This window comes from Haliotis rufescens, unplaced genomic scaffold (genome assembly GCF_023055435.1).
Source record: "Haliotis rufescens isolate VD_foot unplaced genomic scaffold, xgHalRufe1.0.p SCAF_6, whole genome shotgun sequence".
Lineage (NCBI taxonomy): Eukaryota > Metazoa > Mollusca > Gastropoda > Lepetellida > Haliotidae > Haliotis > Haliotis rufescens.
In genome coordinates this window covers 58,870,964-58,933,123 of record NW_025964334.1, presented here as the reverse complement: position 1 = coordinate 58,933,123, position 62,160 = coordinate 58,870,964, and the positions used below count along the sequence as shown (strand labels likewise).

Below are 62,160 nucleotides of genomic sequence, written 5' to 3'. Positions count from 1 at the left end.
GACACCACCTTGGTGAAAGATGCGGGTTTACCAACTTGTTTGACACCACTTTGGTGGACGATGAGGGTGAACCAACTTGTATCACACCACCTTGGTGAAAGATGCGGCTTTACCAACTTGTTTGACACCACTTTGGTGGACGATAAGGGTGAACCAACTTGTATGACACCAACTTGGTGGACGATGTGGGTTAACCAACTTGTATGACACCACCTTGGAGAAAGATGTGGGTTTACCAACTTGTTTGACACCACCTTGGTGAAAGATGTGGGTTAACCAACTTGTTTAGACACCACCTCGTAGACGATGAGGGTTTACCAACTTCTTTGACACAACCTTGGTGGACGATGAGGGTGAACCAACTTGTTTCACACAACTTTGGTGAAAGATGAGGGTTTAACGCCTGGTTTGACACCACCGTGGTGGACGATGAGGGTGAACCAACTTGTATGACACCACCTTGGTGAAAGATGTGGGTTTAGCAACTTGTTTGACACCACCTTGGTGGACGATCTGGCTTAACCAACTTGTTTGACACCACCTTCGTGAAAGATGTGGGTGAACCAACTTGTTTGACACCACCTTGGTGAAAGATGCGGGTTTACGAACTTGTTTAGACACCACTTTGGTGGACGATGAGTGTGAACCAACTTGTATGACACCTTCTTCGTGTACGATGAGGGTTTACCAACTTGTATGACACCACCTTGGTGGACAATGAGGATGAACCAACTTCTTTCACACCACCTGGTGAAAGATGTGGGTTAACCAACTTGTATGACACCACCTTGGTGAAAGATATGGGTTTACCAACTTGTTTGACACCACCTTGGTGAAAGATGTGGGTAAACCAACTTGTTTGACACCACCTTGGTGAAACATGTGGGTAAACCAACTTGTTCGACACCATCTTGGTGGACGATGAGGGTGAATCAACTTGTTTGACACCACCTTGGTGAAAGATGTGGGTAAACCAACTTGTTTGACACCACCTCGGTGAAAGATGTGGATGAATCAACTTGTTTGACATCACCTTGGTGAAAGATGTGGGTAAACCAACTTGTTTGACACCATCTTGGTGGACGATGAGGGTGAACCAACTTGTTTAGACACCACCTTGGTGGAAGATGAACGTGAACCATCTTGTTTAGACACCACCTTCGTGGACGCTGAGGGTGAATCAACTTGTTTGACAGCACATTGGTGGACGATGAGGGTAAACCAACTTGTTTGACAACACCTTGGTGGACGATGTGGGTTTACCAACTTGTTTAGACACCACCTTGGTGGACGATGAGCGTGAACCAACTTGTTTAGACACCACCTTGGTGGACGATGAGGGTGAACCAACTTGTTTAGACACCACCTTGGTGGAAGATGAACGTGAACCATCTTGTTTAGACACCACCTTCGTGGACGCTGAGGGTGAATCAACTTGTTTGACAGCACATTGGTGGACGATGAGGGTGAACCAACTTGTTTGACACCACCTTGGTGGACAATGAGGGTGAACCAACTTGTTTGACACCACCTTGGTGGAGATCTGGCTTAACCAACTTGTTTGACACCACCTTCGTGAAAGATGTGGGTGAACCAACTTGTTTGACACCACCTTGGTGAAAGATGCGGGTTTACGAACTTGTTTAGACACCACTTTGGTGAAAGATGTGGGTAAACCAACTTGTTTGACACCACCTTGGTGAAACATGTGGGTAAACCAACTTGTTCGACACTATCTTGGTGGACGATGAGGGTGAATCAACTTGTTTGACACCACCTTGGTGAAAGATGTGGGTAAACCAACTTGTTTGACACCACCTCGGTGAAAGATGTGGATGAATCAACTTGTTTGACATCACCTTGGTGAAAGATGTGGGTAAACCAACTTGTTTGACACCATCTTGGTGGACGATGAGGGTGAACCAACTTGTATGACAACACCTTGGTGGACGATGTGGGTTTACCAACTTGTTTAGACACCACCTTGGTGGACGATGAGCGTGAACCAACTTGTTTAGACACCACCTTGGTGGACGATGAGGGTGAACCAACTTGTTTAGACACCACCTTGGTGGAAGATGAACGTGAACCATCTTGTTTAGACACCACCTTCGTGGACGCTGAGGGTGAATCAACTTGTTTGACAGCACATTGGTGGACGATGAGGGTGAACCAACTTGTTTGACACCACCTTGGTGGACAATGAGGGTGAACCAACTTGTTTGACACCACCTTGGTGGACGATGAGGGTGAACCAACTTCTATGACACCACCTTGGTAAAAGATGAGGGTTTACCAACTTGTATGACACCACTTTGGTGGACGATGAGGGTGAACCAACTTGTATGACACCACCTTGGTGAAAAATTTGGGTTTACCAACTTGTTTGACACCACCTTGGTGGACGATGAGGGTGAACCAATTTGTATGACACCACCTTGGTGGAAGATGTGGGTTTACCAACTTGTTTCACACCACCTTTGTGAAAGATGTGGGTTAACCAACTTGTATGACACCACCTTGGTGAACGATGAGGGTGAACCAACTTGTATGACACCACACTGGTGAAAGATGAGGCTGAACCAACTTGTTTGACACCACCTTGGTGGAAGATGTGGATGAACCAACTTCTATGACACCACCTTGGTGAAAAATGTGGATGAACCAACTTGTATGACACCACCTTGGTGAACGATGAGGGTGAACCAACTTGTATGACACCACCTTGGTGAAAGATGAGGCTGAACCAACTTGTTTGACACCACCTTGGTGGAAGATGTGGGTGAACCAACTTCTATGACACCAACTTGGTGAAAGATGTGGGTGAACCAACTTGTTTAGACACCACCTTGGTGGACGATGAGGGTGAACCAACTTGTTTAGACACCACCTTGCTGGACGATGTGGGTGAACCAACTTGTTTAGACACCACCTTGGTGGACGATGAGGGTGAACCAACTTGTTTAAACACCACCTTAATGGACGATGAGGGTGAACCAACTTGTTTAGACACCACCTTGGTGGACGATGAGGGTGAACCAACTTGTTTAGACACCACCTTGGTGGACGATGAAGGTGAACCAACTTGTATGACACCACTTTGGTGGACGATGAGGGTGAACCAACTTGTATGACACCACCTTGGTGAAAAATTTGGGTTTACCAACTTGTTTGACACCACCTTGGTGGACGATGAGGGTGAACCAATTTGTATGACACCACCTTGGTGGAAGATGTGGGTTTACCAACTTGTTTCACACCACCTTTGTGAAAGATGTGGGTTAACCAACTTGTATGACACCACCTTGGTGAACGATGAGGGTGAACCAACTTGTATGACACCACATTGGTGAAAGATGAGGCTGAACCAACTTGTTTGACACCACCTTGGTGGAAGATGTGGATGAACCAACTTCTATGACACCACCTTGGTGAAAAATGTGGATGAACCAACTTGTATGACACCACCTTGGTGAACGATGAGGGTGAACCAACTTGTATGACACCACCTTGGTGAAAGATGAGGCTGAACCAACTTGTTTGACACCACCTTGGTGGAAGATGTGGGTGAACCAACTTCTATGACACCAACTTGGTGAAAGATGTGGGTGAACCAACTTGTTTAGACACCACCTTGGTGGACGATGAGGGTGAACCAACTTGTTTAGACACCACCTTGCTGGACGATGTGGGTGAACCAACTTGTTTAGACACCACCTTGGTGGACGATGAGGGTGAACCAACTTGTTTAAACACCACCTTAATGGACGATGAGGGTGAACCAACTTGTTTAGACACCACCTTGGTGGAAGATGAGGGTGAACCAACTTGTTTAGACACCACCTTGGTGGACGATGAAGGTGAACCAACTTGTTTGACACCACCTTGGTGGACGATGAGGGTGAACCAACTTGTTTGACACCACCTTGGTGAAAGTTGTGGGTTTACCAACTTGTTTGACACCACCTTGGTGGACGATGAGGATGAACCAACTTGTTTGACACCACCTTCGTGAAAGTTGTGGGTTTACCAACTCGTTTGACACCACCTTGGTGGACGATGAGGGTGAACCAACTTGTATGACACAACCTTGGTAAAAGATGTGGATGAACCAACTTGTTTAGACACCACCTTGGTGGAAGATGAAGGTGAACCAACTTATATGACACCACCTTGGTGAAAGATGTGGGTTTACCAACTTGTATGACACCACCTTGGTGAAAGATGTGAGTTTATCAACTTGTTTGACAGAACCTTGGTGGAAGATGTGGGTTTACCAACTTGTTTGACACAACCTTGGTGGAAGATGTGGGTTTACCAACTTGTATGACACAACCTTGGTGAAAGATGTGGGTTTACCAACTTGTTTGACACTACCTTGGTGGACGATGAGGGTGAGCCAACTTGTATGACACCACCTTGGTGAAAGATGTTGATTTACCAACTTGTTTGACACCACCTTGGTTGACGATGAGGTTGAACCAACTTGTTTAGACACCAACTTGTTGAAAGATGTGGATGAACCAACTTGTTTAGACACCACCTTGGTGGAAGATGTGGTTTAACCAACTTGTTAGACCCCACCTTGGTGAAAGATGTCGATGAACCAACTTGTTTAGACACCACCTTGGTGGACGATGAGGGTGAACCAACTTGTATGACATCACCTTGGTAAAAAGACGTGGGTTTACCAACTTGTTTGACACCATCTTGGTGGAAGATGTGGGTTAACCAACTTGTTTAGACACCACCTTGGTGGAGGATGAGGGTGAACCAACTTGTATGACACCACCTCGGTGAAAAATGTTGATTTACCAACTTGTTTGACACCACCTTGGTGGAAGATTTGGCTGAACCAACTTCTTTTGACACCAACTTGGTGAAAGATGTGGATGAACCAACTTGTTTAGACACCACCTTGGTAGACGATGAGGGTGAACCAACTTGTATGACATCACCTTGGTAAAAAGACGTGGGTTTACCAACTTGTTTGACACCATCTTGGTGGAAGATGTGGGTTAACCAACTTGTTTAGACACCACCTTGGTGAAGGATGAGGGTGAACCAACTTGTATGACACCACCTTTGTGAAAGATGTTGATTTACCAACTTGTTTGACACCACCTTGGTGGAAGATGTGGGTTAACCAACTTGTTTAGACACCACCTTGGTGGAAGATGTGGGTGAACCAACTTGTTTAGACACAACCTAGGTGGACGATGAAGGTGAACCAACTTGTTTAGACACCACCTTGGTGGACGATGAGGCTGAACCAACTTGTTTAGACACCACCATGGTGGAAGATGAGGGTGAACCAACTTGTATGACACCACCTTCGTGAACGATGAGGGTGAACCAACTTGTATGACACCACCTTGGTGAAAGATGTGGGTGAACCAACTTGTATGACACCACCTTGGTGGACGATGAGGGTGAACCAACTTGTTTGACACCACCTTCGTGAAAGTTGTGGGTTTACCAACTTGTTTGACACCACCTTGGTGGACGATGAGGGTGAACCAACTTGTTTAGACACCACCTTGGTGGACGATGAGGGTGACCCAACTTGTATGACACAACCTTGGTGGAAGATGAGGGTGAACCAACTTGTTTAGACACCACCTTGGTGGACGATGAGGGTGAACCAACTTGTATGACACCACCTTGGTGAAAGATGAGGGTGAACCAACTTGTTTGACACCACCTTGGTGGACGATGAGGTTGAACCAACTTGTTTGACATAACCTTGGTGAAAGTTGTGGGTTGACCAACTTGTTTGACACCACCTTGGTGGACGATGAGGGTGAACCAACTTCTTTGACACCACCTTGGTAGACGATGAGGGTGAACCAACTTGTATGACACCACCTTGGTGAAAGATGTGGGTTTACCAACTTGTATGACACCACCTTGGTGAAAGATGTGGGTTTACCAACTTGTTTGACACAACCTTGGTGGAAGATGTGGGTTAACCAACTTGTTTGACACTACCTTGGTGGACGATGAGGGTGAACCAACTTGTATGACACCACCTTGGTGAAAGATGTTGGTTTACCAACTTGTTTGACACCACCTTGGTGGACGATGAGGGTGAACCAACTTGTTTAGACACCAACTTGGTGAAAGATGTGGATGAACCAACTTGTTTAGACACCACCTTGGTGGAAGTTGTGGTTTAACCAATTTGTTAGACCCCACCTTGGTGAAAGATGTGGATGAACCAACTAGTTTAGACACCACCTTGGTGGACGATGAGGGTGAACCAACTTGTATGACACCACCTTGGTGAAAGATGTGGGTTTACCAACTTGTTTGACACCACCTTGGTGGAAGATGTGGCTGAACCAACTTGTTTAGACACCAACTTGGTGAAAGATGTGGATGAACCAACTTGTTTAGACACCACCTTGGTGGAAGATGAGGGTGAACAAACTTGTTTAGACACCACCTTGGTGGACGATGAGGGTGAACCAACTTGTATGACACCACCTTGGTGGACGATGAGGGTAGACCAATTTGTATGACACCACCTTGGTGAAAGACGTGGGTTTACCAACTTGTTTGACACCACCTTGGTCGAAGATGTGGGTTAACCAACTTGTTTAGACACCACCTTGTTGGAAGATGTGGGTTAACCAACTTGTTTGACACAACCTACTGTAGGTGAAAGATGTGGGTTTACCAACTTGTTTAGACACCACCTTGGTGAAATATGTGGGCGTTGAGACCTTCCGAGTCACTCTATTAGCATTAATGCAGCTTTTACTCCCAGACTGTCATGACTTAATCCAGTTGTTAGTTGTATGTATCTTCGTACAGTCATACAGTTCATATCGTTTCATACAAAATATTATTTTTCAATTATCAATATTTTTATGATCATATTTACGCATCTACGTTACGTTACAAATATATATGTCACAAACTGTCAATTTGCACCTCGTTAATATTTGTAACATTGTGAAGTGTGATCTTATATCAGTTACAGAGTGGAAAATGTCAAATGAATTAATGATATCATATGGGAGTCATAGGCGACGATAATAACTCCTGTACATAATTCAGCATTTATTGTCTTGAGTGCACCCGTCGGCCGACTACCACCATTAACCTGACTGTCTTGTCTCGCTGCACACCCAGCATACGTTCACGTGGAAATAGCAAAAAACACATCTATTGTATTTTCATTGCATGTGATCTGGTAATCCACAGCCATTGTGTCGATCGTGATCAAATTGGGTATGACATCGACATAAACAATGACGTATTGTCGTCACTAGATATCCAATTACACCTCTTAAAGTCACATTTCAAAGTATAGATTTATAAGATAACATATCTCTTTATATGAATTGGAGATTGGGCATAAAAAAGTGCAATAATCTCTCGGGAATACGTACCTCCTGGGGCGGTCGGTTATTTCGTTTGTTAAACCTGAAGACAAATTATCTTTTTCCAGTTCTCCTGGATCAAATGTCAGCAGCACAATACAACTGTTGTAGACCTTATGTGTAACCCTTTGTCGCAAGAGATAACAGTCCACGGGGTTGTGAGAAAATTCAGTTTATTCAGGAAGGCATAAAGAAGACACTCCTGAAACAATTTAAAATCACAATATATCACGTGTTTCAGAATAAATGTACAATAACACATTAAATGTAAAGTATCGATCCGCTTCTTAACAACTCATTACATCGTTACAGCAGATACGCAAATATATTTCTGCCTCGATATCTAATCAGTGCAGATGTACCTTCATATACAAAGACAATATAATTACACATTATTAAACGCATAACTGAGGAAATCATTAAATCATTACATAATCATATTATGCTTAATGAATGCACAACATGAACATATTATATAGATAAACTATATACAAAACATACCCAGTGTGTGACACGAGAGTGTAACATGCCTTCTGCCAGTCATCTCATTCGACAGTCACATGACCCTAAATACAGATACAATATTAATTATAATATTGTAAATAACATATATAATCACGGCATATACATGCATCACTGAAATACAACTTCAGTCATTCATTCATACAACTATCAATAAATACATGCATACATCTAGAGAGATATGTACAAAGTCTAGAAAAACACCAGATTTACTAAATAATAGCAAATATGCATCAAATACCAAAATACACAAAATACCAAATAACCAATGCATTGAAATATAAAATATATGTATAGATAAGCAATACTCATGAATCAGACCCTAACCTCATCACACTCACCTAATTCACTCAACCTATCGTTTGTTTATGTTTACAAGTTATTTAAAACCTATTTTATTATTTATGTACTTGATTTAAACTAATGATTGAAATTATAATGTCTAGATTGATACAGATTAATTATGATTACTATCCTTGATTACTTGATGCTCAATCCATTGCTGTGCAGTGCAGGTGTGTGTGTGCAGCATAAGATTAGCAATGGCATGTGAGAAAGGGATTTGAATTGAAAGGTATACTAATTGGGTAACAACAGGTAACACTAATGACGAGCAAACAATAGAACAAAACACCCTTGGAAGTAAAATAGACTGGATCACTGATCTTTGACCCAGTAGAAAGTTATCAGTAGCAAATACTGATAAGGACAAAACTAATGATAGATAGAAACCAGGAAATGACACAACCCTCTGTTGAATCAACAAGCTGAAATAGAAAAGACATGATACTTTTTCTACACTAAAAATACTAACATATTTACAAGCTGCAGAATTCTGCATAGTACATGTGATATTCTATATACTGTGCGTGATATACTGTATACTGCCTGTGATATACTGTAATCTGCCTGTGATATGCTTTATACTGCACGTGAAATACTTGACACTCGAAGTGATTTTCTGTATACTGCACGTGATAGTCTGTATACTGCCTGTGGTATGCTGCATTCTGCATGGGATATATTGTATACTGTGAGTGTTATACTGTGTACTGCCTGTAATATACTGTGTACTGCCTGTCATATACTTTAGACTGCCTGTGATATTCTGCATACTGCATAGGCTATACTGTATACTGTGAGTGATATACTGTATACTGCCCGTGATATACTGTATATTGCCTGCCATATACTGTATACTGCCTGTGATATTCTGCATACTGCATGGGACGTACTGTATACTGCATGTGATATACTGTGTACTGCCTGTGATATACTGTATACTGCCTGTGATATACTGTATACTTCCTGTGATATGTTGTATACTGCATGTGATATACTGTAAAGTGCCTGTCAAATACTATATACTGCACGTGAACTACTTTACACTGGAAGAGATATTCTGCATACTGCACGTTATAGTCTGTACACTGCCTGTGATATGCTGCATAATGCCTGGGATAAACTGTATACTGTGAGTGATATACTGTGTACTGCATGTGATATATTGTGTACTGCCTGTCATATACTGCATACTGCCTGTGATATTCTGCATACTGCATGGAATATACTGTATATTGCAGTGAGATACTGTATACTGCTTGTGAAATACTGTACACTTGAAGTGATATTCTGTCTACTGCACGTGATATTCTTCATACCGCACGTGATATACTGTACACTGGAAGTGATATTCTGCATACTGCACGTGATAACTTATATACTGCACTGCATACACTGTATACCGCCTGTGAAATGCTGTATATTGCATTGGATGTACTGTATACCGCCTGTGAAATGCTGTATATTGCATTGGATATACTGTATACCGCCTGTGAAATGCTGTATATTGCATTGGATATACTGTATACCGCCTGTGAAATGCTGTATATTGCATAGGATATACTGTATACCGCCTGTGAAATGCTGTATATTGCATTGGATATACTGTATACCGCCTGTGAAATGCTGTATATTGCATTGGATATACTGTATACCGCCTGTGAAATGCTGTATATTGCATTGGATATACTGTATACCGCCTGTGAAATGCTGTATATTGCATTGGATATACTGTATACCGACTGTGAAATGCTGTATATTGCATAGGATATACTGTATACCGCCTGTGAAATGCTGTATATTGCATAGGATATACTGTATACCGCCTGTGAAATGCTGTATATTGCATAGGATATACTGTATACCGCCTGTGAAATGCTGTATATTGCATAGGATATACTGTATACCGCCTGTGATATACTGTATACTGCCTGTCATATACTGTATACTGCCTGTCATATACTGTATACAGCCTGTGAAATGCTGTATATTGCATTGGATGTACTGTATACTGCCTGTGAAATGCTGTATATTGCATTGGATATACTGTATAGCGCCTGTGAAATGTTGTATTTTGCATTGGTTGTGAAATACTTGACACTCGAAGTGATATTCTGTATACTGCGCGTGATAGTCTGTATACTGCCTGTGGTATGATACATTCTGCATTGGATATATTGTATACTGTGAGTGATATAGAGGATTAACCACCGAGCACAGTGGTTAATCCTTTTTCTCCCATAACAATACGCCATAAAAAGTCGAGCTCGTAGTTGAAGATTTCCCGTGTTTAGTAACCACTCGGGATTCCCCCCAGCCTCGTTTTCGAATATGCTCAGTAAGACAACTGTACCATAAACAGGTAAAAAGGTTCTAGCGAAGACAACTCACACGAGTTTTCCGTGACAGGCAAGCCACTTGTTAGCATTCATGTTATGTTTTTTGTTAACCTTAAAAGCTGATGGGGGTAACGTTTTGAGAATTAGTAATGTGATTTGATATTTGTTAATGGTTTTGGATTTCTCGGCCCATAACTTTATTTGCATTCGTCTCGCCGTGACTATCATTTTCAATGCGCAACACTAAATAGGCCCACCTTTTTAGTGTATGTAAATACGTTATTCGTTTATGTGTTCGCTAGAAACAATGTTATAAACCCAATTAAGAGGAAATTAAATATTGTCTTATATATTGTGAACTATTGTTAACGAAAAACAAGTGCCCAAAGGAACTGTCAGCAGGATTGATCAGGCAAGATTTTATAATTACCAACTCGGGCAACTGATCAGCTGATTACATCTTCTCAAATCCTTCAATGGATTGTAATATTTTTGGACGAATTTTCCTCTTTAAAACTAGTTTTACAGTGAATAATTTAATGTGTAAAATGATGAATATTTCATGTCATCTTTTTAAAGAAAAAAATTGTTCCCGAACATTGTGAGCCCATGTGTTTTTATGATATAAAAAAAACCTTTTTCAGTGGACAGTTTTTCTTTTGAACATAATATTTAACATCATGACACCAAATGTTACTAAATGAGTAATCTAATTTCCCCACATTTGTGAATGACAAGAAACAGTGTGAATTTGACAAGCACAATATTTTTTTGTGTGTGAAACATAAATACATAGGATAGTATGTAAACATTAAATTATCATTTCAGTAGTTCTACAAATATTTGCATTTTAATACCCTTGTAATTTTACATTGTAATTTTACTGCAACAGTTACCTCCAAACTTTATTCTTTTGTTATTTTATCAGATTAGAAGTTAAGACTTACTGATAAGGTAATATAAAATTAACATGTTCTTAAAAAATCTTTTTATCTTCATGAAAACAAGACATAATAATAAATATGTATTTTAGTGACCTGTTCATATGTGATTTTTTGGGCAAAAAGTATTAAAATTAAAATTAGACATTGCTAATGTAAAGAAATTAGGTTTATGGTAAAATGTTATAAGAGGACCTCTTGTTGGTCCTTTCTTCATCACCCATAAATTTCATTTTTTCTTTACTTACCATGTTCTGAAAATTTAAACATTAGAATAATTTAAGGTCTCTGATTAAAAAAGCGACACAACTTTCCACTCCCAGGCAGCCAATTAGATTATGTGAAAAAAATAAACCACTGTAAACCTTTTAATAGGAGAATAATAAATAAAAATACATTATGACCAGTTGATCATCCCAAGAAATGCTAAATAATTATCATTAACATTAAGCTAGCTATGCATATTGGGACTCTTTATCTGCTAGGATAATATAACAATTGCATTTCTAAAGAAGTGGGTTTTTTCAGTAATCATGGTAAATAATAAATCTTTGGCTTAAAGAATATACTTGAGACACACCTAATTCTACATGTCTTAATACTCTGTATTGTCTGTAAATTCTGAAAATAATTGACTGTGATATTGAGTTTCTACCTAAACCTAATAATAAGAAATTAATTTTGAGATTATTTCATCCTATCTAAAATACACAATATATTTTAAGATGCATAAATGTACATCATTGTTGAAAAAAAAGAATATGGCTTTTGAAAAAATACCTAAAAAGGTTGATTGGTGCCCACCATCTTTATCTTCATCATTTTGTCTGCTCCCTATAAATAAATCAAAATAGTTAAGAAAAAATATAAATACATATATTACTTTCTGGAGTTTATTTAGATTTAGGTATGACTTAATATATTCAAGTTTTAACGGGGTAATGTTGGTTTTTTTCAAAATGAGTTTCTTAATTTTCCTGAGATAGTATGTTTAAATAATTGAAGTCTTCATGTTTAAAAAATACCAAATAATTATAGGCCAAAATACATTAATTATATTGATCTGGGTAAACTCCACCTGTTGAAAGGGGAAACAACTGCTGTGGTTGCAAAACATCTTGGTCGTGAGATGTACAGTCCGTCCGGCAAAGATTGATCGTTTCCTGCATTAAAATTGAGTATTGCTCTACATCCAAATTATCTGAGTGTTTATTTTCTTAAAATATGAAATTTAAGTCTCGATTAATTTAATAGATCTATGAAATATGTTTTTGATCGATCGGCTCTAGATCAAAACTTTATTGTAACGTGACATTTCTTATGTGGTTGACAGTTGTTGATTTTTTTAAAATACCAAACAATATGGTTTGTTTCACTATTTCATCGGTATTTTTACATTAATTAATTAATTGTTTCATGAGCTTTGTTATTAGCCTTGAAAACGCCCTGTAAAGAATGTACCGGAGTTGCTCCCCTGGTCCCGTAATATTGATGCGGTATCTCGCTTCGGTTACCGTCTTCTCATTCTGCAACTGAATCTGGTAAATTGGGAAGCCGAAATTCTCTGATATATCTCCATATATTACACCCCTTCTTCCCCCACAAACTTTCTCTCGGTCGTCAACTTTCGGCAATGGAAACATTGTCACTACGGTAATGTTTTGCCACCTGGGGATTTCCTGTACTAGACGACCTCGGGTATCCCCGATCCGAAAATAGTGCCGTCACTTATTTTTAGCCAGCCAATCAAAACACGATGACACAGCTCTCCACTCTCAGGCAGCCAATCAAATTGGGTGAAAAAAAATAAACCACTGCGAATAAACCACTGCTGGCGATGGAAGATCAAGCCCTGTTATGGGAGAAATACTGTGTACTGCCTGTATTATACTGTGTACTGCCTGTCATATACTGTATACCGCCTGTGAAATGCTGTATACTGCCTGTCATATACTGTGTTCTGCCTGTGGTATACTGTTTACTGTCTGTCATATACTGTGTTCTGCCTGTGGTATACTGTTTACTGTCTGTCATATACTGTGTTCTGCCTGTGGTATACTGTTTACTGTCTGTCATATACTGTGTTCTGCCTGTGGTATACTGTTTACTGTCTGTCATATACTGTGTTCTGCCTGTGGTATACTGTTTACTGTCTGTCATATACTGTGTTCTGCCTGTGGTATACTGTTTACTGTCTGTCATATACTGTGTTCTGCCTGTGGTATACTGTTTACTGTCTGTTATATACTGTATACTGATGAACAGAAGGACCTGGTTTGTGATTGTCGAAGTAGACAGAGAACCAACGTCGACATGGGTTAAAACAATGCAGCCAGACACAGCTGATGTTACTACAAGGCTGAAGCCGAGCTGATGCCTTTCAGTAAACAGTGACTCAGTAGCGTGCATCAGATCCGAAAACAAACAAGTTATTTCTTTTGAAGCACCCTACCCGGATGTTTGACATGACAATGGCAACAATCGCAAACGATGAAATATTATCCTCTTGCTTACACCAAAGAACGCCATGTTAAACTGTGGCATGGTATCTCAGTGGGCGAGCACTATAATCGGCATTAGTCCGGACTAGTACAATTGGTCTACAGCAACCCATGCTTGCCGTAAAAGGCATATATGCTTGTCGTAAGAGGCGACTAACGGGATCGGGTGGTCAGACTCGCTGACTTGCTTGATGCATGTCATCCATCTCAACTGCGTGGATCGATGTTCACATATCAATCGCTGGATTGTCTGGTACAGACCGCCGTTATATAGCTGGAATATTGCTGAGTGCGGCGTTTAACAACAAACAAACAAACAACAAGCAGCCACACACACACGTGCATGCACGCCGCTATATAAGTGAAAGACTATTGAAAGGGACGTTAAACCCCAAATCACCTCACCACGATAATTTGGTTGTTACTAACTGCCATTATCGGAATATAATTTTGTTGGTGGATAAAAGTAGTCTTAAAATACAATCCATACCTTGAGTGAGTGGTGTCCTATTTAGGTTTAACATAAGTTCGAATTTCGAATATTCTATTATAAAATTGGGGCAGAACAGAAATACTAACAACATAAAGCTTAAAAATGAGTAAAACACGTCCCATTTTAATTCTGGAAACCCAATAGTCCAGAAACTGTACGGTCTTTGCCCAGTCTCGGTCAAAGGTATTTACAAAATTAAACATGCTGTTTTCATGGGAACATACTGAGGAAGGAAAAATGTTCAAAAACTCAATACTTACACTTTGAGAAGAGTGGCCCATGGGCGGGAATATTTTCCTTTGCTCAAAACTCTTGTTTTTGTTTCGCAAATACATACAGGTGTTCTTACAAGTTTCATGACACAAAATATAACTCATTTTAACTTAATTCAACGATTTTATAGCAATATTGAAACATTTAAATCATCATAAATGAGAATATTTGCCTTTACTCAAAACTCTTGTTTTTGTTTCGCAAATACATAAAGGTGTTCATAGAGGTTTCATGACGCATAATGAAAAACCATTTTAACTTAATTCAACTATTTTGTAGCGTTATTGAAATAACGCCCTGGACGAGAACGTTTGGCCGATGGGCGAGAATATTTTCTTTTGCTCAACAGTTTTAGTTTCGCATATACATAAAGGTGTGTCTACAAACATGATACATGATTCAACTCATTTTAATTAATTCAACTAATTTGTGGCGTTATTAAAACATTTCGCCCATGTTTTCGTCAGTCCCTTTAAAGCATTAACAAATCGTGTGCAAAGTATACTTCATATTATATTATGACATTACTATTTAAAAAGGGCATTTGGTTGGAAGTTTCCTGGAAGTTTTACAAATTTCACCTTTTTTACATACATCTTTTATTAAACCGGCCTTAACTCTAAAAACGTTTTGATAGTTTATCATACGAATTCATACGCGTGTACTCCAATCATTGGCGTTATTTTCCACAATGTTAAAGTTTAGTTAGTTTCTTTTTCATTTCCCACTGTCTCGTTCATACATCACACTGGGCAACTCGTTCTACTACATCACGCATGAATAAACAGTTATGCAAGTGTTGCTGTGGGCAAATACCTAGCCTGTATATATATATTTATTGTGGATACATGTATTACATATTTTCGTTAATATGCGGATACATTAAGCACAAAGACACAAAACGTTTTATTCAATGAGGTGTGTATCATCGCTGAATGGGTCATTAAAAGTATGTTTGGAGGCGATATCAAAGGCGCCGCCCAATAAACACAGTGCCGTCTGGTGAAATACCACCCCACTCTGTCAGTAAGAGTTATGTAATCGGTACACAAATATATTTGATGCGATGTCAGTGTGGAAGGAGTTTGAATTACGTCCGCCTCTTGCCACAGAAATCCTCAAAGTATAGTAACAACCAAAGGTCAATGCCGTACTAATAACCTAGTGACGCACGTACCAACGGCTGTCAATCTGTCTGCTACAGCTACCATACCACCATCCCTGTCACAACTGGCGTATTAAAGACGTTGGATACCATTGTCCATGCGCATACCGGACGCGCATGTAACGGCGAGTATTTGTAATGCGGTTACGTCCCTTTGACTCGCGGCCAATTGTACTTCCGCCAAAATGAACTCATAGAAATGAAAATATGGGCAAGAGTTACCTCCCCAGATTCATTTTTTTAGGGGTATGCTGTGTTGATTGAAAATAATTCGAATATCCTCTGGTAACATGTTGTTTTTATTTTATAATTTTATTTTACAATGAATAAACTTCAGAAATAAGCCAGTTTGAAAAATATCTTGATTTTGACTGATGAATCAATTCTTTTGGAAAATGTGCTTTTTCAAGTCAAATGATGTGTGAAATTAAAAATGTTTTGACTTGAATTTTCATTTTTCTGTTTTGTGTCATATCAATACTGTAATATGTCTATTCAAAAACAATCATTTATTAATCAAACTTTAAAATTACCATTTTATTGGCAAAATGATTTTATCATCCGGTGCCTCTAGATGGCGCCACTTATTCATAAAATGCCGTGGTGACTTGTTTTTTTTATTGCGTAATTTGATTCAAGACATATTTTCCTACAAAATGATACCAAAATATACCCATTTCTTGAATTTTTTGTTTTTTTGTATGCAACCTCTTTAAGGGCTTATTCGAAATATTAATTGTAAAAAGCTCGTTAACAGACTAACGCATGTCGTATACAGTCCTCTTATTTGATAAAAACAACACTATCAGTACGTCAACTGGGAATTCAACTGGATGTTACATTCCTTTTATCAGCTAACAGCCCTGTTTGTGAAAATATGCACTAAAAATAAGATTCAAAGACTAATAAAATCAATTTTAAGACCGCATAGACCATCAAACCGAATAAAATATGTCTTGGCGTCATCTCTTGTGTATTAGATGAAAGTAATGACCTGAAATGTATAACGTTTGATTAGGAAGGAGAAACATTAAAGTGTTTTATAAAACTTGGGAACATGAGCAATAAGATATAACAACATATAATGGAATAGGGAAAATGGTGAAAACAAATTGAAAAGGATTTTAAAACAAAATTATTGAACTAAACAACTTGCCAGAACAGAAGAAGGTATTTGCCCACAGCAACACCTGCATAACTGTTTATTCACGCGTGATGTGGCAGATTGTAATTGAACGAGAGCAGGTATTGTAGAATCACCTCTAAATAAGCGTGACACTGTTATAAGATACAACGTGCTTATGAGAATATGAGAATTATCACAAGAAGGCTGTTTTTTTCTGAACTGTTCCCCTTTCTCATACCAAAAGTGGCAATGCATTTAAAAGTTGCTTTCGTGTCACAATATTCACAGACAGTGGCTAGGAGACTCAGGGCTCATGGAATCAGGGCTTTCAGACCATACAGAGGACAGCTATATACTGACAGCGCAACATCGTCGTCTGCGATTGAGATGGGCCCGGACTGTACGACAGAGGGTTGTCTTCACTGACGAAAGTCGATTCTGTATGTTTAGGCCTCATGGAAGACAACGCGTTTACCGCCGAAGTGGTGAACGAACGGCGGCGTATTGCGTGCAGGAGGTCGTACCATATGGTGGAGGGAGTGTCATGGTGTGGGGAGGGATCTGTGGGCAGGAGAGGACACCGCTGGTTATCGTTGACGGAAACTTGACAGCTCAGCGTTACATGGATAACATTCTTCGTCCAGTTGTCCTACCATTTCTCCAACAGCAGCCAAGTGGTGTCATTTATCAGCATGACAACGCTAGAGCCCATACATCCATAATTGTCACTAACTTCCTCGCAGCCAACAACGTCAACGTCCTGCCGTGGCATGCACGCTCACCCGACATGTTGTCCCCCATAGAACACCTCTGGGACTTGATGGATCGTCGTGTTCGACAACGACCACACTCTCAAGCCAACCGGAAAGGACTGATCTTGGCCCTCCAAGACGAATGGCTGACTTTTTCTGTGCGTCGAAGAGTTTTTGCGTGTATTGAGGCATTTGGTGGTCACACAGGCTACTAATGACTTGAGTGAGTGAGTGAGTAGGTTTTACGCCGCTTTTAGCAATATTCCAGGAATATCACGGCGGGGGACACCAGAAATGGGCTTCACACATTGTACCCATGTCGGGAATCGAACCCGGGTCTTCGGCGTGACGAGCTAACGCTTTAACCACTAGGCTACCCGACCGCCCCACTAATGACTTGAGCGATTGTTTATGTAAAGCTCGAGTTTTGTACCACACCCAACTTTGGGGGGCTCTGACGTCATTCTCGGTCGCGGTATGATTGTTATTTTCAGTGTTGATTATGTTGATATAATGATCTTCTCAATACACTTTAGTTCATGCATGTATGTTTTGTTGTTTTTGAGCAGGAGTGATTTCAAACTCTGGTAAAGTTTCTTTTGGACGTCAGTTTACTTTGCACACAGTTAGTTACTGCTTCAAAGGGACTGGGCGAAATATTTCAATAAAAGTTAGAATGAGTTGAATCATGTGGCATGTTTGTAGACACACCTTTATGTATTTGCGAAACTAAAACTGTTGAGCAAATGAAAATATTCTCGCCCATGGGACAAACGTTCTCGTCCAGGGCGTTATTTCAATAACCCTATAAGATAGTTGAATGAAGTTAAAATGATTTACATCATGTGTCATGGAACTTGTAGGAACATGTGTTTAACGTAAATGAAAATATTCCCGCCCGTGGGCGACATCGTGTAAATATTGAGTTTTTGAACATGTTTTTTTCATTTTTACTTCCTTAGTATGTTCCCATAAAAAACAGCATTTTTAATTTTGTAAATACCTTTGATCGAGACTGGGCAAAGACCGTAGAGTTTTTGGACTATTGGGTTTCCAGAATTAAAATGGGCCGTGTTGTAATAATTAAAGTGTACTTATTCCTTTACTCGTCCAAATAGTTTCATTACAGCATTGGAGTTAGGTCCTTAAGTTTAGAGGCACAGAACACAAATGTTAAATAATCAACAAATACATTTCAACAAAGCATGTTTACCCTGCAACTCAGGTACTGAGTGAGTGAGTGAGTTGGATTTAACGCCGCTTTTAAAAGTATTCCAGTTATATCGCGGCGTGTCAGCTTAATGTGGGAGGACAGCCCTAGATGATGCAGGTATCAGACGTTTACCACTTCGGTGAAACCCACGATCACGGGTATGACAAACCTAGAAACATAATCGAACCGGGATTCGAACCCACAATCATATGGTTCTGGCGTGCCCATGGGACGCAACTCTGCGCAGAGAATCGCGGCGCCTTAGACGACTGGGCCACCCGTGCCCCCATCAGGGACTGCCTACAACAATATGTAGTCCAGTGTTTGGAGAGCATCTGGTTACTGGATCATATGTATCTGCACGTCCCGATTCAAAGCTGCTGTATTGTCCGTCTCATTGAGACCCTTCTTATGCATGCGTTGTTTGACATCAAACTGTCTGTACGTTAGTGTACATAGAGATGTGTTAGCATAACGCTGATGCAAACAAACCAGTTTCACCGACATCGCTGTTGAACACTGCTTCATATCATATCGAGAGTCTCCGCCAAATACCACAGTAGGTCTTTTTCTTCTCGTTGTCACATATATTCAGGACTGTTTTCCATTTCATCGTTCATCACCTTGACTAATAATTGCAAATAGCTTTGAGAAAACCTGGTATCATCTTTATTTGACAGTGTTTCATAAAGTGAGTGAGTGAGTATGGTTTTACGCCGCTTTTAGCAATATTCCAGCAATATCACGGCGGGGGACACCAGAAATGGGCTTCACACATTGTACCCATGTCGGGAATCGAACCCGGGTCTTCGGCGTGAAGAGCGAACGCTTTAACCACTAGGCTACCCGACCGCCTCTGTTTCATAAAGACATGCTCATGACATGATCGGGGTCGTACAATCGATATTATTTATGAACGTGGAAAGTGTTTATCGCTTTTGTTTGTGTTATGGGGGCAGTGTATCTCATATATTAATTTTGTACCACTCTCTGATGATTGTTGAACCATGAATCATGTGATATTTTCTGTAACCTTTCCATTAATCAGCCATGCAGGCTGTGGGAAGACGTTGGGTTCTTTTGGCCGCGGTGGCAGGGGTGGTGGCGTTTGTCTCTGGCCTACTCATTGGGCTATATGCTCCGGCGACAACTGCGACTGAACATGGACCGGAGTCGGATGGGATGCTACTTAAACTTGTGCGTGCTGCTGACGCTGGTGTCAGTGAGAGACTCATCAGAGACATCGACCCTGCAAACATCGACAGACATCTCCGGTGAGGAGTTACATTCAGATGTGTGTTTGTTATTTAACGCCGCACCCATCTATATTACAGCAGTATGACGGCGGTCTGTAAATAATTCCAGTAACTGGATTCAGGTTGATTGCATACCTCGTCATAGTGATTGTTGTGAATTCCTCAAAGTTTTGTTTGTTTGTTAGTTGTTTAACGCCGCACTCAGCAATATTCCAGCTATATGACGGCGGTCTGTAAATAATCGAATCTGGACCAGACAATCCAGTGATTGACATCATGAGCATCGACCTACGCAAATGAGATACGATGACATGCATCAACCAAGTCAGCGATCTTGATCATCCGATCCCGTAAGTCGCCTATTACGATAAGCATTGTCGCCTCTTTCGGCAAGCATGGGTTGCTGAAGACCTGTTCTAACCCGGGTCTTCAAGAATCTCAGATGTATGTTTGCGTGATGTAAAACACGATGAATCTACTACAGCCATGATCCTTCTGTGTGTGACTGTACCCGAGTTGTTGGGGAACGCTTTATCCACTCAGCTACACTATCACCCAAAGTTACCGTTCAATGTATCATGTAGTCATTGTCATATAGTTTATCGTCGGTTATTGCGATTTATATATGATCATCGACTAGCAATTAAGAATGTATTATTATAAGTATATATTAGTGGTAAGCATCATAATCATCATAACAATCATCTAACCATTGACTGAACATTATTAAAGTCACCTGATTATTCTTGGATATAACGAACATACACTCTTCAAAAAAGAAACGCACAGGTAGTATGTAGTTCATTGAACCCGACTACACAAAAATCTGGTATATAAATTGGATATATGTTATTGGCAAAATGTTGGTGGCCTGATATTCGACAAACGGTGCCTCAAAATGCAGCCATTGTCGATTTTCAATGTCTTAAACGGCATTGTTTTCACACTTGTTCAAAAATGTCATGGAGGAAAACAGTAAAGCAAAATGCACGTGCAAGTTATGACATTCGTTACTCATGGTAGTGGCTATAAAAAGGCAAGCATAAGCCAATAATTTGTCATTCAATTGTCAACATTTTTCAAGTTCGAAAATGCCGAGACTCAGCACTGCCGATCGCAACATCGCCATAGGACGTATCCAAAGAGGGGAATCGCCGTCTTCTGTTGCACGCCGCTTCAACGTCCACCACAGCACCATTTGCCGTCTTTGTGACCGATACACACAGTTCAATTCCACTGCAGACCGTCCGAGAACCGGCCGTCCAAGAGTTACCACCCCTGCACAGGAACTATACATTCGACGATTCCACCTACGTCATCGCAATGTCACAGCTATGGAGACTGTAGGACGGATCCCTGATTTGAGGAGGATATCTGACCAGACTGTCAGGAACGATCTTCGCGAGGCTGGAATCCGACCCAGAAGACCAGTTATCGTCCCTGTTTTGAAACAGATCCATGGACAGCGATGCTTGCGTTGGTGCCATACCTTACAGCCTTGGAATTTGGGAAACTGGAGACGAGTATGGTTTAGCGATAAATCACGATTTCTTCTTCACCGGCGAGATGGAATCTCCTACATCACCAGTTCTGACTTGGTTGAGGAGGGACCTGTTTCACAGGACAACGCTCCACCGCACACAGTTCGTTTCACGGTAGACTACCTCATAATGCCAACATCAACGTCTTGCCCTGGCCGTCGAGACCTCCAGATCTCAAGCCAATCGAACACCTCTGGGTTGAACTCTATCGACGCATACGTCTACGCCAGAACACGCCGCGGGCATTCACACAACTGTCCAACGCGTTACAAGCAGAATGGCGCAGAATTCCGCTGGACAGAATTCGTACACTTATCCAGTCAGTGCCGGGGAGATGCAGAGCCGTGATTGCTGCCCGGGGCGGTCACACGAGATACTGAGTTCAGCGCAACCTTGTGGCCTTATGTGACATGACAATGAACGGTTGTCAATGCTTTTGTACCAAATCAACATGTGACTATCGAGTTCCAAAATTTCATATTTGTATCTATGATATTAAATTAAATATATCGACTTTATTAGGTACAGTAAATTTACTAAACATCTACCTGTGTGTTTCTTTTTTATCTGAACGACTAAGTGAATGTTATGGTATCTCAATAGGCTGGCACTATAAAATCGGCATCCGTCCGGACTAGTACAAGCAGCCACATACACACACGTGCCTGCATGTCGCTCTATAAGTGCAATAATCTTGGATGCGACGTTAAACCCCATCTCACATCACTTCACCTGTTTTCACGCACTATCGGAGGGAACACATTAAAATGTGTTAATTAGAAGACTGGACAGTGATATTGTTTTCTTAAAGGTGTATTTACAATCAGGCCTTATTTAAAGTAAAAGATGCTTTAACTTTACGATTATCTTCTGTGAATGAGACAGTGTAAGCCTTGTTATTTTTTTCGCCATCTTTTACCTGAAGGAAGCTGACAGAGAGGCCACATCTGGCTGGCATGCCGGGTAATTTCCGTACGGCAGAGTACGTCAGGGATCAGTGGCTCGAACAAGGATATGACGTTCATATGGTGCCGTATAACGTACTCCTGTCATACCCGGATGACAATCACAACAACACGGTAAGTCTACGTTACATATGTTATGGAACATCTTCGATATATTTATAAAAAAATTCACATCCAGCGATACATCTTGATAAAACCATAGATAGTACAATATTCCCTTTGACTCAGAGTTAGAATAGATAAAGGGACCTTCTTTTATCCGTTTTAAAGGGGACTAACCTCGGCTTTTTTAATTCACGTACGTTAAATAACATCATAACAGTGTCTTGCACTCCTTGTTCAAGGCGACTATGCTTGTCGTAGAAAGCGACTAACGTGATTGGGTGGTCAGGCTCGCTGACTTGGTTAATACATGTCATCGTATCCCAATTTGACAGGATCGATGCTCATATGTTAATCTCTGGATTGTCTGATCGAGACTCGATTATTTACAGACCGCCGTCATTCAGCTGATATATTCAGCTGATATTCAGCTGAGTGCGGCGTTAAACAACCAGGGGCGGTCGGGTAGCCTAGTGGTTAAAGCGTTCGCTCGTCACGCCGAAAACCCGGGTTCGATTCCCGACATGGGTACAATGTGTGAAGCCCATTTCTGGTGTCCCCCGCCGTGATATTGCTGGAATATTGCTAAAAGCGGCGTAAAACCTCACTCACTCACGTTAAACAACAAACACTACTTGTTCATTTTTTGTGGTGTATGCCAATTTAGCATTTTACGATTACTGTCGTTACACAGAGGTAGTGAATAAGTTTTCACCAAGGTGTTAAATGTCTAGACAAAGGTAAGGCAGAAGACTGCAGAGACTCGCTCCTTCATATTGGGATCAGACCATGTGAATGGTTGTTTGGTTGTTTGTTGTTTAACGCCGCACTCAACAATATTTCAGCTATATGACGGCAGTCTGTAAATATTCGAGCCTGGACCAGACAATCCAGTGATTAATATCATGAGCATCGATCCACGCAATTGGGATACGATGAAAGGCGTCAACCAAGTCAGCGAGCCCGACCATCCGATCCCGTTAGTCGCCTCTTACGACAAGCATAGTCGCCTTGTATTGCAATCATGGGTTGCTGTAGACCTATTCTACCCCGGATGTTCGAGGGTGCCATGAGAAGGGATGCCCTGAAAATCATGCATGTTGTAAGGACAATATGTCTACTTCCGACTGCTTTCAGGCAAGCCTTATTGCATCAGACAGCAGTGTGTTGTTCCAGTCAACGCCGAGAGAGATCGCCTTCTACGACGAGGAGACACACCCGGAAGCAGTTCAACCATACAACGCCTTCTCCCCGAGCGGACAACCGGAGGTGACACAAACATGTCGTAAAGCCGTATGGCGATATATTGTTAAATGCAGGAATAACGTTCCCGCAAAGTTATCTCACTTTCAGAGGTAATCTCAAGGTTACATAGAACCAATTGTTTTCTATAGAATTCTAAAGTAACGTTGCATTTTTGTTAAATCACCCAGGAATTACATACACACGTATGCACAGCCTGGCCATCAAACAGTAATAAATCAGAAAGTTTGGCTAGCTTAGCCAGCTCCTTTTCCCAGTTCAAAAAGCGGAACACACCAACCTAAATTCCGAACCAAATGCCACCTACTTGAAAATGTCTTCAGTCACATTCAGCCTAAGTCATCATTTTAAAAATACAAGACTAAATATTGAAAAACATGGTCCAGTACATTACTGGATGGATGTACATTTAAAAAACAGCTTTATCTTATACAATATCGTCAAATTACATCTGCCAGGTTTTCACACTGTGCGCTGGCTGGACAACTGATTCTGATTTGGTGTTGGACACTCAGAATGGTCAGAGGTAACAAAAGAATTCATAAAGGTCCATTCGCTCGCTTACCAACTCAGCGATGTGTGATGTTGAGTTTTGTCACGAAATAAATTGTCTTCCATGTCAATTTAAATATATTCGATTAACCTCAGCTGTTGGGTGGAAGCAAGGAAGAGATATATGGCTGAGCAACTCCTTTCTCACATTTTAGACGACTTTTCTGTGCAGGTTCTAACACGGTTATCAAGCAAGTGCTGTACAGAGTATGGATCATATGCGTACAAACAAGTAGGAGGTAGAGTTCATACAGTGGAGTAGATTGGGTTAGGTTTCGATGGAGCAGAGAAGCCTGTTATGTGCACATAATGTAAACAATCCCAACAGGTGAAGCCAGTAGTGTTGACAGGAGGATTACGATGAATGCATGGTAAGCAGGGGGTATGTAATAGCCTTGGTCACGGTGGGTAGTTTGTTGGTTGGAGTATTGTGATTTTGAAGTTTTTGCGGTTGGTTGTAACGGGGTTGTCACGGATAAGGTCTGGAGAAGCTGACTATAGTCGACTATGGAATCTGAGTACTCACCATCTTTAATTCGGGTTTTTAGGGGCCTAGATGATTCACCAATATAAGCATGTCCATGATTATACGAAATGTCGCACAATGGTCCCGATGCATAGGGTTCTTCCGGTTGGTTGGATGGCTGTTTTCCAGTGGCTTTGATGGTGTTTTGAATACTTAATGTATTATTTCTTTTGAAATCTTGAAAAGTACATCAGTGCTGGTTTGTTTCTACAATAGTCTCCGGATTTTATGGCTCATTTAAAGAAGGGCTGCTGATTTAGTAGGGGGTGTTTGTTTGGTTTTTTTCGGGGGGGGGGGGAGGGGGGGGTTTCTCTGTTTTCCTCGTGATGCATTATCTGATGCACCAGCTGTTCTGGGGGAGCGGTTGTACTGTGTGACATGATTCAATTCACATCATCTGTTCTACCAAACAACACTTTACCACCGAGCTAAATCACCCCAAGTGTCACGAAGTTCATTGCTGTAAAGAAGTTGTTCTTCCATATATCTTCTCCTCACCTTGTACTCCATCATCTAAGTGCACAACTTACCTAACGAAGAGTCATCATATTAATACTGTAATACTGTGTCCTTCAGGCAGAACTTGTATATGCCAACTACGCCCGAGATGTCGACTTTGAGAACCTCACACGACAAGGTCTGAATGTTTCGGGGAAGATCGTCATTGCCCGGTACGGAAGGATATTTCGAGGAAATAAGGTACGATTCTAATGAGTATCGTTGGCGCGAGTGAGCTGGGCGTAACCCGCTTTTAATCAGTTACACAAATTCGTGACAGATTAACGTCGGACAGGGCTCGGGTTCCATCCCTAACATGGTTACAATGTGTGAAACGTATTTCTCATAGTTATGAAAGCGACGTAAAATCATACTCTCTCACCAATGTGGGAGGAAAGCTTGAAGTGACATAGGTCCAGAACAGCTTTGATGCTAACAAACCAAGAATGATATTCGAGGCGAATCGAGGATTCGAACCCACAGTCATCGTTCTGACTCGCCTAACGAACATAACTTTGCACTGCGAATTGCGGTGCCTTGCGGTGGGACAAGATACCTGTACAGGTGAGTGAGTGAGTGGGTGGGTGAGTGAGTGAGTGAGTGAGTGAGTGAGTGAGTGAGTGAGTGTGTGAGTGCGTGCGTGCGTGCGTGCGTGCCTGAGTGAGTGAGTGAGTGCGTGAGTGAGTGAGTGAGTGAGTGAGTGAGTGAGTGAGTGAGTGAGTGAGTGCGTGCGTGCGTGCGTGCGTGCCTGAGTGAGTGAGTGAGTGAGTGAGTGAGTGAGTGAGTGAGTGAGTGAGTGCGTGCCTGAGTGAGTGTACCTGTACAGGCTGTTGAGGGAGACAACACACACAACTACAGAAAAACCCGAGGCAAACTCTCGGGTAAAAGGAAGACCTTTATCACAGACCATGATTACCAGAGTGAGTGAGTGAAATAACTCATTCGCACTGTTCCTTTACAGAAAAGACATGTTTAAATGCACTACATGTTTTGTCAGGTCAACTTCGCTCATCAATATGGCGCCGTTGGAATCATCCTCTTCATGGATCCGGGTGATTACGCCAAGGGAGACAACTTCTATCCTGAGAGCATGTGGCTTCCCCCTACAGGGGTTCAAAGGGGGAACATTGTCATGATTAAAGGCGACCAGGCTACACCAGGATATCCAGCCACATGTACGTCTTCTTAAAGTTTAATTGAAGCCTTGCACCGGTAGGATACGTGTGTGTGTGTGTGTGTGTGTGTGTGTGTGTGTGTGTGTGTGTGTGTGTGTGTGTGTGTGTGTGTGTGTGTGTGTGTGTTTGTTTGTTTGTTTGTTTGTTGTTTAACGCCGCACTGAGCAACATTCCAGTTATATTCCAGCAGTCTGTAAATAATCGAGTCTGGACCAGACAATCCAGTGTTTGATATCAGGAGTATCGATCTATGCAAACTGGGTTTCGATGACACATTTCAAACACGAAAACGTCGGGTTTTTTCCGTATATGGTCATTGGACGGAAAAACGACGTTATTTGGACGCTTTCAAACCATCGTTTTTCCGTCCAAATAACGTCGTTATTTGACATCGGAATTTACTGGGAGAGAACGATATCATCAAGCTCCTCCCTTTCTTGACTGGCATTGTCAATCAAGCAACAGCGTCTTCCGGTATTCCTACTTCTCAGATTTCATTGGTCAGTTCTCGTGTGTTAGATTACAGGCCCGAGTTTGACGCTGTACTCGAAGCGCTTAGCGGAAGTACTGAAATCAATCGTTCTGCGCATGCGGATTGCTTAATGCCTTGTCCAAATTTTCCGTTCTGTGCATGCGCGTTTGCGTATTGTTTCCACTATATGTCACCACTATTTGACAGTGATTCATAAACACAGTCTCGTGATGAGTTCGGAATCGTACAATGTCGCTTTAATTTATGGCACGTACTTGATCGGCGCGTATTTCCCATTAACAAATACAATGATAACGGTAATAATTTTAGTCAAAATAATTAGGAAAGCGCGAGGCTCAGGAACGTCTGAGTATAGGAAAAGGATTTATACTTTCGAAAGTTATATACTCGTCAAATACGCAACAAGAATATCAACCGGCTTTTAAAATTTATTTTTGTAGAAGGTGATCTTTGTGTTTATTGCCAGATAGTATATGCATATACATTTTCCCGATATTGCTTATTTTAATGTTTATTAATAGTTTTAAGGTTCGTCCGCCTAATTGGCGGGATTCCACTTTCTCAATTGTACATGACACTTAAACAGTGTTCTGTTACTGTAAACAGATTAGTTTTTCAAATTCCAAACTGGTGATATCTATTCAGACTAATGCTTAGTCTCTAAAACTGTATAGTTTTGAAAGAAACAAGTAACTCCATTTAAATTGAAGAGGAGCCCCAGTTATATGGGAGATTCCGAGATGAACCTACTCTATGGATATCTAAGCTGCCACCCAAACCGACCCAAACGGGACCCGATAGCTTATTGTATGCTATATAGTCACATGGAAGTGCACCAGAATTATACATTGTATTCCGGACGATTGTGTTCTTTCATCTACTTTTAAATGTTGCGCGCCTATACACTAATCTGGACGTACTACTCACTGTTCTATTTATGTCATCCTATTATATATATATATATATAATAAAATAATAATGTCCACGTTAGTCCATCACCTTCTTTATATCAGTTTCATACATAGTACTTTCGCTGTCTCATGGCAGCTCTTCAGTGAAGACAGCGAAAGTACTATGTATGAAACTGATATAAAGAAGATGATGGGCTAACGTGGACTTTATTATTTTATTATATATTACATGTACACCGAGTGAACATTTACCTCATTTTTGTATATATATATATATATATATATATATATATATATATATATATATATATATATATATGTGGCGCTACTGGCCTCGCTAGGTCGTTCATTCATCCACAGGGCTGTGTACATGAATGGCGGCACTTTCTTAAAGCGGTTGTCAAGTAGGAGTTTATGTCGTGGGAAGTTCACCTCAACCGATTCCAGCAGTCCTGCTTTTATCTGATCCATTGACCTAAGTTTGTGGCTCTGTGACAACACGTACAAAAGAAAGTCTTTGTACAGAAGATGCAATGGGCTATTCATGGCATATCACAGGCTTTTACGGATTGTGAACCGGCCTCGCGATATCTAATCCGCTGTCCTCGCATAGATATTAACATATCTTCGAGATCTGTCTGAATGAATGGCGTGACAACATTCAAGAAGTACGTTAACGGTTATGTGAAATATTAGAATGATTCCACCACAGAAGCCAAATTTTAAAGTTGTTTGATTCTTCGGTAGCATTTTCAATAAATGTTGTTCACGAAAGGTTCCTGAATACATTAATCGAGATTACGCTATCCGCATGAATGACCTATTCCTGCATAGATATATCTAGATCGGTGAAGCTAAGCCGGTGACCCGTACCCAGATCCGTACATACCAGTGAAAAAGGCACTCACTCACTCACTCACTCACTCACTCACTCACACAATGTATCAATCTATCAATCTATCAGTCAAACAATCAGTCAAAATGGAAATCGAGTGACGGATGCGTGACTCATTGTAAGTCTTTGTACGCCACTGTATCGTTGCTAGTAGTAGCAGTTACCGGTTTGGGCTAGACGAAGCATTGACGAAGCAAAGAGTTTAATCAGACGTCTCCTTGAGGGAGACTGGTATCACACCTGTGATCCCTGGCGATAAGAAATATGACATTGCGTACCAGGCCAGCAGTTAGACGTATCAACGTATAATCGTAGGCTCTCCGCGGCGTAATATATATCTTGCATGTGTACGTAAACAGGATGTGTTTGGTAACTTGAGCAGGAAGCACAAGGTCACGAAGGGATGGTATTTCAGATGACAAATGAAAGAAGACAGAAAGATTGTGACGCAAATTGAGTGACTGGTGGCCGTGTCGCACACACGAATTTTTATTAAGTGTATCCTCGAGAGTCAGTAAGAAACTAGAAATAACTGCCTTTGTTCTGTAAATCTCACCAAGTTTCAGCTTTCGTCTTTTCCTTTTGTGGAATGAGGTTTCACATTTGTAAAATTATATCTGTTATCTGTCTATACCATCAACTTAACTGCCCTCACCCCCTGCAGTTTTCCCGTCCCATATTGCCAAGCAGGTGACCCACAAGGAGGAATACGGCCCTCCCTCGGTCCAGACTCATGAGTTATACTGTGCCTACCACAATAAGTTGTGAATACGTAGCCTTGCTGTGGCCAAACATTTTGTAACAATTTGGCAAACTTTGATATGTAAACAGCACATATAATTCAGTTTTATTTCATCTTAACATATCAGTTGAATCCCACTTGACCTTTGAAGATCCGGTTAAGAATAGATTTACAGCAACCCATGCTTGCCCTTATAGGCGACTATGCTTGTCGTTAGAGGCGACTAAAGGGATCGGGTGGTCAGGCTCGCTGACTTGGTTGATGCATGTCATCGTATCTCAACTGCGTGGATCGGTGGTCGTGATATCAATCACTGGATTGTCTGGTCCAGACTCGATTTTTTACAGACAACCGTCATATAACTGGAATATTGCTACGTGCGGCGTTACACAAAGAACAACAAAAACGGAAAAAACGGATCCTACTTATTTTGTGGATACCATAACAATAAATCAAACCAATAGATCGTTTGAGCTAGCTAAATATAAAAAAATAGTCGATAGTCATATTTCCCTCTGTTGGTCCCACGTGAAATGTTCTTCATGAATACTGTAAATCATGAAATTAACGCAATAATAAGTCAGCACATTAATGCGAGTATAGAAGAACCCTGGCCTCAAATGCGTAGCCTCGCAAAAATCACTGTAGTCATAAAAACGATTTTTACATATATAAATACATACAGAGGAAATGCTTAGCATTTATCTTTTAAGGAAGACTTGCTTAATACATATGTATGTGGACATATATGTATGTACATTTGGATGAATATAGATATACCTCCTTATAGATAGTGATCGTAGATGATTGTAGAACGTGCACGAAGAAAATGGAATAATTATCTGAGTAATCGGTTAAATACCACGTTTAGCAATATTCAGCCATGTTGCGATATTGGTTTCCAACATACAAGACGGACCATGAAATTATGACATGAATTTGGACCTGGCTTTCTGGTGTGATGTAACACCCCATAATCTAATGTAGAAAAAGAGCTAAAAGCACGAATAAAGATCACGAGATGAAACTTATGTATACATCTGGGCATATATTTGCGTAGTATTACTACGTTAATTCATCAGTATATATGTATTTTGCGCAAAGGATATTGTAGATCGACGCTTACATGCGCATAAAACCTATTCACCAGTGCTGTAATATTTAATTCATTTGTCTTTTGATACATATAGATAGGAACATGGAGAGGCTGTCTGAAGAAATATAGACATAGATCTTTTGGATAGTTGTACTTCACGGTCAGACAAACGCTTAGTCTCTGAAAATACATTATTTTGGTTAAAACGAGAAACTATATTTAAATTTAAAAGGAGCCCAAGTGAGATGGAAATTTCAGCCTAAACCCGTTGAACATCTAGGATTGTTTCATTTGGGGCTATAGCATTGCAGTAAGGCCTGGGCGGAAGGGGAAATAATGTCGTTCAGGGACTGTGAGACAAACTGCATCACGGTCTGTATCGCCGTCATGATCTTTAGAGCTACGAAATTAGAGCCATCTGAGACAGCCACTCGACACCTGTTTGCACCCATCAGATACCAGTCACTACTGTCACTACTCCTCTCTCCAAACGAAAAAACCCCGAAAAATGTCGGAAGTGTATATTTTTAACCCTTCTAATTTACTATTTAGATACATAATTTAACTTAAAAGTAATTATATAGATATCTGTGGTGCTGGTACCGTTTTGTCGCCATTGTGTATCTTTTGTGGATTTATTATGAATATCAAATACATGTCTTGAAATATGGACTTGTAAAAGAGTTCATCAAAGAACCATATGCAGCCATTTAATTGGCGTGTATGGATATATTATCCATTTACTTATACACACTTATTATGGACATATACAGAATTTCATTGTACCTTATTATTCAAATCATTACCCGTGAAGATCCGGGTTAGAATAGACCTTCAACAACCCATGCTTGTTCGAAGGCGACTAACATGATCGGGTGGTTAGGCTCGCTGACTTGGTTAATGCATGTCATCGTATCCCAATTGCGTAGATCGGTGCTCTTGGTGATGATAACTGGATTGTCTGGTCCAGACTGGATTATTTACAAACAAAATATATTATTAAACACCTTCCAACAATGAGAAATTAAACTTATATATTCTATATATTCTGTTATATTTATAACATAATTTGATTCATAATTTAATTATTGCGTTGCTTTCTTCCCTGTCATTTAATGCACATGTTCAAACCCCTAAACCTTTAATATTTCATTTTTCACAAATGGCTACGTTAATGAGTTGCCTAGATCTCTCGTTACCTACTCACACGAACAGATTAAAATAATTTGTTTTACTATCATATTTCTGTTTATCTAATTCATAATACGAAATTGATAATTCATTTATCACAGTATAGATCATATTCGTTTATATCACTATCTGATGCTAAGGTTTTATTGCAGAAATTATAATTAATTCAAAATGTAGAAAGATACACAATTTGCCATTATTTGACTTTTAAACTGTACAAAGTATAATATAATGATCAGAATGCCTGTAGCGGGTAGTATTTAAGAAAGAAATATTTGTCGATAAGTCCCATTTTTCAGATATGCCCTTCAGTAGTATTATTGTATATATCCAATGAGAGGTTTACATTGTAGTTATCATTATTTGTGGATAATTCAAAAAGCAACATAGAAAATATATGCTACCATGACGAAAGAATACAGAGTATACATAACTCGCAATTATCCAAAAGAGATTTCAAATCACAATAACATATCTGATATAAAGAGAGGTGGTAATGATTTAATCTCTACATTGTGCCCTTGTTCGTTAGCCCTTGTTCTATTCAGCAAACAGCCCCAAACCGAAACTCCACAACATATCCGATTACACTGATTCAGGCTTTCCCAGCTCTCCATGCGATACTGACGCCCGTTCGTCTCCCAGACCATAGAAAATAAATTTAAAAGGAATCCAGCTCAAGTCTAGAACGATTTGGCAAGCCTAGATTGCCTCAATTCTATCCATGAAAGTAAGCATTAATAAAAAAAATATTGTTCTTGTCTGCTTCAGATTATATTTTGTAGAGACATATTTTTAACTAGGAAAATTGTACTGACACCGGCGCTGTCCCTATTGAAGCTATTTATAAGAATTTCGAATTTTCGTCCATTGTTCGATGTCAATACACCGATGACAAGTGAGGATATCATAAAGTAATCGTTGATGCCGCGCTACACTATAATAAAAATTATAATCAGGTTGACTGGTGTGTACATTACTACAGTGAACATGTACATGATCATGCCCTAATAATCAAATGCCGTAATGTCAAATACTAATATATTATTGTGTGATGAATTTAACTGGATCAGTGGTAACATGTGATATTAATATTCCATCAATTTCTCTCCTGGTTGGTCCATCCATGTCTACAAAATGAACATAATACAATTAAAATGGAGCCTAGACCCATTCTTAATTTCAGGCTAGGGCTGTGGAAATCTAGACTTTCCCAATCGTTATAGATTTGAGTTGGTCTCATTTTTTACATTATTCTCTTGGGTCAACGCAACAGCTCATACCATACACTAACAAGACCAGACTGCCCCCCGCCGGAGCTCCTGGATTTTGGTTATATCATCTAACATGGCCAACTCTGCTCTTAAGTAAACAAGAACCTAATCAGCGAGGGGTCCGTTATCATCCCTATGTCACTGCTTATAAAAATCTGATATCTCTTCCCAAAGACCTGGTTAATAATATATTTTCTGCTGATTATTCGAAACAGAGTGAGTGAGTTTGTACTACATATGTTTACGGTTCTATTTTATATGACTGCAGCGCTCCATTATGAAAACAAATTGTTTTAACGCCGCTCTCAGCAGTATTCCAGTGATATATGACGGCGGTCTGTTGTATATGAAATAAATGCAAATTGAATCTTGAATCTTGAAAGTTGTAACATTTCCGCTTATAAGTATCACATGCAGTATAACTGCAATATACTGTATACAACATTCAGTATACAGTGTGTCGCGAGCTCTGCGCTGGGCTGGAGCACACATTTCCTACCCCTCCCCCTTCGGCAAACACCTCATGAGGGTTGCAACGAGGTCACAGGTCAGGCGTGCACTCGTCAGTTGTCTAATGCGGTCAAGAGTAAGATCTTCCGGAAGACCACTCCACTAGAGGTATGTGGATTGTTGATGAGGTACTACGTGTTTGGAACTGGAAGTCGAACACTAAGCACTTTTAGAGAAGAGCTCACAATAAAACGTTATGGACTCGCGGACGGACTTGTGTTTTCATTTCAAGACTTACATGTATAAAGGCTGAACTTCTACGACAGATGTAACTTGGCTACCGCTTCCTAACTGTAACATTAACTAAACTTTACGCCTTTTATACACATTTGTGATGGGGCGACAATGCGACGAGACATATTTTGACCTTGAAAATGTCGCGTTACGGCATCGTCGCCCTTTTGTAAAATAAAGAAAAGGATTATTCAAAGAGCGATAATGCAAACACGCGACAATGCGACAAATGGCCAATTGTCGCGCTTTTGTTAATTTTGACACGTTTTGCTAGTTTTTGTAAGGGCGTCAATGCGACAATGCGACAACGCGACAATGTCCCTTTCGTGATCCGTGCAAATAAAACTGAGTTATGAAATAGAAGTCTGACATGCCAATTAAAAGATAAAGTGTTGCAGCTTCTGATTTCATAGATCTTCAAGAAGGATTATCAATAATGGGATGGGTGATGAGTTCAACTGCATGCCGAGTCTATACGCTGTGATTAACAATAATGCTCCGAGTCAATACATTTTGTCAAATGTTGACATGTATTACGTGAATGAACATATTGTTTATACTCGTCCATGTTTTTGACGGACAATATAATTTACATGCTCGGTAAAAGTGAGGACGGGCATCACTGTGTGTTTCCGTGCTTTGTGCAGGTGAACAGTTGACTTGTCCCTGCATGTGTTTGTGACGGGTGCCACTTGTGTAGCAGGATACGCTCACCTTTTCCCGAACACACGTTGGATGGCCTGAACCAATTCGGATTTTTATCCCACATCAGTCTGTACACCGTGATATAACTGAAATACTGAAATACTGTACAGTTGAAAATGGTGTTTAATGCGATTACCGTAGTGTGTTACTGCAACTGTTCAAATGTTGTGCAGTGCTGTTATGTAATATGTAAAAGAAAGCATATTCAATTATCCAATTGATTTGAATAGTGCGTCAGTGTATTTTATTAACGCCCCAAACCGTAATTTAAACACATATAATAACAGATCATATACACGCATGGTGCCTTGACTTACTGCTAACTTTAATAGGCCATCCCGGAATAAAATAGTCCCCCCCCCCCCCCCCCCCCCCCCCCCCCCCCGTGTTTTAGTATGTTTACAAAAAATATATTCCAAACAATATCCTCATTAGATGAGAATTACCTCAGTAAGTCAATTACAATGACAGAGCGTCGTAATACATCTACATCAAGTACAATACGTCAAAATGGCCGACACGATAAACGTGACGGAAGATATTTCCGAAGTTGTTAATTAACCTGTGGCTATTTCAAGCCTTTGTCATCACTGATCAATTGGCCGATCGTTGAAAGGTGATTGTAAAGATGTGTCAAATAGATACTAAGGTAAATTCATAGATTGCTGTAGATTGTCACTACGATAGTTTGGATGTTTTTTTCGTTTGTTTTTTCTCTGGGATGGGTTGTAGCGAGGGTATCCTTAAACGGGCATGCAACCACGCTTCTGTATGAATTCGTACCAGGGAATTCCAAGGGTTTTCCCCAGGAATGTGGAAGTAGTCAGTGTTTACGCCATTTCAAGAATACAGTCACGTGAAGAACGTCATGTGACCAACCTCTCGTCCTAGCCGTATATCTTGTAAACTTCACATTAAAAAATTAGTTATTATTATAACCAAATGAAACACAACCCATTATTCGATAGGGGTAACTGTTCATAGCCGAGGGATATGTTACCACAATAAACTTGGTAACATTGTTTGGTTTGACTTCTTGGCGCGTGCCTGAATTCCATTAACATGTTACATATCCTAAAACTGGCTTATCAGCAAATCTTGCTGCACTGCTCGCGACAGATACTAGAGCAAGGCATGCCAGAAATACGAAACTTAAAGCTTTCGAAAGGAAGCCTTAGGAATCACGTGCGTCGGGGGACCAGCGCCAGCTGATTGGCCATTAACAGGTGTACAAGGCGGAGCAAAAAGCATCGTTTTTCCGTCCATTTTATGCTTGAAAAACTCGACCCTTTTCTGCACACTTTCTAGACGCTCACCAATTAATCAATTTTAATGAATTTTTAGTCGTTTTTCCGTCCAATGAACATATACGGAAAAAAACGATGTGTTCGTGTTTGCAGTGTGACATGCATCTACCAAGTCAGTGAGCCTGACCACCCGATCCTTTAGCCATTGTGACATGTGACTCTAAACGTCCAGTTTCCACCCTTGAAAACTAGGCTGGAATTTCTGGGCTCGGTCGTAGCGCCCACCAGTGGCTATTACGAGTTATGTCCCTGCTATGCCCTTCCTATTGACCAATCAGATTCCACCTCTCATATCACTTGCATATATTTCAAACAAAATGGCAGCTCCCAGTCTCGACGATCTGATCGATGATCAAGAAAAATACTGTAATATAACGGATTTTACCTCGCGAAGTGCATCAAATCACGTGAGCACCTTGATTAAAAACATGAAAATACAGTATTTGAAAAATATCTGTCGGGGTGTCAATTTTCTTAAAGGCCTATCTCTCGAAATATACATGTATGTGATTGATGGGCAGCATTGTTTCATTACACACTATTAACCATGAATCAGTATCAACGTTTTGATCCTTAGCATATGTTGAGTAGTATTTATCGAATTTATAGTCTTTAATATGTCAGGGATTTGAGGAGAAGTTGTTGAGGAGAGGGATAGCTGAACGCAAAAATAGTCTCTTATGAAGTTAGCTAACAATCAAAAGCTTAAATTGAATGTCATGGTTTTCGTTAATCTGATAACACATCTTTTTCAAAGGTTTGTTCTTGGAAAACCTACCGTTTGCACCTGGTTCTTTGCAAAGAAATCAAATTGCATGAGTCTCGGTTAAGGATTTAACGACCTCTCCCGCAGGGTACACGGCACGGCTGAATGACGAGGAGCTGAAGATGAAGCTGCCCCAAATCCCCTGCCACCCCATCGGCTACAGCGACGCCTACATGCTGCTCAGGTACAAGTTTCACCTGTCTCTTCATGTAGAACAAACACCTGTTGTATACGACAAACATTCAAGGGACGTAAAGCAATTCGAACAGCTGATGCAAGTGGCAACTGATACATGATTTGTTATGTCTTCTGTCTGAAAGGGAGATGGAGGGAGATACAGCTCCGCCAGACTGGCAGGGAGGACTCAACATCACCTACAGACTTGGCGGGACTATGAAGGATGGCAAGTAAGTGTATTACTCAACATCACCCACATACCTGGAGGGACTATGAAGGATGGTAAGTAAGTGTATAACACAACATCTCCTACATACCTGGAGGGACTATGAAGGATGGCAAGTAAGTGTATCACTCAACATCACCTACAGACTTGGCGGGACTATGAAGGATGGCAAGTAAGTGTATTACTCAACATCACCCACAGACTTGGCGGGACTATGAAGGATGGCAAGTAAGTGTATCACTCAACATCTCCTACATACCTGGGGGGACTATGAAGGATGGCAAGTAAGTGTATCACTCAACATCACCTACAGACTTGGCGGGACTATGAAGGATGGCAAGTAAGTGTATTACTCAACATCGCCCACAGACTTGGCGGGACTATGAAGGATGGCAAGTAAGTGTATCACTCAACATCACCTACATACCTGGAGGGACTATGAAGGATGGTAAGTAAGTGTATCACTCAACATCACCCACAGACTTGGCGGGACTATGAAGGATGGCAAGTAAGTGTATCACTCAACATCACCTACATACCTGGAGGGACTATGAAGGATGGTAAGTAAGTGTATCACTCAACATCACCTACAGACTTGGCGGGACTATGAAGGATGGCAAGTAAGTGTATCACTCAACATCACCTACATACCTGGAGGGACTATGAAGGATGGTAAGTAAGTGTATCACTCAACATCACCTACAAACTTGGCGGGACTATGAAGGATGGCAAATAAGTGTATCACTCAACACCGCCTACAGACTTGGAGGGACTATGAAGGATGGCAAGTAAGTGTATTACTCAACATCACCTACAGACTTGGAGGGCTTAGAAGGATGGCAAGTAAGTGTATTACACAACATCACCTACATACCTGGAGGGACTATGAAGGATGGCAGGTAAGTACGTCACACATCATCACCAAAAGACTTGGTGGAAACGCACGTTATTCTGAGACTTTCATAAGTCTGTGTAATACACATTATCCTGAGACTGTCCGTGTATTGGAAAACGTATTCTAGTTTCTAGCTTTGAGGTACTTAACATTTGATGAATTCTTCCTGATTTCTTTTTGTTGCTGAAGTAAGTTTATGAAAACTTCATAACCCTCTGTACCACTTCAAGCTTATTTTCAGGAAAGTGAAACTCGATGTCCAGAATCACCTTCAAACTGTCACAATATACAACGTCTTTGCCAAGATGAAGGGAACAATAGAAAACGGTAAGTATCGTTCTTTTGAATCTAATTAAAATTCACATAACCTTACCTACATTTCCAGCGGCTTATCTTTTCCCGATTCAAATCAAGTTGCTCGCGAAACACCGAACACGAAACCATATGCTTTCCTAAATCTAAAAACCAAACTTATCTTGAGTGTTTTGCCTCGCGATAAGTCAAAGAGAAGGTGCCCTATTCAATACAGAAACTAAACCTTGTTCCCATCTTCCCGAGGCAAGGGAGTTAACTGTTTATAAAAGTCCAGTTTCAACCCTCACCGAACTAGGCTGGAATTATGTAGTTAAATGTTGGCTGGACTAACGAGTCTATGCATAGTCCAATCAAAGTCACTTAACGAAATCGACATCCGGTTCGTAAACTGGCGTCAAGATTTCGGTCGATTGCAGGATTTACAAATCATGTGTACCGCCAACAAGGCCTCAACAGATATTTTGTAAATCTGTTCATGTTTTCAATCAAGGTCCTCACAGGATTTGATACACTTTGAAAAGCAAGACTCGTTTATTACAATATAGATTTTGATTATCGATCGGTTCCACTTGACTGTGCGCCGCAATTTTGTTTGATGTAAATGCAAGTGATATGAGAGGTGGAATCTGATTGGTCAATAGGTGGGACATACAAGCGACATAACTTGTACTAGCCACTGGTGGCGCCATGATCGCGTCCAGAACATCTTGAAATATGCACCGACCCGTCTTAAACTGATAGTTGTTTCCAGTCAAGCATACCTTCCAAAATATGTTGATCAGTAAAAGACAGAACACAGCGATCCAAAGCAATCTGCATTAAGACTTATTCTGGGAAAGGCAGTCACACGACTCTACGAACTTTGTGGAACTGGCGGTCACCCTACTCATGTGACATTTGGAAGCACTGGTGGCACAGGAATTCGCCGTGAATAGTTGCGACACGTAGGTGTGCCAAACTCCTATGATCGTGGGTTCAAATCCAGATTCTCCCTGACTATGTTTCTGGGTTTTGAAGCACCATAGCCGAACTTGTAAGTTTCACCAAAGTGGTAGACGTCAGCATCACTTTTGGCTTTCCTCCCACATCAAGCTGACACGCCATTATATGACTGGAATACTAAAAAAACTGCGTTAAACCAGACTAACTCACTCATGCAAAGTTGGGAATCAGCGCTACATTTATTTTATTCTAATTGTCCGAGCTAAGAAACATAATCGTCCTTAAGCATTAAGAGCCGTGCATATGCACCGTGTAAAGTAAAGAAATCATTAAGGGCCGTGCATATGCACCGTGTAAAGTAATGAAAGCATTAAGAGCCGTGCATATGCACCGTGTAAAGTAAAGAAATCATTAAGAGCCGTGCATATGCATCGTGTAAAGTAAAGAAATCATTAAGAGCCGTGCATATGCACCGTGTAAAGTAAAGAAAGCATTAAGAGCCGTGCATATGCACCGTGTAAAGTAATGAAAGCATTAAGAGCCGTGCATATGCACCGTGTAAAGTAAAGAAATCATTAAGAGCCGTGCATATGCATCGTGTAGAGTAAAGAAATCATTAAGAGCCGTACATATGCATCGTGTAGAGTAATGAAAGCATTAAGAGCCGTGCATATGCATCGTGTAGAGTAAAGAAATCATTAAGAGCCGTGCATATGCATCGTGTAGAGTAATGAAATCATTAAGAGCCGTGCATATGCATCGTGTAAAGTAAAGAAATCATTAAGAGCCGTGCATATGCATCGTGTAGAGTAATGAAAGCATTAAGAGCCGTGCATATGCATCGTGTAGAGTAATGAAAGCATTAAGAGCCGTGCATATGCATCGTGTAGAGTAATGAAATCATTAAGAGCCGTGCATATGCATCGTGTAGAGTAAAGAAATCATTAAGAGCCGTGCATATGCATCGTGTAGAGTAATGAAAGCATTAAGAGCCGTGCATATGCATCGTGTAGAGTAATGAAAGCATTAAGAGCCGTGCATATGCATCGTGTAGAGTAAAGAAATCATTAAGAGCCGTGCATATGCACCGTGTTAAGTAATGAAAGCATTAAGAGCCGTGCATATTCACGGTGTAGAGTAAAGAAATCATTAAGAGCCGTGCATATGCATCGTGTAGAGTAATGAAAGCATTAAGAGCCGTGCATATGCATCGTGTAGAGTAAAGAAATCATTAAGAGCCGTGCATATGCACCGTGTAAAGTAAAGAAAGCATTAAGAGCCGTGCATATGCACCGTGTAAAGTAAAGAAAGCATTAAGAGCCGTGCATATGCACCGTGTAGAGTAAAGAAATCATTAAGAGCCGTGTATATGCATCGTGTAGAGTAATGAAAGCATTAAGAGCCGTGCATATGCATCGTGTAAAGTAAAGAAATCATTAAGAGCCGTGCATATGCACCGTGTAAAGTAAAGAAATCATTAAGAGCCGTGCATATGCACCGTGTAAAGTAAAGAAATCATTAAGAGCCGTGCATACGCACTGTGTAGAGTAATGAAAGCATTAAGTATATGCCCTATGTGTCATGAATTAATTGAGAGAGGATTCTCTTTGAACGTCTTAAGAAGTGTCGTCAGGTGCTGTGAATATTTGATGCTTCAGTTTTATGATGTCATACTGACAACAACATCAAATAACCAACTGTCGGCGCAACACTGATATACATTCTCATTTGATCTTTTTTAAATTAGGCCTGTTAGGCAACTTACCGACTAGATTTTGTAAGGGCAATAGAAACTAATAGATTTCTATGGTTGACACGGGAACAAGGTAATGACCGCTCACATCGTTGGCGTATTTGATACATGTAAAGGTGTGTATGTAGAAGAATAGTTTTATGAATACATACCATATTGTTATTAAATTTCAAAAATAATATTAACTTGCTTAACTGCTTGCAACGAGAAAGCATACGCTGCATATATGCGTTGACCCCGTTACAGTTATTCAACCTATTATCAAATCCGTGAGACTGGTGAAGAATAGGTCCATGCCTGCCGTAAAAGGCGACTATGCTTGTCGTAAGAAGCGACTAACGGGATCGGATGGTCAGGCTCGCTGACTTGGTTGATGCATGTTATCGGTCCCAATTGCGTGGATCGATGCTAATGGTGTCAGTCACTGGATTGTTTGGTCCAGACTCGATTATTTACAGACCGCCGTCATATAGTTGGAATATTGCCCAGTTCGGCGTTAAATAACAAACGAATAAACAAGCAAAACCAAATCAGAATGTCTTTATCGTCACAGATATTTTTGTCCTGATATGTTCCTTGATCACACTTACACTTCCTGAAAAAAACCTCCTTGATATTTCCAGACCGAGTGGTGCTTATTGGTAACCATAGAGACGCCTGGGTGTACGGAGGAACGGACCCATCTTCTGGAAGCGCTACAGTGTTGGAGATGTCTAGAGTTTACGCTAAACACGTGCAAGATGGTACTGTCATCATTATTTAACATATTCAGATTGTATATATATGATTTGAAACAAAACTAAAACTAAAATCCGTATTTTTCTCCTAATGGTGGTTTAATTTCAGCTGTTGATTTATGCAAGAAATGTACAATGTACTTGGGCCAATGGTGAACAAAACTATGAAACGTCATGTTCTCGTCCTACAGTTCTGTGCACTCCAACTCTGATATCCGGGACATGTTGTTTGCAATTATGTTCACGTGTGGAGATGCTTACCATTTCTTTTCATGAATACAATGTTGTGAAATGTCATGGTCGAGACTTTTTATGTGATTGGTTTATAAGTGACGATTTTCCATTCTCTCACAGGCTGGGAGCCTCGGCGATCTGTCATTTTCTGCAGTTGGGACGCGGAGGAGTTTGGTCTTGTTGGGTCGTACGAGTGGGTGGAGGTAAGTATGTTCTGAACACACCTGGAGAAGTAAGTATGCTCTGAACACACATGGAGAGGTAAGTATGTTCTGAAAACACCTGGAGAAGTAAGTATGTTCTTAACACACCTGGAGAGGTAAGTATGTTCAGAACACACCTGGAGAAGTAAGTATGTTCTTAACACACCTGGAGAGGTAAGTATGTTCAGAACACACCTGGAGAGGTAAGCATGTTCTGAACACACCTGGGGAGATAAGCATGTTCTGAACACACCTGGAGAGGTAAGCATGTTCTGAACATACCTTGAGAGGTAAGTATGTTCTTAACACACCTGGAGAGGTAAGTATGTTCTGAACACACCTTGAGAGGTAAGTATGTTCTGAACACACCTGAGGAGGTTAGTATGTTCTGAAAACACCTGGAGAAGTAAGCATGTTCTGAACATACCTTGAGAGGTAAGTATGTTCTTAACACACCTGGAGAAGTAAGTATGTTCTGAAAACACCTGGAGAGGTAAGCATGTTCTGAACATACCTTGAGAGGTAAGTCTGTTCTTAACACACCTGGAGAGGTAAGTATGTTCTTAACACACCTGGAGAGGTAAGCATGTTCTGAACACACCTGGAGAGGTAAGCATGTTCTGAACACACCTGAGGAGGTTAGTATGTTCTGAACACACCTGGAGAGGTAAGCATGTTCTGAACACACCTGAGGAGGTAAGCATGTTCTGAACACACCTGAGGAGGTTAGTATGTTCTGAACACACCTGAGGAGGTAAGCATGTTCTGAACACACCTGGAGAGGTAAGCATATTCTGAACACACCTGAGGAGGTTAGCATGTTCTGAACACACCTGGAGAGGTAAGCATATTCTGAACACACCTGAGGAGGTTAGCATGTTCTGAACACACCTGAGGAGGTAAGCATATTCTGATCACACCTGGAGAGGTAAGCATATTCTGAACACACCTGAGGAGGTAAGCATATTCTGAACACACCTGAGGAGGTTAGCATGTTCTGAACACACCTGAGGAGGTTAGCATGTTCTGAACACACCTGAGGAGGTAAGTATGTTCTGAACACACCTGGAGAAGTAAGCATGTTCTGAACACACCTGAGGAGGTTAGTATGTTCTGAACACACCTGGGGGGGTAAGCATGTTCTGAACACACCTGAGGAGGTTAGCATGTTCTGAACACACCTGAGGAGGTAAGTATGTTCTGAACACACCTGGAGAAGTAAGTATGTTCAGAACACACCTGAGGAGGTTAGCATGTTCTGAACACCTGGAGAGGTAAGTATGTTCAGAACACACCTGGAGAGGTAAGTATGTTCTGAACACACCTGGAGAGGTAAGTATGTTCTGAACACACCTGAGGAGGTAAGCATGTTCTGAACACACCTGAGGAGGTAAGTATGTTCTGAACACACCTGGAGAGGTAAGTATGTTCTGAACACACCTTGGGAGGTAAGCATGTTCTGAACACACCTTGGGAGGTAAGCATGTTCTGAACACACCTCGATAGGTAAGCATGTTCTGAACACACCTCGATAGGTAAGCATGTTCTGAACACACCTCGATAGGTAAGCATGATCTGAACACACCTGGAGAGGTAAGTATGTTCAGAACACACCTGAAGAGGTAAGCATGTTCTGAACATACCTGGAGAAGTAAGCATGTTCTGAACACACCTCGATAGGTAAGTATGATCTGAACACACCTGGAGAGGTAAGCATGTTCTGAACACACCTCGATAGGTAAGTATGATCTGAACTCACCCGGAGAGGTAAGCATGTTCTGAACACACCTCGATAGGTAAGTATGTTCAGAACACACCTGAAGAGGTAAGCATGTTCTGAACATACCTGGAGAAGTAAGCATGTTCTGAACACACCTCGATAGGTAAGTATGATCTGAACACACCTGGAGAGGTAAGCATGTTCTGAACACACCTGGAGAGGTAAGCATGTTCTGAACACACCTGGAGAGGTAAGAATGTTCTGAACATACCTGGAGAGGTAAGCATGTTCTGAACATACCTGGAGAGGTAAGCATGTTCTGAACATACCTGGAGAGGTAAGCATGTTCTGAACACACCTTGGGAGGTAAGCATGTTCTGAACACACCTGGAGAAGTAAGTATGTTCTGGACAACTGCCCCGATTAGATTTGTCTGATTTAAAGAGTTACTGTTATTTCAAAACAATATTCACTCTCGTCTCACAATCGTCGTTTAGGCGTTGAAGGACCTATGTGTTTGTACATAAATTACTATTTTCGAACGATTTTGCTAAGTTTGAATAGTCGTGTGTAAGTATAATAAATGTGCAAATGAAATGGGACTGTATTCAGAGTCCTGTCCACTACGTTCACCTTGCTGTATAGTCGTTCTTTGTTACAGGAGAACGTTAAATGGCTAGCACATCAGGCCGTGGCGTATCTCAACATCGACTTAACCACATCAGGTAATACATTGATGGTTTAGGGTTAACGATTTAATCTCTAAACAAAGAGCACCTGTTATAATGGTTTTACGCGCCCTACAACCTTCTTGATTAAATATTCTAATTTTGTTGACGTAATACATAATGACGATACAGTAGACAATGACGTCACATCAGAAGATGACGTCACACTATTGGTATCATGACACGATGCAAACCATGCTTCTTTCACTACAGCTAATACAACTTTGTGCATTATAAATAATGATACATTAGTAACGTCGTCTGTGTAACATAACGATATTAGAAAACGAGTGTGAGTGTGTTTGGTCTTTGTCGTAATTTCATTTTGACATTTCACACTGTAAATCATTATCGTAGGTACCGTATGGTAGCTTACTGATATCATTGATTGATCATAGCACATGATCAACACCGCTTACACTACCATTCTACTGGAGCGGTCGGGTAGCCTAGTGGTTGATGCGTTCACTCGTCACGGAGAAGACCCGGGTTCGATTCCCGACATGGGTACAATGTGTGAAGCCAATTTCGGATGTCCACCGCCGTGATATTGCTGGAATGTTGCTAAAAGCGGCGTAAAACCATACTCACTCACTCACACCTCACATTCTACTGATATGGAGAAGCATGAAGACTAAACACTCAGTAATGGAACTTTGGTCAAGAGGCCAACAACTGTCGTGAGATTTAAACATCTCAAAAGGATGCCAGTGGATAAAGGAAAATATGTTCATCTTTGTCTTTCAAATTTATTTTCCTTTGGAATTAATGTCTTTACCAATAGTTCTTTATTTCTTATTAGAACTCTCCCATCAGATTTATTAAATCAGGCAGTAGTGAAATACTTGTCCAATGAAGAGACATATAATGTTAATAAAATGTGGCGTTTTTTTATTTGGGATACTTTTTTTTAAAACCCGGAGACGACGTTGTTGGAAAATATCATCTATAAATTGAGTCAAAACATAAAATCATTAACATAATTGAAATACATAATCTTATCAAACAATTTGTAAAATGGAAGCGGTGATCCAGGTAATTACATCCCATGACGTTTACGATGCACTGTATTTACAACTGCACAGTAACCATTCTTTGTTTGAAATTTCAACTACTTAGATAACGTTTGAGACATATGGGTAAAATCTTCCTCGATGATTATATTACCAAGAAAACATATTGTAATACATTCACGAAAACAATCAACAAATATTTCCTTTCCTAAGTAATAATTAAGTAGACGACAAATCAAGCAAATCCAGAATAGCCATGAAAGAGTCGGACACGGCATCTACGTTCTTTTGGTGACGGGGCGGTCGGATAGCCCAGTGGTTAAAGCGTTCGCTCGTCACGCTGAAGACCAGGGTTTGATTCCCGACATGGGTACAATGTGTGAAGCCCATTTCTGGTGTCCCCCGCCGTGATATTGCTGGAACATTGCTAAAAGCGGCGTAAAACCAAACTCACTCACTCACTCACTCACTCTTTTGGTGACAGCACGGTTGGCACGGTGTGCTAGGACGTCGAAACACGCTGGTCTGTTCTTTTGACATATATATGTATAATTTTAATTTGCTGTGAGTTGCGTCCCTTCGCCATGCCAGCATCCGCTGGTCGGTCTGATTATAACCCTTGATTGTCCAGCATCATCATCAATTTGCATCACTTCGTGGTAAAACTGTCGCTATTCCAACTCACAGTCTCTCCCTCCCTCTCTTCAGGCAACTATACAATAAATGTGGCCGCTACACCAACGTTGAAGCAGGCTGTATACAGAGCTGCGAGAAAGGTCTGTGTGTGTTACCCATGTATCTTATAATGGATAGTGTTATCGTTGCGATAAACCAATCAGAAAACCGTCAACTTGTTTGGTTCAATCAGTTGTATTGCTAGTGTGAGCCAAATTATCTCACACGACATGTTTCAAGTGTGTCATATATTAAGCCTATCCAGGCTGAGAAACAGCTTCTTGATAATTGTGGGCACGGGTGGCCCAGTCGTCTAAGGCGCCGCAATTCGCTGAGCAGAGTTGCGTCCCCTGGGCACGCCAGAAACCTATGATTGTGGGTTCCAGTCCCGGTTCGCCCCGATTATGTTTCTAGGTTTGTCAGCACCATACCCGTGCTCGTGGGTTTCACCGAAGTGGTAAACGTCTGAGACCTGCATCATTTCGGGCTTTCCTCCCACATTAATCTGACACGCCGTGATATAACTGGAATAATGTTCAAAGCGGCGTTAAACCCAACTCACTCATTCTTGATAATGTTACTGAACAAATACTTGGTCCTCTCGAATCAGGTCCCCGACCCGCACCAGGACGGCAGGAGTCTGTTCGAGGTGTGGCGAGAACGCTCACCTGACACACAGAACGCCGACTACCCGAGGTGGGTGACAATGTGTGAAAATCACAGGCATATACTGCTCCCCCATACGTCTACTACTCTCACCTTTGTAAAACTCAGACTTACATGAAGATGCCCTCATTAACGCACACACGTGCACTCGTCAACATCCACACCCTCATCAACACACACAAGTTCCCTCGTCAACATCCACACCCTCATTAACGCACACACGTTCCCTCGTCAACATCCACACCCTCATCAACACACATGCGTTCTCTCGTCAACATCCACACCCTCATCAACACACATGCGTTCTCTCGTCAACATCCACACCCTCATCAACACACAAGTTCTCTCGTCAATATCCACACCCTCATCAACACGCACAAGTTCTCTCGTCAACATCCACACCCTCATCAACACACACAAGTTCTCTCGTCAATATCCACACCCTCATCAACACACACAAGTTCTCTCGTCAATATCCACACCCTCATCAACACCAACGCGTTCTCTCGTCAACATACACACCCTCATCAACACACACAAGTTCTCTCGTCAACATCAACACCCTCATCAACACACACATGTTCACTCGTCAACATCCACACCCTCATCAACACACACAAGTTCACTCGTCAACATCCACACCCTCATCAACACACACAAGTTATCTCGTCAATATCCACACCCTCATCAACACACACAAGTTATCTCGTCAATATCCACACCCTCATCAACACACACAAGTTCTCTCGTCAACATACACACCCTCATCAACACACACAAGTTCTCTCGTCAACATCAACACCCTCATCAACACACACATGTTCACTCGTCAACATCCACACCCTCATCAACACACACAAGTTCACTCGTCAACATCCACACCCTCATCAACACACACAAGTTATCTCGTCAATATCCACACCCTCATCAACACACACAAGTTCTCTCGTCAATATCCACACCCTCATCAACACACACAAGTTCACTCGTCAACATACACACCCTCATCAACACACATGCGTTCTCTCGTCAACATCAACACCCTCATCAACACACACAAGTTCCCTCGTCAACATCAACACCCTCATCAACACACACGCGTTCTCTCGTCAATATCCACACCCTCATCAACACACACAAGTTCACTCGTCAACATCAACACCCTCATCAACACACACGCGTTCTCTCGTCAATATCCACACCCTCATCAACACACACAAGTTCACTCGTCAACATCAACACCCTCATCAACACACACGCGTTCTCTCGTCAATATCCACACCCTCATCAACACACACAAGTTCTCTCGTCAACATCAACACCCTCATCAACACACACAAGTTCTCTCGTCAACATCAACACCCTCATCAACACACACGCGTTCTCTCGTCAATATCCACACCCTCATCAACACACACGCGTTCTCTCGTCAATATCCACACCCTCATCAACACACACGCGTTCTCTCGTCAATATCCACACCCTCATCAACACACACAAGTTATCTCGTCAACACACACACCATCTTCAATATACACACGTACACTCGTCAACACACACACCATCATCAACACACACACGTGCACTCGTCAACATCTATACCATCATCAACACGCAAACAGTTTGGTGCCCTCGTCAACACACACGTACCCACGTTAACACACACATACACACACGTACATACGACAAAACAATCACCCTCATCAACACACACAGACGTACTCTCGTCAACACACATACCCTCAGCACACGCACACACACACACACACGCGCACTCGTCAACAAAGACACTCTAATAAACACACACACCTACCCTTTTATCCTCGTACCCTCCATACAATCATCATCACACACACACTTTCGTTCCCTTGTCAACAATCACACCCTCATCAACACACACAGACGTACTCTCGTCAACACACATACCCTCAACACACGCATACACGCAAACGTACACACGTCAACAAAGACACCCTAATAAACACACACAGAGACGCACACGCTCGCACAGACACACATACACACACGCACCTGATATGATCGCGGCACACTAATTTGTTTCAGCGTCGGCCTACCAGGGGCAGGGAGTGACTTTGTGCCGTTTGAGCAGGATGTGGCCATCCCCACAGCCTCCTCCTCCTATAGAGATGTGGTGAGTGGGGATATAAGTAGGCACTGAACACCTAAGTGTGGATGTCTCTCAATAGTGTGTTACCACGACAAGATATATAAAAGTTATCAACGAAAAGGGACCCATCTGTCCTGTCTTGGCGTCGTTACTCGGGGACGTCCTGAACGTGGGTGGTCGGCAACGTCATTTGTGTTCTGATAACGCCTCACCAATGTCGATATCGTGTTACGATGGCATTGGAAATGTGTTGTCACCTGTTGTTGCCTCATTCCGGCTCGGATCGTTCCAATGGCTTCATGACGCTGTGCAGCTGTCAATCTTAGCATGATTTGCTTGTGATATGCTTATGTCTGCGCCTGAGAAGTTTTGAATTTTTGAATGACCACAGATCATGCTTTCCAAAGTGACAGCGAATTTTGAGTTGCACATGCTGTGTACAGCTGCACAGGGTGCACGTGCAGTAACACATTGCACGTCCATAGGCCCCCATCAATGACGTCATATCGCATGGCACGTGCATGAGCGTTTGAATGTCTCCAATAGTTGCTGTGTTCAAACCTATATTTCATATATGGACGGTGTGCCCTTATATCTATATTTTCTCTGTGCACAGTTTCTTTATGTGACTAGTATACTTTACCTTTAGTGTTTGTGGTCATTCTTCCCCATAGAGGTTGTGCCTATTTAGATCACCCATGGTGATACATCGCTTAGGGAACTGATCATACAGATTTTCAAGATCAGATTGTCGATTTTTTGTTGACGGAGGAAAATATAGAGTAAAGACAATATCCAAAGTCAAACGAACAGCAACAGCTTGAAGATTTGTATTGAGAGTAAGAGGGCTGTGAATCACAGCCTGTCTCACCAGGATAGAAGACCCTCCTGTAGCTTTATGTGGGGGGGTGGGAAGGGGGGAATATGAATGATGACAATTGTTATGCCTAATATCAAATTTATCTCAACGTTTAAGGTCTGTTTCTTGAAGACATAAAGCAGGCGGTTGAAAATTGTGTATCAATAACTAAATGTCATTAAATTTATTTCTGAGTCCTCTACAATCCCATTGGATTAGGTGAACTGATTGAACAGTTGTTTTTACTGTTGTTGCATTAAATTGACTTGTCAGGCTGACTGGCAGGTTGAACCATAGACTAACTGTTAGCTTAGGTTGAACAACAGTTTCAGACGTTGACGTGGATGTGTTTTGGGTGATTCGTGGTTGTCATATGGGGTTGATCTGAGTGAACCAACGTCAGGTCTGTCTGACACGTAATAGAAATGGTTTCAGTAGAACGAGAGACTAGCGACCAGTTTTCCTTCATTTTTGAGCTTTTAATTTCTTGAATCCAAATAGGACATGACTTTGAAGAGGCCATGTGATGGCCATCACATTTTTTACATTTGAGGTCCTCGTTTCAGTCCACATACTCGCGAGTGTGGCTTCATTTAAGTTACAGTAAGTTAAAACTATTTTTATGCATTTTAAGTGTTTGAACATCCACCAATGTCCCGTTAGATAAAGCGGCCTCAGTATACAAACAAAGTATGGGAGTTAAGACAGTCACAGTGCTAAGACTGATTTATGAAACCGCACCCTTGACAATGACAGTCTATGAAACTGGCGATATATTCCATTTTCAGGACCTGGGCGACAGAATCCATAGAGCCGGGTACCCCTTGTACCACACCCTGTACGACGGCTACCGCTATGTGAAGATGATGGATCCACAACTCAAAGCAAGTGCCGCAGTCGCCGCGATCTTCATCGAGTTGGCACGGGATCTCGTAGATTCTCTGATAATACCAATGGACGTGCGAGATTACGCATCAGCCGTTGATGGGTTTGTGAAAGGTCTGGTTGAAAATCAGAGAGACAGTTTTGCACAACGGAACATAAGTTCAGGTTAGTACGAATGGAACTCGGCGAAACAAACCCAAACACATGATTCTGTTTATTTTGTTTCCAAATAATGAATCAAAACACAATTCATGTTTCACAAACAAAGTTTCAGCGACAGAGGTTCCTGTGATACAGTAATACCTTCATCATCTAAAGTTGACCTTCCTCCCTAATTTTGTTTTCAATAAAAAACGTCATTCCGCCATCATCAATTTGAAAATTAATATTCCGAGAAACGTTTTGTTATTTTATACAGTCCATGAGAAGGCAACCTCATATAACACAATACCAGGACCCGTGAAGATCAGGGTCTTCAGCAATCAATGCTTGTCGTAAGAGGCGACTGACGGGATGAGGTGGTCAGACTCACTGACTTGATTGATGCATGTCATCGTATCCCAATTGTGTAGATCGATGCTAATGTCAATCACTGGACTGTCTGGTCCAGACTCGATATTCTACAGACCGCCGTTATATAGCTAGAGTATTGCTGAGTGCGACGTTAAACAACAAACAAACAAACAAATACAATACCACGTTTATCTTCTTCACCAGATGCTATACAGTCGGCGGCCGACAATTTTACCAAAGCTGCAAATGACTTTAATACAAGATTGGGAGACGTCGACATAAAAAAGTGTGTATTGGCTATTCTTTTCCGCTCTGTACCTACTTAAACTCTATATTTTGCATATGTAGATATGTCAAGTCAACACGACAAAACCAAAGCTCGAAACCATTGGGTTCATCACTATTAATGTTACTAATGTCCTGGGTGGTTCCGTGGTCTGGTGGTAGAGCGTCCGCCCGGAGAGCGGAAGGTCCGGGGTTTGATTGCCGGCCGCGCGTCATACCAAACGACGTTAAAAGATGGTACTTGCTGTTACCCAGTCTGGTGCTCGGCATTAAGAGGCTAAAACAAGGACTGGTTGGCTCGGAGTCAGTATACTGTGTCTGAGTGGGGTATTCATGTTAACCTGCGGCATGGTATCTCATTTGGCTGGCACTATAAATCGGCATCAGTCCGGACAAGTACAAACAGACACACACACACACACACACACACACACACACACACTACATGCACGTCGCTATAAAAGTGCAATAATCTTGGACGCGACGTTAAACCCAAATTCCCCTCAACTCTACCTGTAGGGTCGGTAACGAGGGGTACTGGCAACTCATTCTTTTTCGGAATCCCACACGGGTTAAAATTCCTGAACTTAACCGTCGGGCAAAAGAAAGTATACACATGAACATGGGATTTAACCAAATCATTTCATCATCGTTTCCGGTCTGAAAACAGTCGCCGAAACACGGCACATTTCAGGTTCAAAACACAACCATGATACCCGTATCAAATACATCACCACTGAATAACCATTTCTTGATTGCTTCATTTGTTGCCACCATTTTGCCTGGCAGTTTAGCAACATTAGTAAATCGGGGACATTTTCTGTTTCCAGCTCTATATGTTTGAACGACAAACATGGGGTACCCGTTCTTCCCGAGAATCACTACTCGGGGTAATGTGACTGACGTCATTATGTAACCGGGGACATGTATTATCATTATGTTTCTCTACCCCTCAAGCTGTCAACAACATACATGAGAACGTGCACGTGGTAATTCATTCTTCCCTGGAACCCCCAAGGTGGTTAAGATGACAAAACTCCATCAGTAAATGGGGGCATACATATGGTTGTGGACCCGTGAAGATCCAGGGTAGAATAGGTCTTCAGCAACCAGTGCTTGCCGTGAAAGGTGACTAACGGAATCGGGCGGTCAGGCTTGCTGACTTGGTTGACGCATGTCATCGTATCCCATTTGCGTAGATCGATGTTCATGATGTCAATCACTGGATTGTCTGGTCCCGCCTAGATTTTTTACAGACCGCCGTCTTATAGCTGGAATACTGCTGAGTGCGGCGTTAAACAACAAACAAACAAACAAACAAAACATATGGTTGTGTGTTTCACCCCTATAGCTGTCATCGACAAACATGGCATACTGGCGACACCCATTCTCCCCTCGCAACCCCAAGGGGATTAAGGTGACACAACTACATTGGTAACTGGGGGACATACATAATCTGTCGTGTTTCAGCCCTATAGCTGTCCGTGGTGTCAACGACAAGCTGATGGCGCTAGAGAAGGCGTTTCAAGTCCACACAGGGCTCCCCAGCAGGAAAGAGTACAAGTGAGTGAAGAACACGTAAATGTCACTGTATCAGTGCGTGAGTGATGCGATGTGACTTTTATTAGGCAATTAAGTAAAAGTGAGAGAAGAACACGTTAATGTCACTGTTAGCGTATCATGCCAAACCGGATGCTCGATCGGATCGTCAGCGGACATCCAGCTTCATTGCCAAACCGATAGGAAATATATTTAAGTAACTTAAATATGAACAATCAAATTTATATTTGGAAAGCTAACTCTCGGTAAGGTCTCCCTCGAAGTAATAATATATATCCCAGAGACAACAATAACTAATGAACAATGATACAACGTATATAACTTGGTAATTACATTTTCAATTCATAGTTTTCTCACACAAATTTATTGCCTTTATGATCATACAACTGAAATACCAAGGATGAAACAAAACACAATATTAGATTGTTGTGTACGACTGAGTTCTGGGTTATGGCATTGCAATGGGATTGTGGTGAATTGACACAATTGTCATATCCATGATAAGTGTTCTTGCCTGTGTTCCTATATTTCATTATCCCTGTTCAGCTTGTGACGTCCTGTTAAACTTTTTTTGTTCTGACTGTGATGTCATGTCCATCTGTTCTGGTCCGTGTTCCTATAGATCATTGTCATTATGATCTGATTGTTACGTCATTGCCGCAATATCTCTTTTAGTTCATATAAACCATTGTCATGTTCTGATTGTGAAGTTATGTTCTTGTCCGTGTTCCTATAGATCATTGTCATTATGTTCTGATTGTTACGTCATTGCGCAATAACTGTTTTAGTTCATATAAACCGTTGTCATGTTCTGATTGTGAAGTTATGTTCTTGTCCGTGTTCCCATAGGTCACTGTCATTATACCCGTTAAGAGCCGGGTTAGAATTGATCTTCAGCAACCAAATGCTCGCCGTAAAAGGCAACTATGCTTGTCGTAAGAGGCGACTAACGGGATCGGGTGGTCAGACTCGTTGACTTGGTTGATGCTTGTCATTGCATTCCAATTGCGTGGATCGATGCTCATGATGTCAATCACTGGATTGTCTGGTCCAGACTCGATTATTTACAGACCGCCGTCATATAGCTGGAATATTGCTGAGTGAGTCGTTAAACAACGAACAAACAAACATTCATTCATTGTCATTATGTTCTGATTGTGAAGTCATCTGTTTTTGTCCGTGTTCCAATAGATCATTGTCATTTTTATATTCTGATTGTAACGTCATGTCAACGTCTGCCCCTGCTTGTGTTCCAGGCACGTGTTGCTCTCCCCCAGCAGCGCCAACTACTACAAAACGACGACGTTCCCAGGGCTGGCTGACCTCCTGTACCAGATCGGGCACAACGCTACACGCTGGCGGGAGGTCAAAATCCACCTGTCTGTCCTCACCTTTACCATACAGTCTGCAGCTCACATCTTGATGAGTTAGAATTAATTTAATCCAAGTCGACGATTTCCATATATATTCAGATTACAAGCTTATAGTGCTAGTCAGACAGACAGACAGATTTATTCAGTAATCAGGCCTCCAGCCCATAATACATGTTGACATAATGTAGATCATACATGCTTATATACTATGGCGTTATGTTAAGACAAATAGTTTTAGAATACGTTAGAACAGTGATGAGTTACGTATATTCATAACTTTAGATAGGAATAGTACAATGTGTTTTAAAGTTCTTGTGGAGTTTGTTGACATAAGGTTTAAAAACTGTTGAAATGTGGTAAAGTTGATTTCACTTTCAGCAAAGCATTCTCTTCTTGCAGCTCGGTATCTGTCACAGATTGACAATACATGATACTCATCCTCAATTAGAGTTAAACCTTTGGAGTGGCAATACACGCACACACGTTCTTCATATGGGATTTTTGAATGTCTTCCAGTTTCAACTGCAAGTTTAAAGTTGTTACACCTGAACATACATATTAATCTTTTATAATAAGCAAAGATTTCACGTGATAATTTTTCTACATTAAGGAGAGATTTGTACTGTGGGTAATATTTGCATTTAGATGAGAGCTCTATGGAGAGATGCCAGTTTTGAGAAAGACAGTCATACATCCTCTGTTTAAATATCATCATCAATAATTTGCTATCACCGCATTCCTGATTTATCCAAATAAAACCAAATCCATGTTGAAACAGGATATTCCTGATGTGTGATGCCCATGTGGTTTTACCAGAGTCATCAAATGACTTGAGCATACAATAGGACAATAATGCTAGTTAGTATTCATAACTTGTGATATCATCAAAGTCGATATTAATATGTCGACAATATTTGACTAATTCCCAATCAAATAAACTGTAATGAAGATATTGAATCACACAATGATTAAATGAGCTGTTCTCTGTGTTTTTAATATTGAATGTTGTCGTGCTGGACTGATGGACAAAATGCAGACACAAAGGGAAACTCAATTTCACCTACCATGATTTATCCTTGGATTAGTATACATTTGAGGTAAATTAACATGACACATTATCAACATAGTCATGGCTTAACAGAGAGTTATGGTCCATGGGTTCGGGCCCATTTCAAGTCTAGTTCTAGAGTGAGCGAGTGAGTGAGTTGGGTTTGACGCCACTTTTAACAACATTCCAGCAATATCACGGCGGTCTAGTCCTTGACAGTAAGTATTACGGACATGTTCGAACCACGTGGTCTCTGGATATGTGACAACAGAGTTGATCATTAACTACGAGTGAGTGAGTGAGTGAGTGAGTATGGTTTTACGCCGCTTTTAGCAATATTCTAGCAATATCACGGCGGGGGACACCAGAAATGGGCTTCACACATTGTACCCATGTCGGGAATCGAACCCGGGTCTTCGGCGTGACGAGCGAACGCTTTAACCACTAGGCTACCCGACCGCCCCTTCATTAACTACGAGATGGATTTGCAATATGAGGTCGGAGGTAAACGAATGTTCTGCCACATGATGCAGGACGGCAACAGATGTGCAGGTACAGTTGGTACAGCAGCTACAGTAAATCTGTTCTAAGATCCTGAAGCTTCAGCTGAGCACAATATCTGCTACTGTGTTGCACTATGTAAATATAGCAACAAAACCTTTCCCAAAATCAAAAGACACATCTGTTAACAGATGCATCCATTGTACGAGACCGACTATCTCAAGCTTGTTTTTATAGGGATATATAAACTGACGATGAAGTCTATCTAAAACACATAACCTAAATACAACAATAGTCAAGAAAATGTTAATCGTCTGTTAGATGTTTGCGAGATATCACGCGAAAAAGTGAAAAACACGTGCACCACGGACAACTGCAAATGCACGTGCGGGTAAGGATATAAAACGATTGCAACGGCAAGTCAGACATCCACAGTGATAAAAAAAACACAAAAGAAATGCCACGACTCACATTCGAACAACGTGAACGAGCCTTGGGTATGGTACAGATGGGAGCCACCCAAGTCCATATTGCACGAACCTTCCTTAGGTCACAGGGTTAGTCGACAGAGAGTGGCCAGGAGACTCAGGGCTCATGGAATCAGGGCTTTTAGACCATACAGAGGACAGCTATTGACAGCGCAACATCGTCGTCTGCGATTGAGATGGACCCGGACTGTAAGACGTTGGCAACGACGTAACTGGCAGAGGGTTGTCTTCACTGACGAAAGTCGATTCTGTATGTTTAGGGCTGATGGAAGACAACGTGTTTACCGCCGAAGCGGTGAACGAACGGCGGCGTGTTGCGTGCAGGAGGTCGCACCATATGGTGGAGGGAGTGTCGTGGTGTGGGGAGGGATCTGTGGGCAGGAGAGGACACCGCTGGTCATCGTTGACGGAAACTTGACAGCTCAGCGGTACATGGATAACATTCTTCGTCCAGTTGTCCTACCATTTCTCCAACAGCAGCCACGTGGTGTCATTTATCAGCATGACAACGCTAGAGCCCATACAGCCAGAATTGTCACTAACTTCCTCGCAGCCAACAACGTCAACGCCCTGCCGTGGCCTGCACGCTCACCCGACATGTCCCCCATAGATCCCCTCTGGGACTTGATGGATCGTCGTGTTCGACAACGACCACACTCTCCAGCCAACCGGCAAGAACTGATTTTGGGCCTCCAAGACGAATGGCGTCAAATCCCACGTGACCTTATCAGACGACTGACTTTTTCTGTGCGTCGAAGAGTTTTTGCGTGTATTGAGGCATTTGTTGGTCACACACGCTACTAATGACTTGTTATTGAACGTGAGCGATTGTTTATGTACTCTGCCTATTGTCCACGATTCTGAAAGCTCGAGTTTTGTACCACACCTAACTTTTGGGGGCTCTGACGTCATTCTCGGTCGCGGTATGATTGTCATTTTCAATGTTGATTATGTTGATATATTGATCTTCTCAATACACTTTACTTCATGTATGTATGTTTTGTTGTTTTTGAGAAAGAGTGATTTCAAACTCTGGTAAAGTTTCTTTTGGGCGTCAGTGTATATATATATATATATATATATATATATATATAGATAGATAGATAGATAGATAGATAGATAGATAGATAGATAGATAGATAGATAGACTCTGAATCTTTATACATAGATCTAAATATGTAACAGATGAGGCGGTCTCACTGGCCCCCCCATTATTTCTAGTTCAAGTGGACATATCAGATCATTGATATACCTGAAGAGTATTTAAGTCAAGTTCTTGGCCAAATTAACTTGTTCTGATTTTGTCATATGCATGCGTCGCGGAAACGTTCCCTTGTTCGTTAGCACGACCATCAGAGTCGATATGAAACCTTGACTCGTCTGTGGACAGTATACTGTCCCAGTCTTGTCCCAAGAACCTCAGATGCTGTCCACACCAAATTTAAACCCACACCTAGCGGTGACGTAGAAGTACAATTTGGCGTCGGGGCCGGATATTGTGCTCACTCAACTGGTTGCGTACGGTTCTGCCAATAATTTTGGGCTCGGATTTTATCGAACAAAATAAAGTGTCCCCAAAATATTTTGACAATAATGATTTTGCTTCAGACCGTTGAAAATAAAAGAAATTGACAGACATAAAAAATACATTGTGTCAAGGTGTTTTTCTTTAACAACAATCAGGCTCATGGTTTTATATTAGAAAAAGTATTTTGTAGCTGTAGCTGACAGAATATCTAATCTCGGTACAAAACCCCACTTAAGTGCCATGGGTCCAAGAACCACCAACCATGTTAAAGGGTTGCGCAACATTGTCAGCCATCCGAACATTTTAAAGTTTATCGACACTTTTAAGAGAGAACAACGTCCACACAGGCAATGTGGACACAATCTGCAGGGATAAGGGCCCTTTTCTTGGACCACGCAAATTGTTAAAAAAAATAAGTTAAGAATAAGTCAGCTAGCCTTGTTTCATTCTTACACATTAAAGTTTTGGATTTTTGGTGTTAAATAAGTGAAAATTTGTGATTTGTAAAAACTGATTAACATTCATTATCCTGATCCAGGGTTTTACCGTATTTGAACTGTGTTTATCTTAAGAGTGAATGAGTGAGTTGGGTTTAAGTTAAACAGTATTCCAGTCATATCGCGGCGTGTCAGCTTAATGTGGGAGGAAAGCCCGAAGTGATGCAGGTCACAGACGTTTACAACTTTGGTGAAACCCACGAGCACGGGTATGGTGCTGACAAACCTAGAAACATAATCCGGGCGAACCGGGATTCGAACTCTGCACAGCGAATCGCGGCGCCACCGCCAACACCAAGCGCCAGGGGTGTTGCTACGTGCAGTGATTCGAGTGAACAATGTTCGCATGTTTTAATAATACATTGCAGAGACAATGAGAATGTTTGATCGGCTCATTGTTAATGAAACATAAAGTAGGCCACAGTGCGTCGACAGCTACACAATAGACATGCTGTAGAACTTCATGACAAATACTGTCTGCACGACACTTTTAATAGCTCTGAAATGTAGGACAAGAATGGGTTACGTAATATGAATGATACAAGCAGCATCAGTAAAAAACGTCACGTTATTTTTTCAAATTAGGTAGGAATTGTCAGCTGTCAGTCTTCGGTCTGACAGAACCTTAATTGCTGTGACAAGGTCACCTTGTTCGGGCTGTTGCACTTCAGAGACATGTATCAGCGTCACTCTTTACTCCTTGTCACACTTAGAGAAGATCCGGGGTAGAAGAGGTCTTCAGCAACCCATGCTTGCCGTAAAAGGCGACTATGCTTGTGTTAGAGGCGACTAACGGGATCGGGTGGTCAGGCTCACTGACTTGCAATTGGTTGTTGCATGTCAGGGTCTCCCAATTGCGTGGATCAATGTTCATAATGTCAATCACTGGATTGTCTGGGTCAGACCGTCGTCACATAGCTTGAATATTGCTGAGTGAGGCGTTATACAACAAACAAAGGAAGGTATATCTTACGATACTCTGCAAAGTAACCTGATTTCTCTTACTATCCTAATACCATAGCGACAGAACGGATGTTTCTGATTGGTTGAAATGTAGATATTGTCTTATTTCGTTCTCTATCTGTATATGTGTTATGGAACCCCGACCATTTCATGATAGACTCGGAGAACATTTGTTACCATGGCAACGGAACGGAGGTTTCTAAATGGTAAAACTTGAGATTTTTATTCGAGTTCCTTCGAAAGTTGATTCACAATATATATCGGATGCGATTACATGGTGAGGTTTGAGCACGCAATGGTCCAAATTCAATGAACACCTATTTCGTATGAGCATTCTACACTTTTCATGAACATGTTTACGTTTTCTTTGATGGGCGTTTAGAGGTATGAAGAACAGGAATACATGATACTTTCTTATGGATAGCAACTGCTATGTATTCATGTTTATGTTTACAAGATGTTGAGATTGTGGGATCTTGAGCTCCTGGCATGTTTTACAAGGCATCAAGGTGTTGAGTCAAAGACTTTCTTCCTTTTAGCAACAAAACCATTTCCATATTCATAAGAAATATCTGCCCCAAACAGCGTCGATTATACGATTCCGACAATATTATGAGCATGTGTTTAGGAACAAATAGTGATGATTCACTAAACAGGTGTTCGCGAAAAGGTGAGTATATGCTGCCCAAGCGGTGGCATCATCACAAACACATGCAAGGGTAAGTCAATTGTCACCTTGATAAAAACTCGGGACCATATGGTACAAACCAAAATAAAAACATTCATTGGAAATCATTTAGTTACTGATGAGTCAAAGTTGAAAATGTCCTCCACATGTCTACTATGAAACGTCTTGAAATCTTTACTAGGCCTTCGATGCCAATCAGGCCTTCAATGCTGATCAAACAACTTCTGAGCAGGAGTCGTATGACGTTTATCAAATCTAGGTAAAAAGTTCAAGCCCGTTGGTACCTCAAACCTCTGAAAGGTGACGCCAAGGGCTTGGGCTGCAGGAAAATTGCCCGACATGAAGGGAAAGCTGAAGTCATAACTCTTCTCATACGGCCTTGTGGAGACTGTTTTGTCAGTTGTTGGTATTTTTGCACAGATCTAATTTATAAATATGAAACAGATTTGTCTGTCTCACTGGTCTCCTTTTTTTAGTACCAGAAAATGTTTCATTATCAGTGCGTGAGTGACGTGATGTGACTATTATTGGCACGTCGGTTATACATATTCATGTATATAATTCCTCACTCGTAAAGGTGTACTGCCTGCGTCACTTCGAGCTTTGTTCTGACATAAATCTGACACACAGCGGCGTGTATTGAAACCCAAACCTTCCAATCCAGGAAACGGGAATCATATGACAAGATGTATGGATTATCCTTTTGCAACATATCAGTGAGTGAGTTGGGTTTAACGCCGCTTTTAACAGTATTCCAGTTATATCACGGCGTGTCAGCTTAATGTGGGAGGAAAGCCCGAAATGATGCAGGTCTCTGACGTTTACCTCTTCGGTGAAACCCACGAGCACGGGTATGGTGCTGACAAACCTAGAAACATAATCGGGACGAACCGGGATTCGAACCAACAATCATAGGTTTCTGGCGTGCCTAAGGGACGCAACTCTGCACAGCGAATCGCGGCGTCTTAGACGACTGGGCCCCCCGTGCCCCCCGCTGGTATCATTACTATTTGATAGTGATAGTGAAACACACGCTCACGATATAGTCGGACTCGTACAATGGACTCGTCTTTTAACAGATACTTCATGTGAATATGAAAAGGGTTTTGTCGCTTTTATAATCTTTGTAAATGAAAAGTTGACCTGATTTTCCAGTTATGGGTGTCATCACATTCCAATGAATATATTTAGTTGTTGTCTCTTTAAAGTAATTCTGAAAAGAGCTAAGCCGAGAGGCATACTTTAGATCTGCGGATGAACAATGACTTGTGAGTGAGTGAGTGAGTCAGTGAGTGAGTGAGTCAGTGAGTCAGTGAGTCAGTCAGTGAGTCAGTCAGTGAGTCAGTCAGTCAGTCTTATTAATGTGGTGCTGACAACCTAGAAACATAATCGGGATGAACATGGATTCGACCCCGCAACCGCGGGTTTTTAGCGTGCATAAGGACCGCAACTCTGCACAGCGTTTTGCGGCGCCTCAGGCGAGTGGTCCAACCTCGCACC

The 62,160-nt window shown here is 41.3% G+C and overlaps 1 protein-coding gene across 1 annotated transcript; it reads left to right on the top strand.

Moving 5' to 3' along the window:
- The first annotated feature begins 19,481 nt into the window (after positions 1-19,481).
- Positions 19,482-55,943, top strand: LOC124143186 (N-acetylated-alpha-linked acidic dipeptidase 2-like). The gene is made up of 19 exons (XM_048386064.1): positions 19,482-19,617; positions 20,107-20,332; positions 22,781-22,934; positions 24,060-24,191; positions 25,840-25,962; positions 26,759-26,936; positions 37,148-37,244; positions 37,381-37,467; positions 38,600-38,685; positions 41,992-42,111; positions 42,460-42,542; positions 44,924-44,987; positions 46,712-46,779; positions 47,289-47,374; positions 49,409-49,496; positions 51,120-51,381; positions 51,934-52,015; positions 53,485-53,577; positions 54,831-55,943. The coding sequence occupies exons 2-19, from the start codon at positions 20,109-20,111 to the stop codon at positions 55,003-55,005; spliced, it is 2,202 nt and encodes a 733-aa protein (XP_048242021.1). The 5' UTR covers positions 19,482-19,617; positions 20,107-20,108; the 3' UTR covers positions 55,006-55,943.
- The last annotated feature ends 6,217 nt before the right edge of the window (positions 55,944-62,160 follow it).

Coding starts and splice junctions, on each gene's coding strand:
- LOC124143186 (XM_048386064.1), top strand. CDS start 20,109: ATGCAGGCTGTGGGAAGACGTTGGGTTCTTTTGGCCGCGGTGGCAGGG. Junction 20,333..22,780: donor AACATCGACAGACATCTCCG/GTGAGGAGTTAC, acceptor TTTTACCTGAAG/GAAGCTGACAGAGAGGCCAC. Junction 22,935..24,059: donor ATGACAATCACAACAACACG/GTAAGTCTACGT, acceptor GACTGCTTTCAG/GCAAGCCTTATTGCATCAGA.